General features: G+C 45.3%; 3 protein-coding genes, 1 long non-coding RNA gene, 1 other non-coding gene and 1 pseudogene across 6 annotated transcripts; 3 read left to right on the forward strand and 3 right to left on the reverse strand.

Moving 5' to 3' along the window:
- Window positions 1–2,443: 2,443 nt before the first annotated feature.
- LOC124694161 lies at window positions 2,444–11,930 on the reverse strand (annotated as a pseudogene).
- A 387-nt stretch (window positions 11,931–12,317) lies between these two features.
- TRNAR-ACG lies at window positions 12,318–12,395 on the forward strand. Its single transcript has one exon. It is a non-coding gene; the product is annotated as a tRNA-Arg (tRNA).
- Window positions 12,396–27,472: 15,077 nt separating this feature from the next.
- LOC124694162 (C-terminal binding protein AN-like) lies at window positions 27,473–31,873 on the forward strand. The gene is made up of 7 exons (XM_047227179.1): window positions 27,473–28,060; window positions 29,165–29,333; window positions 29,419–29,549; window positions 30,153–30,926; window positions 31,043–31,090; window positions 31,497–31,613; window positions 31,717–31,873. The coding sequence occupies exons 1-7, from the start codon at window positions 27,473–27,475 to the stop codon at window positions 31,789–31,791; spliced, it is 1,902 nt and encodes a 633-aa protein (XP_047083135.1). The 3' UTR covers window positions 31,792–31,873.
- Window positions 31,874–32,141: 268 nt separating this feature from the next.
- Window positions 32,142–35,130, reverse strand: LOC124701085. 2 transcript variants are annotated; one of them, XR_007001916.1, is made up of 4 exons: window positions 34,952–35,130; window positions 34,786–34,851; window positions 32,691–32,938; window positions 32,142–32,614 (listed from the first exon to the last, which is right to left on the reverse strand). It is a non-coding gene; the product is annotated as an uncharacterized LOC124701085 (long non-coding RNA). The 2 variants fall into 2 exon arrangements; XR_007001915.1 differs by having other exon boundaries at window positions 32,142–32,938.
- A 2,236-nt stretch (window positions 35,131–37,366) lies between these two features.
- LOC124701084 (anthranilate phosphoribosyltransferase, chloroplastic-like) lies at window positions 37,367–41,767 on the forward strand. The gene is made up of 10 exons (XM_047233134.1): window positions 37,367–37,558; window positions 37,659–37,802; window positions 37,895–38,056; window positions 38,146–38,229; window positions 39,321–39,509; window positions 40,385–40,475; window positions 40,628–40,687; window positions 40,826–40,944; window positions 41,202–41,336; window positions 41,434–41,767. Exons 1-10 carry the CDS (start codon window positions 37,367–37,369, stop codon window positions 41,440–41,442), a joined length of 1,185 nt encoding a protein of 394 aa, XP_047089090.1. The 3' UTR covers window positions 41,443–41,767.
- A 19,650-nt stretch (window positions 41,768–61,417) lies between these two features.
- LOC124694163 lies at window positions 61,418–63,528 on the reverse strand. Its single transcript, XM_047227180.1, has 2 exons — window positions 62,927–63,528; window positions 61,418–61,919 (listed from the first exon to the last, which is right to left on the reverse strand). Exons 1-2 carry the CDS (start codon window positions 63,457–63,459, stop codon window positions 61,802–61,804), a joined length of 651 nt encoding a protein of 216 aa, XP_047083136.1. The 5' UTR covers window positions 63,460–63,528; the 3' UTR covers window positions 61,418–61,801.
- Between the last annotated feature and the right edge of the window lie 8,282 nt (window positions 63,529–71,810).

The following is a 71,810-nucleotide window of genomic DNA, read 5'->3' on the forward strand; positions in this document are numbered from 1 at the left end:
ACAAACTCTGGAATGGTTCAACAGACTACATAACAGATATGTAATTAAGCACGCAATTCATTATCAACAATTAAGAAGGTTCAGCAAAAAAAAACTCATTTTCTCACCCAGAGAAGACCGAATGAGCAAGACATCAACTCAGCACTTGACTGACCATACACTACCAAGGAAACATCTGAGGTGGCCGTCAAAGTCCAAATAGCTTCACCTGCGTTGTGCAAGTTCCACCTACATGCATGCACTACATATCCTATTGGGACTACGTAGCATATATGGGGGCGGTACCTGTTTTTTGCACAACTAGACCAAGTACAGCACAAGCTTCCATCTCGACTTTAGGTAAGAGAAATGTGATGTGTTCTGGTTGTTTTGGTTTTTCTTATATTCTTTCCTTCCATGTAAGTTTGCACAATTGACTGTAAAAATACGTTCATTTTACGACAGAGATTACTGTTCCTGGTGATATGATATGCGTCTGAAAGGGCTATTCACCTGCAGCTCTTTATGCCCAACTTTATTCTTATTCAAGTATCTCCAAGTAAGATTAAGGGAGAACTTGCCAAAAAAAAGGCCATATTACTATCTCTTTATAATTAAAAAAAATATCTAGGCTGCTTCAGCAGACGCGCTAAGAATTACTACGTGTTCGAATGTGTTTTTACTGACGAAATAAATGCAAGTACACCAAGCCAATCAAGACACAAGTTTTTGGCTCCATCTAATGGTAACAGTAGTTCTAGGAGAACAGTTTTTTGTCCACGACATATTATCTTATGCAGAAATACAACAGGTAAAGGTATATTTTAAGACAGAAATCAGAAGGCAGGAAAATAGTACTGTGCGAATGCAGGAAGATAGAAGAAAAATGGTAACTTGTACCTTTACTTTTCCTCGGCTCAGCTATGCTAGGAACCAGTTTTGCTCTACTTGGCCATGCTAGGTCAATCACTTGTCAACAAGGTCAACATAGATTGAACCACGCTTAGTTCCTCGGTGTCCACAACCACAACGACACCTCGGGATTAAACTATACATATGCTTCATTGCTCACTCTCCACAAGTGTGCATCAGCCATTAGGCTCATTGAATCAAGGGGCATTGTATGCCGCAGCTGTGAGGTACAGAAAAGGCTATCGGTACATAATAAGTTGTGCAATCTAATGCATATTATCAAATAATAATTGATCACCAGCTATCCAGAAATTGATGGTGATCAACCATAACCATGTTAATTTCATTCCATAAGCATTAAGTTTTATCGGCCTATTACTATTTCCGAACACGATATGATGAATCTTGTCGGAGGCCACAAGCGAGAGGGATTTTTTCCCAGGAAACATGTCGTAGTCAGGGCACTCCATTAACAAGAAAACGACTATGCAAAAAAAAAACGTTACCCTTCTTTGGTCTCATATGCAGAGGATAGGATATTAAATTCCTTTGGGCATAGTATGACAAACATCATAGATACTTCAGTTGAATGCAGTTATTCATACCAGAATCAATTAAATGCACCCGTAAAAAACATATAGTACTTAAATACTCAAACACCACATGTTTCGCCAGGAAAAATGTTTTTTTTAATATGCCAGGAAAAAAAGTTGATAGGTAAGCTATACGTAGACAGTGAACATAGCTGAAAAATGTTAGTGGAGTACTCACCAGAACCACCCAAAATGGTAACCTGGTAAGTGGTATGCTGAGCAAGGAAACCGATAAATGGCAAAACCTTCATTCTCACATAATTAAAGATATCTAAACTATATTTTGGCATTACTAGAAAGGGTCAACTCCGGAGCAAGATTCAGAATCCACGAGTTTCACGTCAAAACGAGCACTTTACAATCCGAAGGTACTCCCTCCGTTTCATACTAGTTGTTGCAGATTTGAATGTATCTATACACAAAATGTGTCTATATGCATCCAAATGAGTGACAACTAATATGGACCCCCGGCATGGTGATTTGTACACATCAATAACGAGAACTAATGGAATTGGAATATGAATGGTGGAACAGATTGTCTGATTTGTGTGCATGTTAGATTTCCAACATGGGAGATATGAGGTATCATATATTGGATAAAGGGGGAACAGAAGAGTCTCCCTGAACAGAACGGCCAAATTTGCAGACAAGAAAAAATAATGTAGCAGTATCACCAATTCCAAGTTTTAGATAAGAATAAAACAGCGGATATCAGATTCTTTTGGGACATACAGAATTGCAATGTCTCTTACTCACACTATCGGAATCATTGTTGAGATGACAGGACACATGGCCAGATGCCATACAAGATAATTTAGGAATGACTAGCCCCAGTCCGATCATTGTATCTAAAGGTAATTATTAAAAGTAATAGAAGCTAGAACTCTACAGAAACTAGCAAATGCCAACAAATATATGATTCAAAAAGGCAGGGGTCAACAAAGGCATACTCGGAGTCAGCATCCACTGTTTTAATCAGCATTTAGAAGTTGCCTCTGCCTCCCGAAGAAGTTCTTTAGAAATAGCAGCTGGGTCTACTTCATAGCTATCTTTGGGGACATTTGGAGCTTCTTCCCCAGACATCCTGTAAACTGGAACCTGATGTGAAAACCGAAACATCTCTTCTTTTGGAATCCTCTTGATGGCATCACGGTCCTGATGATGCTGGAACACTGTTCGAAATCCAGTAACCTTAACTAAGGGAATGACAGAAATACCATGATCTTCATCATAATCATCCAGTACCTCAACCAGATCATAGACATGAAGCACATTATCAGGAGTATCTCCATTCCAATCTGGGGACCAATTTCGGTACAAAGCCCAGATATCACCTTTCCGTGGATATATTTTGACCACCCCACGTGGACCTTTCTCCCATTTAATCTGGTGAGAGAACATGTTGATTATATCTATGGTTTCATATTTACCAATCCAGAAATCACCACATGTCTTTATGAAGCCGGATGAAACCCAACCCAACGGTCCAAATTCACTGTTTGTCCTCGATGCGAGATAACTTATCTTGACCTTAAACGGATTCAAGGAGATAAGTTTCTGAATATATGCGTAATAACGAGGCATACCATCTTCGTCATCATATGAAGCCCAAATCCGATCGATCCGAAAAGACTTCTCGGTACGATCCTTATCAAAATCATGGAAATCGGGATCGAGAACAGTATAAGAGAAAGGGTCATCATCTTTGTTTTCAGCGCCTGCACTGTTAGCAGAACCAATCTCCTCTGCATCAGCGCAAACATCTTTGTTTGCAGTACCTTCATCTGATGGAAGAGTTTCTTTACCCTCAACATGTTTTTTGCTCGCTTTTACATCAAGAGTAACTTGGAAAGGTTTACTTCTCATCTCCTCTAGCTTCCCCCTCAAATCGCTCTTCGTCTTGTCAATCAAAATTCTCCTAATATCTGTCTGAGAGAACATCTTAGTTAAGCTGATCCGAGTAAAAGGCTTGGATCTCCAATTGGGTACACCATTAACACCTTGAAATTCAAAGGCTCCCCTGTTGGCTGAAAATGGTATATTACCACCTGGCGTTCTAACATAATTGGCCCATGGACCTCGAGAAAATGGAGGAAGGACCAACTCCAGCCTTCTTTACCCACGGTTTTCATCTTCTTTTCAGATGCACCATCACCCATTCCAAGGTTAAAATTCTCCATATTTGCTTGCCTTTTTAGAGGATTGTGCTTCCTTTGAAGAGCATCTTCCCTCTTTGCTGCCCCTTGTGCCTCCTCCCTCTCTCTCTTAACTTTCTCATACGTCTGATGAACCTTATTGGCAGCTTGAGCAGCAGCAGACGATGCAGTAGCACTAGCTGAACCAGTTTCCCTTGAGAACGGACCCCACTGATATTTTTTGCCAGTGCTTGATTCTTGAGTTGCACCACCGATGTTTGAATCCCGTACTGCATGAACATTCTCAGTTGGTGGCACCGGCACCTCTTTTGCTAGAAATGGCTCGCGGCAGCTTGGGCGATGATGCGTGTAGTTGACACGTCCGTTGGGAACCCCAAGAGGAAGGTGTGATGCGCACAGCGGCAAGTTTCCCTCAGTTAGAAACCAAGGTTTAATCGAACCAGTAGGAGTCAAGAAGCACGTTGAAGGTTGATGGCGGCGGGATGTAGTGCGGCGCAACACCGGAGATTCCGGCGCCAACGTGGAACCTGCACAACACAACCAAAGTACTTTGCCCCAACGAAACAGTGAGGTTGTCAATCTCACCGAGCTTGCTGTAACAAAGGATTAACCGTATTGTGTGGAAGATGATTGTTTGCAGAGAAAACGAGTAAAACAAGTATTGCAAGCAGATTTGTATTTCAGTATTAAAAGAATGGACCGGGGTCCACAGTTCACTAGAGGTGTCTCTCCCATAAGATAAAAGCATGTTGGGTGAACAAATTACAGTCGGGCAATTGACAAATAGAGAGGGCATAACAATGCACATACATGACATGATAAGTATAGTGAGATTTAATTGGGCATTACGACAAAGTACATAGACCGCCATCCAACCGCATCTATGCCTAAAAAGTCCACCTTCGGAGTTATCGTCCGAACCCCTCCGGTATTAAGTTGCAAAGCAACGGACAATTGTATTAAGTATGGTGCGTAATGTAATCAACAACTACATCCTCGGACATAGCGCCAATGTTTTATCCCTAGTGGAAACAGCACAACACAACCTTAGAACTTTCTATCATTGTCCTGGTGTCAATGCGGGCATGAACCCACTATCGAGCATAAATACTCCCTCTTGGAGTTAAAAGTAAAAAACTTGGCCGAGCCTCTACTAGAAACGGAGAGCATGCAAGATCATAAACAACACATGTGTAATAACTTGATAATTAACATGACATGGTATTCTCTATCCATCGGATCCCGACAAACACAACATATAGAATTACGGATAGATGATCTTGATCATGTTAGGCAGCTCACAAGATCCAACAATGAAGCACAATGAGGAGAAGACAACCATCTAGCTACTGCTATGGACCCATAGTCCAGGGGTGAACTACTCACTCATCACTCCGGAGGCGACCATGGCGATGTAGAGTCCTCCGGGAGATGAATCCCCTCTCCGGCAGGGTGCCGGAGGAGATCTCCAGAATCCCCCGAGATGGGATCGGCGGCGGCGGCGTCTCTGTAAGGTTTTCCGTATCGTGGTTTTTCGCATCGGGGGTTTCGCGAAGGAGGCTTTAAGTAGGCGGAAGGGCGAGTCGGGGGCCGGACGAGGGGGCCACACCATAGGGCGGCGCGGGCCCCCCGGGCCGCGCCGCCTTGTGGTGTCGCCACCTCGTGGCCCCACTTCGTGTGTTCTTCGGTCTTCTGGAAGCTCCGTGGAAAAATAGGCCCCGGGTCTTTGTTTCGTCCAATTCCGAGAATATTTCGTTACTAGGATTTCGAAACCAAAAACAGCAGAAAACGAGGAACTGGCACTTCGGCATCTTGTTAATAGGTTAGTTCCGGAAAATGCACGAATATGACATAAAGTGTGCATAAAACATGTAGGTATCATCAATAATATGGCATAGAACATAAGAAATTATCGATACGTCGGAGACGTGTCAAGCATCCCCAAGCTTAGTTCTGCTTCGTCCCGAGCGAGTAAAACGATAACAAAGATAATTTCTGAAGTGATATGCCATCATAACCTTGATCATACTATTTGTAAACATATGTAGTGGATGCAGCGATCAAAACAATGGTAATGACATGAGTAAACAAGTGAATCATATAGCAAAGACTTTTCATGAATAGTACTTCAAGACAAGTATTAATAAGTCTTGCATAAGAGTTAACTCATAAAGCAATAAATCAAAGTAAAGGTATTGAAGCAACACAAAGGAAGATTAAGTTTCAGCGGTTGCTTTCAACTTGTAACATGTATATCTCATGGATAATTGTCAACATTGAGTAATATAACAAGTATAATATGCAAGTATGTAGGAATCAATGCACAGTTCACACAAGTGTTTGCTTCTTGAGGTGGAGAGAAATAGGTGAACTGACTCAACATAAGAGTAAAAAGAATGGTCCTTCAAAGAGGAAAGCATCGATTGCTATATTTGTGCTAGAGCTTTTATTTTGAAAACATGAAACAATTTTGTCAACGGTAGTAATAAAGCATATGAGTTATGTACATTATATCTTACAAGTTGCAAGTCTCATGCATAGTATACTAATAGTGCCCGCACCTTGTCCTAATTAACTTGGACTACCGGATCTTTGCAATGCACATGTTTTAACCAAGTGTCACAATGGGGTACCTCCATGCCGCCTGTACAAAGGTCTAAGGAGAAAGCTCGCATTTTGGATTTCTCGCTTTTGATTATTCTCAACTTAGACATCCATACCGGGACAACATGGACAACGGATAATGGACTCCTCTTTAATGCATAAGCATGTGGCAACAATTATTATTCTCATATGAGATTGAGGATATATGTCCAAACTGAAACTTCCACCATGAATCATGGCTTTAGTTAGCGGCCCAAAGTTCTTCTATAACAATATGCATGCTCCAACCATGAAGGTGGTAGATCTCTCTTGCTTCAGACAAGACGGACATGCATAGCAACTCACATGATATTCAACAAAGAATAGTTGATGGCGTCCCCGAAGCATGGTTATCGCACAACAAGCAACTTAATAAGAGATAAAGTGCATAAGTACATATTCAATACCACAATAGTTTTTAAGCTATTTGTCCCATGAGCTATATATTGCAAAGGTGAATGATGGAATTTTAAAGGTAGCACTCAAGCAATTTACTTTGGAATGGCGGATAAATACCATGTAGTAGGTAGGTATGGTGGACACAAATGGCATAGTGGTTGGCTCAAGTATTTGGGATGCATGAGAAGTATTCCCTCTCGATACAAGGTTTAGGCTAGCAAGGCTATTTGAAACAAACACAAGGATGAACGGTACAGCAAAACTCACATAAAAGTCATATGGTAAACATTATAAGACTCCATACCGTCTTCCTTGTTGTTCAAAACTCAATACTAGATGTTATCTAGACTCTAGAGAAACCAAATATGCAAACCAAATTAGCAAGCTCTAAGTATTTCTTCATTAATGGGTGCAAAGTATATGATGCAAGAGCTTAAACATGAGCACAACAATTGCCAAGTATCAAATTATCCAAGACATTTTAGAGTTACTACATGTATCATTTTCCAATTCCAACCATATAACAATTTAACGAAGATGAAACTTCGCCTTGAATACTATGAGTAGAGCCTAAGGACATATTTGTCCATATGCAACAGCGGAGCGTGTCTCTCTCCCATAAATTGAATGCTAGGATCCATTTTATTCAAACAAAACAAAAAACAAAAACAAACCGACGCTCCAAGCAAAGTACATAAGATGTGATGGAATAAAAATATAGTTTCGTGGGAGGAACCCGATAATGTTGTCGATGAAGAAGGGGATGCCTTGGGCATCCCCAAGCTTAGACGCTTGAGTCTTCTTAATATATGCAGGGGTGAACCACCGGGGCATCCCCAAGCTTAGAGCTTTCACTCTCCTTGATCATATTGCATCATACTCCTCTCTTGATCCTTGAAAACTTCCTCCACACCAAACTCGAAACAACTCATTAGAGGGTTAGTGCATAATAAAAATTCACATGTTCAGAGGTGACACAATCATTCTTAACACTTCTGGACATTGCATAAAGCTACTGGATATTAGTGGATCAAAGAAATTCATCCAACATAGCAAAAGAGGCAATGCGAAATAAAAGACAGAATCTGTCAAAACAGAACAGTCCGTAAAGATGGATTTTATTAGGCCACCAGACTTGCTCAAACGAAAATGCTCAAATTGAATGAAAGTTGCGTACATATCTGAGGATCATGCTCGTAAATTGGCGTAATTTTCTGAGCTACCTACAGGGAGATAGACCCAGATTCGTGACAAGCAAAGAAATCTGGAACTGCGCAAGTAATCCAAATCTAGTACTTACTTTTCTATCAAAGACTTTACTTGGCACAAAAAAACATAAAACTAAGATAAGGAGAGGTTGCTACAGTAGTAAACAACTTCCAAGACACAAATATAAAATAAAAATACTGTAGTAAAAACATGGGTTGTCTCCCATAAGCGCTTTTCTTTAACGCCTTTCAGCTAGGCGCAGAAAGTGTAACTCAAGTATTATCGAAGGGTGGTGCACCTACAGCGGGGTTTGGAGTTTTCTCAACCATGCATAGTATATTGGATACATAAGTTTCAGCGTCTCCCTTTTCATTAGTCTTGGGCTTGCTACTCTCATCGAACAAATTTTCAGGGAACAAGCCAAGCATAGTTATGTTCTAGTGCATCATTCATAGCTAGGAGTTTACATGGTATTGGTGCTTTGATCTCCCCACCATCATTAGCATTATTAGTGTACCTTATCCTATCCATATCCATTTTTTCAAGGAGGCTAACAAAATTAGTATGAGAACCAAGCATATTAAATTTAGCAAAGACCTTTCTAGCCTCTCCTGCTAGACCACCAAATTCTCTAAGAAGGGTTTCTAAAACAAAATCTTTCTTTTCCCCCTCTTCCAAATCACCAAGTGTAAGAAACATGTGTTGGATTATAGGATTGAGATTAACAAATTTAGTTTCCAACAAGCGGACTAAAGCAGCAGCAATTTCATAAGTAGGAGCAAGTTCTACCAAGTGTCTATCTTCAAAATCTTCAACGGTACTAACATGGGTGAAAAATTCTTCTATATTGTTCCTCCCAATTACAGACCCTTGTCCTACCGGTATGTTCTTTGTGGTAAAATTAAAAGGAAACATGATGAGTAAAGTAAAGTAAATGCAAGTAAACTAATTTTTTTGTGTTTTTGATATAGCAAACAAGACAGTAAATAAAGTAAAGCTAGCAACTAATTTTTTTGTGTTTTGATATAAGTGCAGCAAACAAAGTAGTAAATAAAATGAAGCAAGACAAAAACAAAGTAAAGAGATTGAGAAGTGGAGACTCCCCTTGCAGCGTGTCTTGATCTCCCGGCAACGGCGCCGTAAATTTGCTTGATGCGTGTAGTTGACACGTCCGTTGGGAACCCCAAGAGGAAGGTGTGATGCGCACAGCGGCAAGTTTCCTCGGTTAGAAACCAAGGTTTAATCGAACCGAGTAGGAGTCAAGAAGCACGTTGAAGGTTGATGGCGGCGGGATGTAGTGCGGCGCAACACCGGAGATTCCGGCGCCAACGTGGAACCTGCACAACACAACCAAAGTACTTTGCCCCAACGAAACAGATGAGGTTGTCAATCTCACCGGCTTGCTGTAACAAAGGATTAACCGTATTGTGTGGAAGATGATTGTTTGCAGAGAAAACAGTAAAAACAAGTATTGCAGCAGATTTGTATTTCAGTATTAAAAGAATGGACCGGGGTCCACAGTTCACTAGAGGTGTCTCTCCCATAAGATAAAAGCATGTTGGGTGAACAAATTACAGTCGGTCAATTGACAAATAGAGAGGGCATAACAATGCACATACATGACATGATAAGTATAGTGAGATTTAATTGGGCATTACGACAAAGTACATAGACCGCCATCCAACTGCATCTATGCCTAAAAAGTCCACCTTCAGAGTTATCGTCCGAACCCCTCCGGCATTAAGTTGCAAAGCAACGGACAATTGCATTAAGTATGGTGCGTAATGTAATCAACAACTACATCCTCGGACATAGCGCCAATGTTTTATCCCTAGTGGCAACGAGCACAACACAACCTTAGAACTTTCCGTCACCTGTCCCAGGTGTCAATGCGGGCATGAACCCACTATCGAGCATAAATACTCCCTCTTGGAGTTAAAAGTAAAAACTTGGCCGAGCCTCTACTAGAAACGGAGAGCATGCAAGATCATAAACAACACATGTGTAATAACTTGATAATTAACATGACATGGTATTCTCTATCCATCGGATCCCGACAAACACAACATATAGAATTACGGATAGATGATCTTGATCATGTTAGGCAGCTCACAAGATCCAACAATGAAGCACAATGAGGAGAAGACAACCATCTAGCTACCGCTATGGACCCATAGTCCAGGGGTGAACTACTCACTCATCACTCCGGAGGCGACCATGGCGATGTAGAGTCCTCCGGGAGATGAATCCCCTCTCCGGCGAGGGTGCCGGAGGAGATCTCCGAATCCCCCGAGATGGGATCGGCGGCGGCGGCGTCTCGGTAGGGTTTTCCGTATCGTGGTTTTTCGCATCGGGGGTTTCGCGACGGAGGCTTTAAGTAGGCGGAAGGGCGGAGTCGGGGGCCGGACGAGGGGGCCACACCATAGGGCGGCGCGGGCCCCCCGGGCCGCGCCGCCTTGTGATGTCGCCACCTCGTGGCCCCACTTCGTGTGTTCTTCGGTCTTCCGGAAGCTCCGTGGAAAAATAGGCCCCCGGGTCTTTGTTTCGTCCAATTCCGAGAATATTTCGTTACTAGGATTTCTGAAACCAAAAACAGCAGAAAACAGGAAGCTGGCACTTCGGCATCTTGTTAATAGGTTAGTTCCAGAAAATGCACGAATATGACATAAAGTGTGCATAAAACATGTAGGTATCATCAATAATATGGCATAGAACATAAGAAATTATCGATACGTCGGAGACGTATCAGGCAGCGAAGATTGTGATTTAAATACATTTTGAGATATTCAAGATTCATCTTGCATTTGTTGCATGAGGTCCAAAATGTAGGATGTGTTGCTGGAGGTGGATCAGGAGCCTGATGGTGAGGAGGTGGGCGCTCGTGGGGGTGGGGGCGGGCGCCGGCGCACTCCGGATGTTGCCGATCCTGTCTTTTGGTTGTTTGCCCTTGCCTTGGAAGCGGGTGCTTTGGCTGCGAAATTATCGAAGCCATTGGCTGCACCCGGAGTTACACTTGTCTTATTTGGTTGACATGTCCTCTGCTGTAGCACAATTAATTTCCTTTTTTGGTCGTACAACGCTCTCTTGGTTTTATCGGACAACACATTCCACGCCTCTTTAATAATCTGGAAAGCACCCTCAGCACCCACATATTTGTTCTTGTCGGGATGGAGCTTAAGCATTAAATCCCTGTACTTCTTCTTCACAGTTTCATCATCTGCAAACGTGTCCACGGAAAGGATAGAGTACCAGTCCTTCTCGCCAGCAATCTTCACCTCCGAAGTAAGGTAAACATCCAAGCTGGTGTTCAGCTGCTCAATGCCTTTGAGATCGGGAAAGAGCGTCTTGGCCTTGAGGGCGAATTTCTTCGCCCCCTGCAGGTCCCTGGACTCAAACTTCCTCTCTGCAATTTCCTTCGCCCTAAGGGCCTCATCCTTATTGCACTCCATTCCGCCGCAGCTCGAAAAAGTACAAACAGCAGTCTGGATTCCGACAAATATCAGATCTCAGAGCCCCGGGACATCTTCCGCCAATCAGCACCGAGCGTTTCACGAAACGACAACCTTCCAAGCCCTGCATAAAATGGAACCGAAAAATCATATTCAAGTAACTGCAGACAAAAGATTTTTTTTACAGATACAGCCCTCTCCAGCTTGAGTGGATTTATAACTACACTGAACTGAAACATTGCCCTACCTTGCTAGAGTCATGAACGACTTGCAGAAATGCAAATGGTCAAATTGATTATTATACAGAATTTTGGTACTCCAATTAAGCCATCTGGGATCAGATTGATTATTATACGGAACTTTGGTATAATTAAGCCATCCGGGTGGCCGACTTGAATTATAACAACACAAAACTCAAGCACTGCCTAATACCCAACCGGTGACAGGGGCGGCCCTAGATGGCGTGCTGGATGTGCACCTGCACACCTCAGGGGCGGCCCTAGTGGGATTTAACTAGGAGTAAGAGAATCACTGGACGAAAGCAATCTCATACCTCAAAGGGGATGAGATGGTGAAACACCGCGGACGGGGAGGAAGAAGGGGATACGGGCGGCGACGCGCGTGAGCGGCCGTGGTGGTCCAGAGTCTAGGCCTCGGCTGTGACGACGCTAAGGTATGGCACGGCGGCGACGCGCGTGGGAGACCTTGGTAGTGAGGGAGATGATGCGTCGGAGGTGACGCCGCTACGGCACGGCACGGCGGCAGCTATAGGGACAGAGTTCGGTGGTACACTGCCGGCCCGCTCACCCAGATTTGGCCCACAAAGATGTGAACAACCGGCTGTCGGACGCTACCATCTCATCCCCTCTCTCCCACTTCACGCCTTGGAACGCGCTGTTTTTATAGAGAGAAATACGCTTTTCCATCTTCTTAACCCGAAATGAAGGGGTACCTCCGGGAAGAGATCCAGTGAAGACGGGTGGGCCTGTAGCTCAGAGGATTAGAGCACGTGGCTACGAACCACGGTGTCGGGGGTTCGAATCCCTCCTCGCCCACAGCCTTCCAAAGGGGGAAGGGCCTTTACTTTCCCCTGAGGAAATCATGATCGGAATAGCGGATGTAAAGCTATTGAACTTAGGTATGCTCTTTCCTTTTGTCGAAGTGGAATCGTAGAGCACAATGTATGACATGGTATCTTGTTTATAGCCAACAACCGGCTATACTATTGGAGTTGCTCTGAGATGGTACTTCGGGAAAAGACCAGTTTGCCCTCGCAAATTGTCATATTTTACAACTCCAACTTCGATTTGTTCAGGACAATTCCAAGGGCGACCCATTTGATACACAAAAATGTGCTAATTTGCACCAACAAGTGGTGTTGGGGATTCATAGCAGAAAACAAAAAAAAATATAACTAATGCAGCCTAATTGTCCAGATCTATCTAGGAATAGTGCAGTAACAGAGAAAACTTTGGTGACGTACCCTTGTAGATCGAATGCGGATAACGTTCCGCTAGAACATGGTTGATATAGTCGTACTCGTCGCCGACCTCGAGGTTGTGATGAAGTCTTCTCGTACGACATCCAGTGTCGCAAGTGCAGCATCTCGTAGTGGAAGAAGATCTTCTGGATCTGAATCCCGCCAGCTCTCCCGCATACCAAGTGGAGTACTCCCTCCTTACGCAGCTCTTTGAGAAACCACGTGTGGAGAGAGAACTAGAGTGAGAGGGAAAAGCAGCTCCCAAAGGAGGGGCTCTCTTTTTCTCAAGAGAAATTGTGTGCTCTCCTCCTCCCAATGCCTCCACCTTATATAGGGGTGGGAGGGGGTTGGTGCGCCCCCAAACCCTAGGTTTTGGTCGGCTGGGCCATATGGAGGTGGTCGGTTGGGCCGCTAAGGGCCCATGCGCCCCTCCCTCCCCCACCCAAAACCCTAGCCGCCCCACCCACAAAGCCCATGTGGGGAAGTCGACCGGCCCCTTAATGTGCTCACCTCCGGGATGGGCCTATTTAAGGTGGGTTGCACATTTTTAATTAAATAAATATATATTTAATATTAATTCACTTAATTAATACATAATAAATATTATTTAATTCCCGATGATCTGAGACACCTCTCGCACCACTCCGAACATCCTTCGGATTCTCCCAGAACCCTTTCTGGTTTCTATCTGCTCTATTCTCCAGTGTTTTCGATGAATGCACAACAATCTTAAATTTCGTTGAACCCTTAAGTGTGTTTCCCTACGGTTCGAGAATGACACAAACACGATCGAGACAATCTATGATCAATGATCGTCAGGGTGTTCTGGAGAACAATAATGACCCATGTGTATTCTACGAAGAAGTGATCATCGTTTGAACTATTACGTAGAATCCCATTCCTTTTGTTACTTTGATACTAGCACTCGTCCGAGATTTTATCATCGGTATCATCATACCTAGTTCGATCTCATTACCGACAAGGCTATTCAACTCGTTCATGTGTGATTTCATCCTCATGACCTAGTCTTGTGTTGCAACTAGGATGTGATCTCATCGAGTGGGCCCTTAGTCTCTTATGTCATGCGGATGAACAAATCCCGCTATTGACACATATGCCTGAACCCATCCCATTGGAATACCCGAGCAACACATTTATGACCACCCTCTTACAGTGTGGCGTTTGACGATGTCTAAGCAGCCGACGGTGATAGTGAATAGATATGGTCTCACGGTCTAAGGATTAGGTTACTACGCTTTCATAAATATCGCAATGTGAAATTAGTGATTTTATCGGCGTTACAATACTTATATTTGGAAATTCCCATCATATTATTTATTCAATGATGTGTGTGTCCATGACCGGGAAACCTTGATCATCGATTGACCTCAATGAACTAGTTTGCGAATGCTCACTAGGGACCCTTGGTTTGTTTACAATACCACACATTGATGATTTTGGGACTCCAAGAGCAAAGTTTCATAGTCAGTAATGTCTACGGGTGCTTCTATTCTTGTAGACAGTGTTGGGCCTCCAAGAGCAGAGGTTTGTAGAACAGCAGCAAGTTTCTCTTAAGTGGATCACCCAAGGTTTATCGAACTCAGGGAGGAAGAGGTCAAAGATATCCCTCTCATGCAACCCTGCAACCACAAAGCAAGAAGTCTCTTGTGTCCCCAACACACCTAATAGGTGCACTAGTTCGGCGAAGAGATAGTGAAATACATGTGGTATGAATAAGTATGAGCAGTAGTAACGGCACCAGAAAAGTGCTTGCTGGCGTGTAGTTGATGGTGGTAATATTGTGGACAATACAGATGCAGTAAAACAAGAAACAAGCAGCGATAGCGATATTTAGGAACAAGGCCTAGGGATCATACTTTCACTAGTGGACACTCTCAACTTTGATCACATAACAGAATAAATAAATAGATGCTAGACTCTACACTCTCTTGTTGGATGACACCACTAACTGTGTAGGATTACACGAACCCTCAATGCCGGAGTTAACAAGCTCCACAATATTCGATGTTCATGTTTAAATAACCTTAGAGTGCATGACAGATCAACATAACCAAACCAAGTACTAATATAGCATGCACACTGTCACCTTCACACTACGAAAGGAGGCATAGATCACATCAATACCATCATAGCAATAGTTAACTTCATAATCTACAAGAGATCACAATCATAGCCTACGCCAAGTACTACACGATGCACACACTGTCACCATTACACCGTGCGGGAGGAATAAACTACTTTAATAACATCACTAGAGTAGCACATGAGATAAATTGTGATACAAAACACATTGCAATCATAAAGGGATATAAATAAGCACTTCACTATGTCATTCATAACAGTGAATAAGTATTCTGTGAAATATAGCCTAAGAGACCCACACGGTGCACACACTATCACCTTTACACACGTGGGACAAGGAGTCTCCGGAGATCACATAAGTAAAATCCACTTGACTAGCATAATGACATCTAGATTACAAGCATCATCATATGAATCTCAATCATGTAAGGCAGCTCATGAGATTATTGTATTGAAGTACATAGGAGAGAGATTAACCACATAGCTACCGGTACAGCCCTTAGCCTCGATGGAGAACTACTCCCTCCTCATGGGAGACAGCAGCGTTGATGAAGATGGCGGTAGTGTCGATGGAGGAGCCTCCCGGGGGCACTTCCCCGTCCCGGCGGTGTGCCGGAACAGAGACTCCTGTCCCCCAGATCTTGGCTTCGCGATGGCGGCGGCTCTGGAAGGTTTCTCGTACCGTGGCTTTTTCGTCTCGAGGTTTTAGGTCAGGGACCTTTATATAGGCGAAGAGGCGGAGTCGGAAGGTCAACGAGGCGACGACACAACAGGGGGGCGCGGGCCCCCCTTGGCCGCGCCAGGGTGTCATCTGGTGGCCCTGTGGCCCCTCTCTGGCGACTCTCGGGGTGTTCTGGAAGCTTCGTGCAATCCTAAGATGCTGGACGTTGATTTCGTCCGATTCCGAGAATATTTCCTTACTAGGATTTCTGAAACCAAAAACAGCAGAAAACAGCAACTGGCTCTTCGGCATCTCGTCAATAGGTTAGTTCCGGAAAACGCATAAATATGACATAAAGTATGTATAAAACATGTAGATATCATCAATAATGTGGCATGGAACATAAGAAATTATCGATACGTCGGAGACGTATCAGTCAGCGAAGCTTTTTTCCCCACAATGGTGACTCGAGGGTTTATATCGAACTCTCGGGGAATTGACTCAGAGGTGTCTCTTTTCCTTTTCTTCTACTAATCCTGCAAAGTGAAGTATTGGCTTGTGTTCCTAACTCTACCGTGCGGTTGTCAAGCACACGATTTTGTATTTGTGATTGTAGATAAAATAAGTAATAAAATTAAAGTAAATAAACAATGTTAAATAAGTAAAACCAATAAGAAGATAGTTTTTTTTGGTTTTTGTGTATGATTAAGTAAACAAAATATTTTTTTGTATTTTCGGATTAAAATAGTGCTGCAAGTAGAAAGTAATATAAAATCAATGGAAAGGTGTTTCTTATGATTAAAATTGGAGTGGGGTTCATAGGTTCACTTGTTTACTCTCTTTTTAAGTTGAAATGGGTACTCGCAATTTATCAATGAGATAATATTGGTGGAACTTCAATGTGTGTTTGATAAACATTCATATGTGCATCATGTCCTAACATAGAGATGATGCAACACATCTCTCTTACACTCCACAAGAAAATAAAACTCCAATAATTCTTGTATAAGAATTAACAGAGCATAGCATTAAGTACTTTGACATGATATTTCAATATACTAGATGATACCCCGCACGTTGCAGCGGGACAAAAATTTCAGCATTGGTGTGTATAAATAGTCACACTATCTCCATATTTGTGTAGTTTATGCAGACTCAATATGAAAAATTTGGAAAAATTACTTCATAATTATTCAAGATAATATTATTTCTCTGTTTTTAGATACATTTGAGTAAAAGAGCAAAGAGATGCATGCTAGCCTGCATCGTCCACCTTGTCATCTTGATCCATTTTGAGCTTTAGAATGATGGAAAGTACAAAATGGGATGGTTGGTGAGTAGGAAAACGAAAAATATTGAAGAGACAAACAATCAGAACATGCCATATTTGATACTCTCAGCCAGGGAAGGATTGCTATTTTCACCAGAATAATCAAGAAATAGGATTTTAACTACAGAAGTTTAGTATTCAATTATTACAAATACCTTAATTCAGTTCTCTGATAAAACATATGGTGGCAGTATTTAAATTAGAAGCTTCCATTTGTCAATTGAAGATGCAAATCTAAGAGGTAACATTCAAGTGCTTAACCTAGAGAAGATCGTTTATACATGGAAGCTTGCAAACTGAACATCGTTTTTTTCCAGCATATATGTACGATGACATGATAACATCTGTCTTCAAACCGGAAACACTACGGTGCCGTTATTTGTCTTCACACTTGAACATCGCAGGGGTGAGTATGCAAGAGAACTATCTTCAAACCGGAAACACCCCGGTGCCCTTATTTGTCTTCATACTTGAGCATCGCAGGGGTGAGTATGCAAGAGAACTATCTTCAAACCGGGAACACCCCGGATAACTGCATTCTGCCTTGCAATAGGACACAGATTAAAAATCAAGTTGTAGTTATTAGCGCAACCGTTCAACTGAACATACAGTATCACCGTGAAGCACCTGTAATATGTAATGTTCTAGCAAATTAAGGAAACAAAAGTAGACTTTTAAAGTTCAGGAAGCGCTTTCATATATTATGAGACCTGAAGGTATTATGGATGTTCTATTTGTGGCTATATGTTTACCCAACATTCTGCAGGCACTCTATTGCAATTCAATAATTTTAGCAAGCCTGCACTGTAGTGTAATCGCTCCATGGTCAACTTGAATTGTAGATACAAAGCGAGCATGTTCAGAAGAGTCACTTCATAATTAAGTACAATCTCGAAAAAATAATTAAGCAGATACTTGCGTGTGATATGGTAGAACCTGCAGTAGGAGAAGACCAACAGTGACAATCATGGAGTTGTGTAACTCAGGCACTACCCCATGGTATTCCGAGTCAAATACTACAGCCTAGGGAATGACCGTACCTGAAATTGAACTGGAATATCCCTTTAAATTTAAGACTTGTCTGTGAAATAGTAGAACCCTGCAGTAGGAGTAATATGGAATCATAGTATCTTTAATTATATAAAATACACTTTATTTCCGAACAGTTTTTTAGGTGTCTATATATGCAACACACATAGATTCGGGATTCTGAAAAAGTTAGTGTATATTTCCATTCCTACAGGCTAAAAATTTCAAGTTGTTCATGTAGCAAAAGGTACAGCAGCTTGCCTGTTCAATTTTGCAGATGCAGCGTGCATCTGATATGGTAAGCAAGAACGCTACCAATTATCAGTACGCTGGTTTCCATTTGTGTTCCTGTTCTGTTCCAGTAAGCACATTAATCAGGTTATTTAACATGGCAATCTCTATATGATGTCAATTGTCAAATGGATTAACAGTGAGTAGTTCTTCTTAGTAATCATTTATTTGCATATATTTCTCCACTGTTGGTGGGAAGAATTAGATGCTGAATTACCTTTATTTTGTACGCACCAATATGTTTGAATATGTCCCAGGCTGTGTTCAGTCACAAAAAAAAAAAAATTAAACGCAAGGCTTTTGACCATGCTAACAAAACTAAATACAGATATAGATGAAACAAACTAAAATTAAAAATTACGAACGTCAGCATATTATTGGGAATGTTCAAGCAAGCAAAAAAAAAACAAATTGCAAGGATAAGCAGCGACCAGATGGGAGGTGTAAGTACCAATATGAGCGGTGAAATTAGCCTTACGCCTTTGGATAAGCAGCGACCAGCTAGGAAAGATCATGAACGACACTGCTTCGGCAGAAGTATCGAGAAACGCCAGCAACGGCAACTGCTTACCTAAATGGCATCATATGTCAGGGACAATGGTGAAAACCGGATGGAATGGCTCACCAGCGGCGCGAGTTTGAGGCAGACGCCCAGCCGTACTGGAGGACGATGCCTCGGTGGCTCGGTACGAACGACTAAGGCGCATGAGGGAATATATAAGGGGAAATTTGGCATGAACCTCTCGTATGCCTGCATCAATTTTTCGCCGGAATCGCGGGGAGAGGAAGAGATAGCACCGCCGTGGACATTAATTGACAGGAGGAGATGCTAGAAGTGTTGGTCGGTTGATCTAGATTCTCCTGAGAAGATAAACAGAACTGGGCCTATTGTTCTACCGCAGATGGGCCAAAGAATAGGATAGAAAACTGTCTGGGCTGGTTCGTGGACTACAGGAAAAAAGAATGAACGCTGGAAGTGAAGGGTGATTTTTTCAGAAAAGAAAGGAAAATAAAGAATAAAAATCGGTAAAAAATGCTGAGGTGGCAGTTTGCTGAGGTGGATAGGCTGCATGTTGAGAGAAATAGTTAGTGGGGATGATCTTCTTAGTTATATAGGATAATATGCTACCTTGAGAAAACAACATTATCACTTTTATCACATGATAAACATAGCACATGCATTCACGTTATCCCTAGTGAGGTAACAAAGGAAAATGTATGTAAAATCATAATAGATCATGAATTTGTTGTCACTATTCAATCATTCAAACCATGCTACTCCATATAATACACATATCTCCACACACATGTTCTTGCATACAAGTTGGCTCAGATCAAGCACTTAAAAACGGTGTACATAATATGCATCTATCAATACATTTTACACATAATAGATTCCGATCTCATATCACAATATTATAGAATAAAGATCCACCACATATGAATTACATATATGTCCATAATCATATTTGACAGCTCATATGGTACTAAGATCTATGAAGAACAAGAGAAAAATAGATCAAACTATTGCCACAAACCCATAGTCCATAGATGGACTAATTCCCCTTCATCATGGTGTTGATGTGGAAGATGTTGGAGAAGGTGGAGATCCCTCTGGCGATAGCTCCGGCGAGGTTTCCTCCTCCAATATTCGTTGTTGCAGCCTATGTTTTGGTGTTTCGGTTTTTCTGCATCGCTCTTCCCAAGGAAACCCCAGGGGTCATATATATAGGGGGTTTAGATCAAACGAAGTCCATGGACGGAAGAATCAGGCAAAACGGACGGTCGATGGCGAAACGAAAGTGGGTGGCGCGCCCACCCTTACTAGGCGTGCCACCACCTCTCGTTTGGGAAATGTAACGTCCACGAAATCCTAGCTTAATTTGACTCCGTATAGGTCCCTGAAAGTGAAAAATACAAAAAAGCAGGGTTTCCTGTTCTGTGGAGTTATAACACAAATAAATGGGATTATTGGTGAATCCCCATAAATCAATATATAAAACATGAATATAACATCATATATGTTGCAAATATGTGGGAACATGTTTCAATAAAGTATAAAGTTCATGTATGCATTTTCATGCATCAACATCTCCAAGCTTAACCTATGCTCGTCCTCGAGCATAAAGGTAACATGAACTTTGGAGTTTATTGCATTACTTCTATGTTATCATGCAAAGTTTTACAAGGTTCAGTTATTAAAGAATAACAATAGGTAAATAAACTATAAAGTGATATCTCTTATATTCTACAAAGCATGCATAATGATAAGTGGCAATGTAAGCAAATAAATGAGAAGTATTATGAACCATAAAACTTGCTTGGATGATCATATAAAAATTATTTTGGAAGACTCTTTTTCTTCTCTTTCAATTCTTTTGACTCTTGAATAATAGAAAGTAAGTAAGAAATACATGTGCTAGTCTCCCAACAAAATAAAAACATAAAAGAGAACATAAAGTAAGTTTTGATCTATGTAAATCATTTTTTTAGATAAAGGGAATATATTGATATCAAAAGATACCAATTACACCCAGCCTCTGCAACAACACCCCACCCTAGTGACGGTACGGATGCACACAGCCAAAAAAGAGTAAAGAAAACTAAGAAATAAAAGTCCCGCTACAACATTCCATACCTAGCAACAACAATACAACCACCATAGTGACAACACCTGAAATGCAGACTCTCCAAAAGAGACGTCTCCAAGAAGGGAACAGTGCACCAGGACCGTCGTAGCTCGGCCAAAGGTCTTAGGTTTTCACCCTAAAGATAGTCCCCACTCTCAAAAAAAATGTCTCCAACAAAGTCATTGCCAGACACAACCAGTTAAGGGCAGACCTTGGGTTTTCACCCTGAGATGTAAGACTCTGAACTTCACCTGTGCTGCCGCCCCCACATGCATACCACTGCTGCGGAGCTCGGAACGCCAAACAAATCCCTCAGCATCACGGAGACTTGAACCTCCTTTAGCCAGTCCACCAATCCGGCCTTCATGATATTCCTTCCTCTGACTTCACCATGGACCAAAAAGTCAGCTGATGTCAACACAGAATAGATTTTTGCGCCGCTCCCTCCGAACCAACCGATCGGAATAAAAACATGGGTGCACGCGACCGAATACCACCCGATCCAGCAAACTCCAGGCAAAAGATGCATTGTTCCATTCGCCGGTGGAGCTTTCCGGAACTCATCTCTCCAGCCAGATCAAGGCAAACTAACCTCCGGTAGATCTACATCTTCGCTTGCGAGAAACCAGATGACCGCCACCAAAAACAAAGCAACACCAGCAGCCCCCACGCCGCTAGTTCCTCCTGCCGGATCACCAGGGAAGAGGACGGCGACACAGATCATGCGTACCACCGACGAACCGTCACCGAGGGGAGGCCACCACCGCTCTACCGAATCCTCCATGGCTACCGATGGAGAGCATCAGGCCTCGGCCAAGTAGCCATGCTGCCCGGCTTCCTCCACCAGCGCTTCATCACCTCCCATGGAACGCCGCCGCGGAAACCCTCTCCTCCCCCTCATCGTTCGACGGAAGTGGCGCCGCCACCGCCGCCGAGGCTGGGGCTGTGACCGGGGCCGGGGCCGAGGTCGGCAGCATCGGCGGTCCGGGGGCGTCTGCTCGGGGCGGGGTGGGCGGATCCTCCGCCGCCGCCCAGGAGGGGGGCGGGAGAGGAGGAGGGCGGCGGCTAGGTCAGGAGGAGTCACATTGTTTTGCCTTATCTATGTAACTCATGTCAATAGTAGTCATAAGGATGGAGCTCCATGTATCTATTCGTTACTTCATGTGTTTAACCTCTTATAAGTAAGTGCCTCCTGCCCTTTAGCCATTATCAGCCACGCCTCCTGCTACTCAAGTTCAGATTATCCACAGACCTTTTAGCATATGGTTTTAGCGAGAGAAGACTATGTCTACCGTATTAGTGACAATTAATATAGATTAGAGCAAGTATATATAATAACAATAACAAGATTTATTTCAGTGGGATGGGGGAGTGGTGTTTTGGAACATGGGAGCATATGCTCCCTATATTTTGAAATGCATCTTACACATATTTTAAATTTTTAAAAATTGAAACAAAAAATTCGCACGTACATCTTCACGTGCTACGCGCTCACAAAGTCGTTTCATAAAAAATGAACTTATCATGTGACGTGTGTAAAAAAGACAAAATTGAATGCTGAGGATAAGTTTTCTCTTTTTTACATAGGCCACAAAAAATATTATTTTTTCGTGAAACTTGACGCATACACATATATTATTGAGATGTACATGTAGAATTTTTCATCAAAATTTTTCCACACTTCAAAATATGTTTTGTTGGTAGAGGGAGCATACGCATCCGGGAGCCGAATTGAATTTCCGGTGGGATGGTCTCTACTGTGCTGCATTTGGTACCATCTGGCACTCGCGACTGTAGCGAGGAGTGGGGACAGCGATGGCCGATGGATGCGGGTGAGTGAGATCTGCAGACACGGGAGCAAGAAGCTACATACAGTACGGCCGCGATCCGCATTTGAATCCGGCGGTTGCGACGCTCACCTCGTGAACCGGTGTGCCCACCCCTGCCCGCCGCTGACAGCTCGCGCAGTAATCTCTCCCCCAAAGCAAAAGCCCCCCGCCCCGCCGGAGCGGGAGCCCTGACCCAAACCCCACGCCACCACCGCCACCGCCGCCATGGCCCACTCGTCCCCCGGCGGCGGGCAGGCGCATCACCCCCTCGTGGTCTCCCTCAACTGCCTCGACGACCCCACGCTCGAGCAAGACCTGCTATCCGGCGTGGCGGGGGTGGAGCACGTCCCGCTCTCCGCCCTCACCGCCGGCCGCGTCGAGTCCGCGGCCGCCGTGCTGCTCCCGTCCCTCGCCGCCCTGCCGCGCGCCGCGCAGCGCCGGCTCCGGCCCTGGCAGCTGCTGCTCTGCCTCGGCTCCGCCGGACCGCGCCGCCGACGCGCCGCCGCCGCGGCGCGCTCGGCCTCCGCCTCGTGCACGTCGACGCCAGCCGCGCCGACGAGGTCGCCGACACCGTCATGGCGCTCTTCCTCGGCCTGCTCCGCCGGACGCACCTGCTCTCGCGCCACGCCTCCTCCTCCTCCTCCCCCGCCGCCTTCGCCGCGGGCTGCCTCGGCTCCGTCCAGCCGCTCTGCCGCGGCATGCGGCGCTGCCGTGGCCTCGTGCTCGGCATCGTTGGGCGGTCCGCTGCGGCGCGATGCCTCGCCACGCGCAGCCTCGCCTTCCGGATGAGCGTCCTCTACTTCGACCCGCGCTATCTGGTAGGTACCCGATCTGCAGTGCAGTGTTCCAGATGATTCTCGTGGTGAAATATTGACGTCTCCAGAATCCTAGCTCAATTTAACTCCATATAGATCTCTGAAAGTGGAAAATATTCAAAACATGATTTTCCTGTTCTGCGGAGTTATAACCTAAATAAAGGAAATCATTGGTAAATCCCGATAATTCAATATAAAACATGAATATTACATCATATATATTGCAAATATGTGAAAATATGTATCAATAAAGTACAAAATTCATGTATGCATTTTACATGCATCAACATCCCCAAGCTTAACATATGCTCATCCTCGAGCATAAATGTGATAAAACTAACATGAACTTTGGAGTTTATTGCATTGCTCCTATGTTATCATGCAAAGTTTCATAAGGTCCAGTCATTAAGAAATAACAATAGGCAAATGAACTATAAAGTGATATCTCTTACATTCTACAAAGAATGCATAATAATAAGTGGCATTGTAATCAAATAAAGGAGAAGTATTATGAACCATAAAGCATACTTGGATGATCCTATATAAATTATTTGGAAGACTATTTTTCTTCTCTTTTGATTCTTTTGACTCTTTTGACACTTGAATAACAGAAAATAAGTAGAGAATACATGTGCTAGTTCTCCAATAAAATAAAAAGATAAACGAGAACATAAAGTAAAGTTTTGAGCTATGTAACTCATGTGAATAGTAATCACAAGAATGGGGACCCACGTATCTCTCTGTTTTTTTGGTTTTAGAGATACTCATGGTTCATGTGTTTGACCTCTTACATGTAAGTGCCTCGTGCTACTCAACTTCAGATTATCCCAGACCTTTCAGCATATCGTTTTAACCGAGTATAGCAAAGGGGCACCTCTGTGCCCCTTCTATAAAGGACCCAAGGAGATTTTTAAATCTCACTTATAGGCAAAATATACCGGGAAGACAAGACAACATACGGAGGGGGATCCTCCCTAAAAAAACCTTTTCTTTTCTTTTCTCCTACTCCTACTAAAAACTTGTTTCTTTCCTTTTCTTTTCATTTTCCTTCTTTTTTATAAATGCTATTGATAATGCCTGTGCTTATGTGGCAGTGAGTTAATGGAGAAAGGAGGATGGAGTAAAATAGCTACTCCCTCCGGTCCGGTATTTTGGGCTTATTAGAAACAACAACATGACCAAGGTGCAAAACTACTGGCTAAGTTGGATCCTCTTTTTCTGTACATTTCCGCCAATCAGCTGGCGATTTTGATTTTTTTCCATTAACTATCGCTATTAAAGAGGGCAAATTACCATTGTTTTGACCCACCTTATGGAGAAAACCCGTTTCACACAACCTAGGAAATAGGCAAGAGAAGCATGGGTTGTGGCTACGCATAAATCTAGGAGGAAATTAATTAGGCAACTAAATAAAAGCATGCCTTATTTTCTTTGGTATTTTGGAACAAATATTTTTTTAGAAGGAGTTCAAAATGCCGGATCGGAGTGAGTAGTAGTTACTGTAACATCACACTTCCCAAGGTACAATAAGTTTACAAGCTAGCTAATTAATTAAGCCATCTATGATATTAATTTGATGTTACTTACCATTATAAAGGTAGTAACATAGAGTCGTAACATGCGCATGTTACTTTTTTTTTGAAACTCGACTTTGGCGATTTTATTCCAAAGACAAAAAAAGTTCTGAACAACCTGATTCAGGAACCCAGGGCACATATCGAAGCTGCTCGAATGAGCACACAGACTAAAGGATTGACGTGCACAAGTATGTTCTACCTTATTGGCTTCTCTATGAACAAAAACTAGTTTAAAACCCTGGAAATTGAGACTAAACATCTTCATCCCATTGAGGATATGAACACCAGCCAACCTCAGCTCACAACCTGAATGCCACGCTGTGACTATAGCTTGACAATCTGTTTTCACACAGACCTTGTCAATGTTTCTCACACTTATACTCTGAATAGCATCTTGGCAGGCCAGCAGCTCAGCCAAGAACGGATCTGTACCAAAGTATTTCCTGCATTCAGCAAAGATAAAATTGCCTCCTTCTCCTCGAGCAATCATCCTTGCCCCCGTTGATCCATTAGCTTGATCTATCGCACCATCAGTATTTATTTTAACCCACCCTGATTCTGGTGGCTTCCACTTCGGATTAGGACGCACAACCTGGTTATGTTTCGGTCGGAATTCTAGTGCCCTAAGAGCATGTCTAACAGGCCCCGTATAACCCGCCCACCCCGTAAAATTCCGGCGACATACGGGGCAGGCGCGGTTTGGGCCGTCTAGCAGGCCCCGTATTCGGGCCGCCCTGTTTCGGCGGAATACGGGGCCCAGGAAATCGGCCCCGTCGCCCCGTACATATAGTGGGCGCAGGTGCGAGTGAGGGGTTAACCCTCACTCGCAACCCTAGCTCCGCCGCGCGCCGCCGCCTCCTCCTCCTGCTCCGGCGAGCAATTAGCCGCTCCCCGCCACGCATTCCACCCCAAAAGCTAGGATGGACTCCCGCCGCCGCAGCAGGGCCTCGCCGGCGAGCGGATCGAGGCGATCCCGCTCGCCGGACACCGTAGAGGAAGCGTGGCGGCCGAGTGCAAACTTTCCGCCGCCGGGAGCCGCCGCGCGGCTCGCAAGTACGCAGGCGCGGCCGTGCGTGCCGGACCCGCTCCGCGAGTTCGCCGCGGGTGGGCGGTGGTACAAGCGAGGACCCGCCGCTCAAGCCGAGTGAGCGGCGAGGCGTTCGAGAAATGGCGCGCGCGTGGCCGCGCGACCGCGCGGCGTTGGCGGAATGGAGGGCGACCATCGGCAGCAGCAGCGGCGGCGGAGGAAGCGGAGGCGGCGAGGAGGAAGCGGCGGCGGCGGAAGAGGAGGAAGAGGAGGCGGCCTACCGCCGTGCGGCCGCCTTGTCCGGGCGGATGCCGCCGAGAAAGCGGCGGCGGAGGCGGAGGAGGAGGCGGCGGCCATCGCCGCCGTCCGGGAGTTCGAGGCGCGGCGAGCGCGGGAGGCCCGGGAGGCGCGGGAGGAGGCGGCGAGGATCGCCTTCATCCCCTACGTCATCCCGGACGAGTAGAGGTAGGTTTAGATGTAGTATGATCCGTAGTATGATCAAAATGTATGTATGATCCCTAGTATGATCAATGAAGAAGAACTTCCCGGGGTTTTAATTTTTGAAAATACGGGGCGAAATACGGGGTCTGCTAGACGGCATGGCTCGAAATGGAGCAGTTTTTCGATACGGGGCGAAATAAGAGACTTATACGGGGCAGCGAAATACGGGGCCTGTTAGACATGCTCTAACTAGCTCCATTGACTTCAGAGGCTGATAGTGAGCTTCTCCATGTGTATATTGATTTCTGCTTGACCAGATTGCCCACACCACTGAAACGACAATAGCATGCGCATATTACTAGTCTATGTTACTTTTCACTATGAAAACCGTTTGACAAATTAATGTATAGCTTCCATTCGATTTTGTTTGGATAAAGACCGAGCCGTTAAATATGCTTAGATAAAGTGACAAATTGTACAATATTATATACTTGCTTCAATCCATAATATTATATACTTGCTTCAATCCATATTAATTGTTACTAATATGGTAAATACATTTTAGGGACAAATAATATGGAAGAGAGGAAATACGAGAAGAGAGGGAACAGTAGGATCCATACTGTGCTGCATTTGGTACCATATGGCACTCGCGACTGTAGCGAGGAGTGGAGACAACGATGGGGCTGAGTGAGATCTGCAGACACGGGAGCACCAAGCTACATACGGAGACGGCCGCGATCCGCATTTGAATCCGGCGGTTGCGACGCTCACCTCGTGAACCGTTCGGTGTGCCCACCCCTGCCCGCCGCTGACAGCTCGCGCGGCCGCGCCGCAGTTATCTCTCCCCAAAGCAAAATCCCCCCGCGCGCCGGAGCGGGAGCCCTCACCCAAAACCCACGCCACCCCCACCGCCGCCATGGCCCACCCGTCCCCCGGCGGCGGGCAGGCGCAGCACCCCCTCGTGGTCTCCCTCAACTGCCTCGACGACCCCTCGCTGGAGCAGGAGCTACTATCCGGCGTGGCGGGGGTGGAGCACGTGCCCCTCTCCGCCCTCACCTCCGGCCGCGTCGAGTCCGCGGCCGCCGTCCTGCTCCCGTCCCTCGCCTCCCTGCCGCGCGCCGCGCAGCGCCGGCTCCGGCCCTGGCAGCTGCTGCTCTGCCTCGGCTCCGCCGACCGCGCCGCCGACGCCGCCGCCGCCGCGGCGCTCGGCCTGCGCCTCGTGCACGTCGACGCCAGCCGCGCCGACGAGGTCGCCGACACCGTCATGGCGCTCTTCCTCGGCCTGCTCCGCCGGACCCACCTGCTCTCGCGCCACGCCTCCTCCTCCTCCCCCGCCGCCCTCGCCGCGGGCTGCCTCGGCTCCGTCCAGCCGCTCTGCCGCGGCATGCGGCGATGCCGCGGCCTCGTGCTCGGCATCGTTGGGCGGTCCGCTGCGGCGCGATGCCTCGCCACGCGCAGCCTCGCCTTCCGGATGAGCGTCCTCTACTTCGACCCGCGCTATCTGGTAGGTACCCGATCTGCGACCTCCTGCCCTCCTCTACAATTGCCTTCATATCCTCGCGACATAGTAGTTGGCTTCTCACAAACAATTCAACATATATGAAGCTGGAATGTTGAATGCTCCAGTTCATTTGGGGATTCAGAATTCAGTCATAATCTCCAGCTTTCCTGGAGGTGGCTAGACTAAGTTTGCTCAGCCACCAGGGTTCCTACCAATTCCTCCATTCTCCAGAAATACAAGTACAAGCAGCAGTAACTTATGCAAAATTGGCAGCCTATGAATAATCTCGATAATGGTTGCTCTTTAAGCCACCAAGGAGGGTGTTGTTAGTATATGAGACTAAAGAGGGAATAGAAATGTGAAAAGAAACTCATTGATGAGCATTTCCAGTTTGGTTGCTTAACCCCTAAGCGACTGTAAACAAATAAAACACATCCTATCATCATTGCTCATGACTGGCCACTTCCGAAGGGCATCTCACAATGGTTTGGATACATAACTCTACTGCACAAATTCTACTTGCTGTGCATCGGAGACATCATTCTACTGCTGATCTTGCAGCTTAAAAGTGTCAGGGCATACGTAACTTCAGAACTCAAACCAAAATAAACCGAAGTTCACATGTTAAGTTAACATATTTTACTGAACTAACAAATTAAATTGCCAGTTTCTATTCCTTATCCTATATCATGACTTTTAGTTCTTTACCTGCTCACACTTGTATTCCTCACCAACTTACTCTGAAAAGGAAAGTTGGCTCCTCAGACAATTCACTTGGGCAACATTTGCTGGAACATGTGGTCATTTTCCATTGACAGTACAACCAGTAAAACAATATATGACATAGAATGTCTAATAATATTTTTTCCCCTTCAAGTAAGGCTGAGCCCATACATCCCAGAGATGGTATGGACGCATGGTACTATTTTTAATATTCTACCTCCTTCATCACATCTGCTTAAATAAAATTATAAAGTATTATTTTCACTGTAGTTATTTGCCAAATCACACTCTTGCAATTGAGTATTGACGAGCCGATTTTGCCTTTTGAAGTAATGTTACAGTACTATTTTGACTTTTCTAACTCTAGTGTCATGCTTGTTGAAGGCGGAAGGGAAAATGAGAAGGCCTTCCATTGTATTTCCTGCTGCTGCCAGGAGAATGGACACACTCAATGATTTATTAGCGGCAAGTGATCTTGTTTCACTGCATTGTACATTAACAAATGACACCATGCAGATACTTAATGAGGACTGCCTGCAGCACATTAAGCCTGGTAAGTTTTTTGCTTGTTTCCCTTTTTTCTCTGCTTGTTGCATTAAGCCTGAACTAGTGAGTCTTTTTGCTTTTTAATTCTGCAGGGGCATTCATTGTCAATACTGGTAGTTGCCAACTGATAGATGACTGTGCACTCAAACAGCTCTTGATTGATGGTACCATAGCTGGTTGTGCATTGGATGGTGTTGAAGGTCCACAATGGATGGAAGCGTGGGTACGGAATTTTTAACTTATGATATGAACCTTCTCCATAAATGGTCATTTAGGAGAGGTTAAGTATGTCATAGATGAAACTGCATCATCCTGAATTTCTGAAACAAAAGGAAATAGAAAGGATTTAATTTATGTTAGCATTCCTTTATTTCAGGCCTGAAACACTGTCTTTATTAAAGTAGACTATTTTAAACTTTACTTTACTTTCTCAGTTGTAATTGCATGCAAAATTGTATCTTAATGATAACTTATACAATGTAACGCTTAGAACTTGTATTAAAAAATACAATTACCTTGCTGTTTCTTTTTACAAAAGATTGTTCTTCTTCACTTAGAAGTTGGAACATTTTTGTATGATGTTAAGATGTATAGCATGAATCACTGAAACATGATGTGAAGAGGAATAATTGATGTGAGAGGACACACAGTTGGTCAATGATTTTTTTTGTCGTGAATCGAATCACTGAAACTACTAGTAGCTACATGATCTTTCTTGTCCAAAGACAAATACTTTATGTGAAGAGGACACATAATTGGTGCCCTGCTCCATAGCTACTGTTTTACTATTTGGTTCTCTACAAAATGATAGCTAATCTTGTTACAGGTACGTGAGATGCCAAATGTTCTAATTCTTCCTCGAAGTGCAGACTACAGTGAAGAAGTGTGGATGGAAATAAGAGAGAAAGCAATCACGATACTACAGTCCTTTTTCTTTGATGGCGTTGTTCCATCTAGTTCAATTTCTGATGAAGATGAGGAAATTAGTGAAGCTGGAAACGAAGACGGTCAAGATAAAGAAACAAAGGACAGCCATTCTCAGGTTTTTGATGGCGAACAGCAGACAGATGAAAGCCATTTAACTCTCAGCTATGAAAAGAAAAGAGCTATATCTCAGCAGAAAGAACCTCAAGCTTCAGCGCAATCTCAACATAGTGGTTCACGAACTGAAGGAAGACGCTGCCGCTCTGGAAAGAAAGGGAAAAAAAGACCTGCTCACCGGCGATCTCAACAGAAAACAGATGACTTGTCTGCTGTAGAGAGTGACCGAGATGATGACACTGCAATGAGTGGTAGGGACCAGGTGTTAAGTTCAAGCTCGCGGTTTGCTTCCCCTGAGGACTCAAAATACAAGCAGAAATCCCCTGCTGAATCCCCAATGGAAATAACTTCTGAGATGAAACTGCCTGTCACGCTCGGTAGAAAATATCCTGATAAACTGAAAGATGGTTTCGTCGTAGCTCTGAGAGCAAAGGATAATTCAGGGTTCCATGTTGCAAGGCAGAGACGTGCTGGTGGTGGCGGTTGGATCCTTGATCTTGTGTCCAATGCTACAAACAGGGATCCCGCTGCACAGTTTCTTGTCACTTTCAAAAACAATGTATGGTTTTAGTCTTTCCGCTTTTGTTTTCGTCTCTCGCCTGTTCCATGTTAGTATTTACTTAAGTACGATGCATATTTCGGGTACTAAAACGGTCAAACCCTTTTATGTTTCAGGATACGATGGGATTGCGATCCTTTGTTGCTGGCGGTAAACTATTGCAGGTAATGTACACAATATGTTGACTTCAAGTATTTATCTGAACTTGACAAAGGCGGCATTCACATGCTGTATGTCCATAGTTTTGGATTTGACATTTTTTCACCACTGCTTGTGTCACCTAAAGTTCTGTTTATCGGAACACTCAACTTGTATGTCTTGCATAGGTAGAGGCACACTACTATATTAAAAATTTGAAAGTAGAGGACCTTGGTTGCTCTAACGTGCAAGACATGGATGCATTCCATGGTTTCTTAAAGTAGACCTGTTCCATTCTTGATTCTGTTCCATTCTTGATTCTGTTGGAGCTAGTCAAAATGGTTGAGAAATAGAAATTCTCCTTTGACCTGTTTCTGACGACCCTCAGTTGATAGCGCTTGACATGCAACTGTCATTCAACATGTTAAACAGATCAACAGGAAGACGGAGTTTGTGTTTGCAAGCCACAGCTTTGATGTCTGGGAGGGGTGGGTGCTGGAAGGTTCCCTGATGGAGGGCTGCAAGCTTATCAACTGCAGAAATTCTTCGGTGTGCACCTTTCCGTTCTCAATGTCCTCTATTGCGCAAATAGTATCTAGCAGTGAGTAACACTGTGTAACACTCTGCTTTCTGTTGGTTGTGATTTATGCAGGCTGTGTTGGACGTGTGTATTGAGGTCCTGGCGGCGGCGAGCGAGGAAGACGGAGTCACCCGGTGGATAGATTAGGCATGGAATCGAAGAAATGAACTGACTCGTGGTTTGGTTTGGTTTGGTTTGCTGCCAGTTTCGATTCAGGTTTGGTATGTCTAATATACTACTCCCTCCGTTCTAAAATGTAAGACGTTTTGGACTTTTTCCGACCAGGTGAAAAACGTGCAAATTTACGTTTGTACCCTCAATCTGGATCGCGATCGTCTTCCCGCATCATCGTCTTCGATGGCGTTCGGTTCCCGGCGGAGGAGTCCTCTGCCCCCAGCTGGCACCTCCGGCCCCTGCAGCAGCACCGCCCTATGCAGCACCTCCGGCCTCGTCCAGCACCTCCGCCGGTCCTCCCCCGTCCAGCACCTCCGCCCCTGTCCAGCACCGCCGCCGCCGCCACCACGATATCCTCCATTCAAGCTTCTCTGCGGTCGCCGTGACCGGATCCGGGCGCCCCGTCGCACCATCTCTCCACGCGTGCTGCCAGAACGCCGGCGCTCGGCCTTCAGTCCCGGCTCCACCCATTCTTTCAGCACCTCCTGTGTCCGCCGGCTGCGTCGAGGATCCCGAGCTTCGGGGTGTCGGTGAGGCCATGCTGGATGCGCATCATCGCCAGCTGCTTGCTACTCCCGCCGCTGCATTAGTTGCTGCTGCTGGGATTCTCGCCCGTCGGAGGTCCGACTCTGCCGTTGGAGGGCGGATGGTGCAGCGCTTTCCTCGATGAGGGCTGATTGGCCCAGCGTTCTTCCTCTGCCCGGCTGATGCAGATGGTGCTCGAGACCATGTCTGGGTTGTCGCCCGCTTTTCCGCGTGTTGCTGCTCCCGCCTCCAACGCGGCCTCCATCAACGGCTGCTTGGAAGGCAACGAAGAATGGTCAGTTGCTTCACGAGCTCCCTTGGGCATCCAGGCCACACCGTCACTGCACCTCCTCAGCTTGATACGCCCGTGGCTGCAGACCTCGTGGACGGCCATGGATGTGAGTTCTCTGGGCCAAATCAGATGAGTTCTGCGCCATTCCGTCTCCCCGAATTCATCACACGGACGGCTCCTCCGGCGTGGTTGAGGGATCGATGTTTTCGGTATCTCTCCGAGATACCAATCTTTGCCACTTCGATGTGTTCTTCTCCTCCAGCCCTACGCAGATCGTTGTGGTTGTGCTCTTCTCCCCCGGCCCTGCAACAATTGCTGACCCACATCAGTACGGACTCCTGGGACCTCAACTATACTCCACCCGATGAACAAGTAGATGAACAAAATGCTGGAGTAGATGAACAAAATGGATGTGCTAGAACATGATATTGTGCTGTATTGTGCTATTTTTCCTTGTGTACAAACTGCATCTACTGAAATTATTGTGTACTCCTAAATTACAGGCAGGGTGGAGTAGGTTTCAGACAGGACAATTAACTCAAATTGACTCTAATTCTATCAGGTACTCCCAGAAATCACATACTCAGTCTGGAGTATATGTGTAACATGCGACACAAAGACAATCCCAGAAAATGCTCAGTCTAGATAGTAAAAATAAACTAAGGTATCATCTGAAAGCAACCAGATCTTTAGACGGACAATACCAGATCTTTAGTCTGGACAGTTTAGAGTACAATCATGATAAATCATGAGATACTCGAACATAATACCCTGCTAACAAGATACATAGCCTCAAACATAAATAACAGGAGTAGAAGATTGCAATAAAATAGGTAAATTTACCGGCTAGTCGTTTTTTTCTACTTTTTGGGTCTGATTATTGAACTAGTTCACTCTGCAATTTCACATCACTTCCCAATAATACAGTAGCGGCACAAGAAATCCAAACAACCAGTTAAGTTAATTAATCATCAAGGTTCAGTACCAGACTCAAATACACACAGGCGTTGATGTAAAACTGCTCAGATACAAACAAACCGACAGATGCACACAAGGTTCAGTTAGTGATGATTAGAAAAGTAGAAAGGTGAAGTCAAGACATGGACAGTAGCAAATGAAATAAATATACATGGAGCATTTGATATTTGGGTTAAGGTAAAGCAAATGTCCTACACAAAGCATCAAGCAGCCTATTCAAACCAATGTCTATATATTTGAACATAACTGCAGTAAGAGAGCAGATCCAGAGTACATCTGGATATAAACAACCCCACATTTATACTCCATAATAAACACACTTGTTCTCAGTAAAGCTACTACTCCGAACAGAGAAAATTGGGAGCAAAACTGATTTTGCACATAAGTAACTCGAAGACTATACAAGAATGAATATCAATGAACATGAAAAGTTTACTCCATAACAGCAACCAGATGAAAAGTATGAATATCAATGAGCGATGAACATGAAAAGTTTACTCCATAATGCAATCACCTTAAGTAGATCATAACAGTATCCATCAACAACAGCGTAGCAACTTATTCAAACTAGAATCAGACACAATCCATAAATATGAATTGCAATATTAACAGTATTCAAGGCCTGCGTAGACGGAGCTCTTAAGGTGATAAAGATGGACTAGATATATCTGAAAGCACATACATAAAAAATTCATCAGCTCTTCCATGCGTTCAGTGTCTAGATCTTGTAAGCAGATCTCTGAACAATCACATAAACAGTCCAAAAATGGCATGTTTGTGACAACACAAAGTACTACTCGGTCCAGTAAACATTTACCGTACTACTCTCAATCAACTGAACAGAAGTTGAGCTACCATTCCGTACATAACAACAATGAGATGGAAGGACTCGACAGCTCGACAGTGTAAAATGATCTGGAAGTTGAGCTCAAGCCATTCCATAGTTGAGCTCTCTTCATGTTTGTAACAAACCACTTGCTTCCAACAATGTTAATCACTTAATATAATGATCTGCTAATTTTAATGGGCAGAACTGATATGAACAATGGCCTTCTATTCATTAGAACGGAGGCTGTAAATAAAAGACACTGATCATCAGACCGATCGTCACTGCTAAGAACTGTGATCATAATATCCTAACAGAGCTTGCAGAGAGATCGGAATTACTGTACTTTGTTGCAGTGGGGAATGAGTTCTTGCAGAGCCCTCATCTTCTCGTTGATCCTGTCCCTCCTCCTCTGCATCCGTCAGATGATCCAAGCGAGGGTTAGCACTCAACAATGGCTGCCAGAACAAGAATATTTCAAGCAAGACCAAAGTATCTAATCAGGTACGTACCCTCTCCGAGAGGTTGTGCACTTGGGCTTCACGCCGCCGTTTGCTTGTGGAAGAAGGCTCACGCTTCGTCACGGCAGCCGAATGAGCAGACTAGTACGGGGTAGGGATAGGAGTGGCGCCAGGGCTAGTAGCATTGGCAGCAGCAGTACCTTCTCCTGGCGGCGCAATCTTGTCGAAGGAGTGACGGCGAGGAGGACGGTTCCTCAGAGCAGGCGCAGATTCCCCAATGGGGGAGATGAACCCGTGCTTATCAAATATCCCGAAGTCAATCGAACCCAGCCAAATCGTCGCCGGAGCACGCAGATCCAGCGCCTCCTCTCCCAGCAGCTCGTCGCCGGCTCGTGAAAATTTGATCTTTGACCTCCGAGCATTTGCGTCGTTGCAGGCGAGATCCGAGAGGATACAGGGTGGCGGGGAGCAAGGCGGCGCTGGGGAAAGTTTAGGAAGATGCCGGCGGCGCTGGGGCGCGACAGGAAGACGACGCCGGAGGTGGCCGCGGCGACCTGGAGGAGCGAAGGGAGGAGAGCATCCGTGAGAGAGGAAGCAAGTGGGAACGAGGCGTCCGCGCGCGACGCGATAAGGGGCAAAACGGGAAACTCACATTATTCCATAGCGTGAAAAAAAGTGAACGTGGAATCTCCAACGTCTTACATTTCAGAACGGAGGGAGTAGGTAGTAACTGTATTTGTTTGTTAGATGTAGATCTGATTCTGTTGGCTTGTAAGATAAGATAAGATTGTGGATGGGCAGCTACAGGTCTGCCCTACTGATACTCGAGCAGTGCCAACGCAGTGAAAGCCCCCCAATTTGATCGACCCTTTCGCTCGCATTGATGACTGGTAATCGGGTGGTTTTACTCGGAAGGTGCACGCGGCACGCCTATCACGTGCACGGTGCACACACACACGTGGTCGATCATCTGCTCGCAATGCACAAACCTCCGTTTTGGCCTCTCCGGTCAGACCTTTTGGTCTGCTGCGACCGGCCGGCGACGATCTCGCTCGGGATCTCACGTGAGGCGCCGGGCGATCTCCGGCACCCCGTGGCTGGCTCACCAACCTCGCGCGACCACCAACCAACCTCCCCTGTCGATCGAACAGGCCGGAGAAGCGTAGAAAAACTAGACGCGATCTAATCATTCGTGTGCGCTAGCGATATTTTCAAACGTGCAGCGTCCGAAGAACGGCGTCGATGGGCTGCCACGGCAACGCCGTGCCGCCGTGAGCCTGCGACCGGTCGATGGCCCGGTGCTTGGTACGTCCATGTCTTGGCTGGCGCGAGCGAGCGAGAAAGGTCCGTACGTGGTTGATCGGAACGGGTCGCCACGCACGATTCCGCAGCACCGGCTGGCTCGCTCACGGTAGCTTCTTTTCTTCCTGTGAAGCTGGAAATGGCCACAAAAGGGAGCGGCGGCGGGGGCACGTTGCCACGGTTCCGTGCCATCGGAAAATTCCTGCAGGACGCTTTTAGGTTGGTGTGAGGTGAAAACAATACTGTATATACATGCTGATTCAAGTTATGTATATTTCCTTCGACCTGTGAAACACAGTATGTTTTAACTTTGTCTAAATTTAGATGTATGTAGATGCATCTAGATACATTCTAATTTTTGAAAAAGTTAGATCACGTTTCATTAGACGGAGGGGTACTATGCCAAGTTCAAATCTCGTCTCCTGTTTCTTGTTCGGTACGGTATGGTACCCAATCAAGATCAACGTTTTGTGCCGCGTTACGCTTAAATGAGGCCGCCTGGTGAAGATCATCTTTCATCTCGATGGAATCAATTAAGGCCTCTATCCTTATTATGCATTGTCAAATAGTCTTACGCATTCAACTCCTCAATAGAGAACCCATCAAGGTCCATGACGGCGTTGTACACGTGTGGGCGTTTCAGTATGGCGGGTGTTACCGATGGCTTGTTGCAATATTGTGCACGCCATCAAACACATTGTTACACCGAATTGAGCGATTTATGTCGATACAACGAAAGGTGTAGTTCACCTTCCACCCCCTACCAATAACCGGTATCAACTGCACGAACGGTTCTTATCCTAGGGATTTGTTCGTTGTTTTTCACAAAATACACTCGTCCTATAGTTAGTTAGCTGTCGCTCATTTGCTTGCCAAGTCATCCGTCTATACAAATAAATAAAAATCAAGGTTTCATAAGTGAATATTATTATTATTATTGAGCCTATGAAACATTTTTGGGTTGAGGTAGGCATGACCCTAGGGCCTTCACTAGGCTACCAAACATATGCGGGTTGTTGCAGAAGCAGAGACTGCGCCGGCCGTACGCTGATACGATTTGCCGAGTCAGCAGCCGCATATAAAACTGCTACTCCTAGCCGCAGAGGCGCAGCAAAAGCATCCTCTCCACTCTTCCCCACCAAACCCACGCGCCCAAATCCTCCAATGGCGGCCGCCTCGCTCAAGCTCTGCTCCCCCAAACTCCTCGCCGCCGCCCCGACTCCCCGCCTCCGCGCCCCCCGCCCCGCCGCCACCGCGCGGCCCCTCGCCGGCCGCCTCCCGCCGGCCCGCGTCGCCGTGAATCCCGCCACCGCCGCCGCCGTGTCCGGCCCCCCGCGCTGCGCCTCCTTCGAGCAGGTGCGCGCGCGCCGCAATGCCTCCCCCACTCTGTTCCCTTCGTTTTTTCTTCCTTCCGATCGGTGGTTGACCGTTTGGTTTGCGTGACGACGCGCGCCAGGTGCTGGAGCATCTCATCGACGGGACGCACTTCTCGGAGGAGGAGGCGGAGGCGACGCTGCAGCTGCTGCTCGACGAGGACAACGAGGCGCGGATCGCCGCCTTCCTCGTGCTCCTCCGGGCCAAGGGCGAGACCTACGAGGAGGTGCGCGCGCCTGCCATTTCTGATCAACTGAAACGAAGCGAAATTTCTGTAGCCACTGATCCGACTGTTTTTTTTTTGTCGAATTCGTTCAGATCGTCGGGCTGGCCAAGGCCATGATGAGCCACTGCGTCCGGGTTGAGGGCCTGCACGACGCCGTCGACATTGTCGGCACCGGCGGCGACGGCGCCGACACCGTCAACATCTCCACCGGCTCCACCATCCTCGCCGCCGCCGCCGGCGCCAAGGTCGCCAAGGTACTGGACATTTCGCCCCCGTCGTTTTTTTTGGGTACAGACAACAGACAAGTATGTACCGATGTGTTTTCCCGTGTGCCTTTCTGCAGCAAGGGAGCAGGGCGAGCTCGTCGGCCTGCGGCAGCGCCGATGTGCTCGAGGAGCTCGGTGTCAACATCGAGTTGGGGCCCGAGGTATTGCCTTGACGTGTCATATTTTGCTTGCTTCATCCCGTTCTCTCATACTTCATCCGTGCTAGAATAAGTGTTTTAGTGTTATCTAGATATGGATGTATCTATTTTTTGTATCTAGAAAAAAGTTGAGACACCTTCTACAAGTACTCCTTAGCTTTTTGCGGCCCCCGTGTTCTATCTACAGCCCCTAGCTTGTGCGATCCGAATTAAATATCTGTAAACTGGCCCGTCAAATGTCGATCTCGTGCGACTGGAGGTAGATCGTGACTTGTGGGGACAGAACAGCCTTTTGGTCCCAAATTTCAGTTGGTGTTTTTATTGAGCAGTAATCAAAAGGCAATTTCCTGGTGCCTTGACTTTTTAGTACATATGAACCGTGAGTAGAAGTAGCACAGACATCTTACAATTCACCGCGATGGAGGCAACCGGGAGCCTCCCCTTTACCTGAACCATTGTGCTGTATAATGATTTTGAGATGGATATGTAGATTCAGGTTTTTGACTTTCATCTTTGTATATTGATATTATTTTGGGGAGAAGAGGAACACACTCAAGATCAGCTAAGGTCACATTTCACCTGTTTCTGGTTAAAACAAGGTTTGACCAAAAATCACCCCATCGGATTGTCTATGTGACATATCACTGAGTATGCTTCAAAAGTACCTTTTAATGACATCAGTTTTTCTGTAACATAATGTACGCACTAATGGAGTAGTTGGTGGTCACAACCTTTTCTTAACCAGTCAAAATAAACAATAATTTTGTGTCACGTAAACTACATATTAGTGGAGTAACTTTTTTCCACAACATTTTCTTAAGCAGTATGCACCCTATACATATGGAGTTCTGGACAGAGGAATATTATGAAGAACAAACAACGCCATTAGTAAACGAGGAATACCTCAGATTCCAGATCCTGTAGCTGTATTGTAGTTGCTCTACCTGAACCTGGATTATTTGCTTATAATATTTATCTTTTCAGTTGTGCATAGAAAGACTAGCTTTCCTTGCACTTCCAATCCAACTTATTATATTTTGCTGCTATGTGCACTTTTAAGAAAACTAGGGGCTAACTTTTGTTCCTGTTGCAAGGGTATTAAACGATGTGTTAATGAGGTGGGTGTTGGATTCATGATGTCTGCAAATTACCATCCAGCAATGAAAGTTGTCAAACCTGTGAGGAGGAAGCTGAAAATAAAGACAGTTTTCAATATCCTTGGTCCTCTATTGAACCCGGCAAGGGTACCTTATGCTGTTATTGGGGTTTACCATGAGAACATAGTAAGTATCTTGTATCCATCTTGTATTTTCTTGCAGTAAGTATAAATATAAAAGGGTAAAAGCAACCATAGCATGTTCTGTGTACACCATTTTTAAATCAATAACTTAATGATCGACATGATTCTGCGGTCATCATTCAGCGTTGTACCAAATTTTGTACACGAGTATGTCTACAGTTAATTTATAAGCTAATACATGCGGAAATACCTAATTGAATATGGGTGTAGGCGCACCTGCTTATTCAAAAATTGAAAAAATGCTATTTAAAAGATTAAAAAAATTGAAATGAATTTTTGCATATACATATTATCTTGATACTTGTAAGTTTTCACGGAAAAATACGATTGTATGTGGCTTACACGAAAATGACAAAATGTCCAAATGACACTATAATGATTGAATGTGTATTGTTCAAAAAAATACAAATTACCATTTTCTCTTTTTTGTGTAGGCCACATATGGCCGTATTTTACCTTGAAAATTTGCACAAATAAGTATCAACGTAATATATAAATGCGTGCATTATTTCAAATTTTTCTGAAACTTTGAAATAATTTATTTTTTATTTTTTGATAAATGGGTGCGCCTACACCCATGTCCACCAAATCCGGGTCGCTAATTCATGCTGCATTTATATTGTTATCATATAAATAAATAAATAAATGAAAACAACCATTAGTCATCTATTGTAGATTTGTTAACTGAGTTTGCCTTCAAATAAGCGATTCTGCCTTTCCAATGTTTAGTTATTCAAAAGGTAGTATAGAAGTGTATATCTTCAGAAGACATACAGATAGTACTGTTACAAGCTCTATATGCAATTGTGATTGCATGTAATACTCATTGTTCTAATACATAAAAATTTTTGTTGATAGGTTACCAAGATGGCTAAAGCAGCTCAGAGATTTGGAATGCAGAGAGCACTGATTGTCCATTCAAAGGGTTTGGACGAAATAAGCCCACTTGGTATGGTCACCTTCTTAAGCCCATGTCGCTCTATTATTGCACTCACTGTGTTGCTAGAAGTTGATGCGGTTACTCCAGAAATTACCTTGGAATCGTTTTGGTCAACTGATATATTCTGCATCTAATTGAAGATTATTTCTTAATTTCTGTAGGCCCTGGATATATCCTTGATGTCACTCCAGGAAAGATTGAAAAAATGCTCTTTGATCCATGTAAGAGTTTTTCTCTAAATTTGTAAAAGAAATGAAGATAATTCGTTAGATATGCTTTATGCTAACTTCGAAAATATACAGTGATGATATGCTGAAAAAACTGTAGTCTTACATTATTTTCATTGTATTACAATCCAGTGGATTTTGGCATTCCTCGCTGCACATTACCAGATCTTAAAGGAGGCGATCCTGCATTTAACGCAAAAGTTCTCCAGGATGTTCTTGCTGGTCAAAGAGGTTCAATTGCAGATGCTCTTGTAAGTTCATCCTTACTATTATGTTTTTAGTTATACTATGCCTTGCATACTTCCTGAAGATGACTGCATATTCCTCAGCCAATCTACAGAGTCTGCATTAGGTGGCCCATCTCTTATGTATATTTCTAGAAAGATTTCTTGTAAACCTAGGAAGTTAACAGCCCCCTGTGACGTAACATTTTCATAAATCATATATGTCATTTAGAAAACAACTCCTCGTGCGCCAAACTTGAACAAATTTCTGCTTTGCTTCATAGGTTCTGAATGCCGCAGCCTCCCTCCTTGTTAGTGGGAAAGTCAAAACTTTGCATGAAGGTGTTGCACTAGCACAAGAGACACAGCGCTCCGGAGTGGCCATCAACACACTGGAGTCGTGGATAAAGGTTTCCAATGTAAGTACCGTTTATGTTTATTAGTTTGCAAATGGTACGCCCATGATTGACCAGCTAAATACAGAGCATGACACCTTCCAAAATCTTGTTGACACAGAGCTGTTGATATCGAGGTTGATAGGCCATTGAAGAGTTATACAATAAGACACGGGGTGATGCCAAATAAGGATTATTTTAGTCTATCCATTTCCCCTCATCATCATCTGTATGGCTGTTCTTTTGTTTATTGTCACAAATATAGGTGCCATATAGTCTGGTTTAATCATCCAGCAGCAGTTCTGTAGTGTAGAGAAAACCCCATCAGGCTGAGATTGTAAGCTTATTATTGGAACATGCGTGGCTTTCGGTCGACGTAGATGAGACAGCATTTTGATCTTGGTCATGTCAAATTATGTCATTGCAAGGGTTGAAAGGCAAACTGTTCGCTGGTCGATCTAGAGCACACCTCACTGCCGATCCGGTGAATAAATCGATCATTTTTGTCACGGTGAACGGGTTACTGAACATGTCACTGCCTGACAAAAGTTATCTTTTCGAGAATGACTGCATGAAAAAGTGATAACGGGGATACTGCTGATCAGGCTATTTAACTGTACATTGTACTGTCACGCTTCCTTGTACTTGTATCTGTAGTCCTAGTCGTTACTCATTGGCGCTCACCACGTCCAAATCCGACGAAATTTTCCTCCGTATTGGAGGAAATTTTGGCCTAGGGAGCGCCGAAGTTTCAGCCGTCCCCCCGGTAGGACACCCCCAACCTCGGTCATTTGACATATTTCAAACAAATTCGACATAAAATTTAACAAGTTCGACGAACAAGAGTCAGAAAATTGCTGAAACAAATTCGGCGAAAATCTGTACAATGTTTAACAAATGCTGAAACAAATGCACACAATTTCACAAGTTTTGAAACAAATTAATAAAGACAGACTAGTTGGCGTCGGGGCGTTGCCTCGGAGCGTCCATATGTGCTCCACCAGATCATCTTGCAGCTGTTGATGCATTGTAGAGTCTCGAATCTCCTGGCGCATAGCAATGAAGGTGGCCCATGATGTCGGCACCTGGTGATTAGGATGTGCAAGATGACTCTCTCTCTCATATGGTGCTTCTTGCTCAGCCAGAGGAACCGGATGTTTTCGCTCATTTTCAATAATCATATTGTGTAAGCACACAACAGTTCATCACCCACTAGTAGAAAAAGAGGCTTCCGTCCAGCCCATTAGTCGCCAAAATATAGGAACCGCGACTAATGGGGTCTTTAGTCGCGGTTCGGGAGGCGAACCGCGACTAAAGACCTGGGTCCAGCGCGCTCGGTGGCCAGCTGGTGGACGGGATGGGCTTTAGTCGCGGTTGGCCAGGCCAACCGGGACTAAAGGTCCTCGAGCCTGGCCCGAAGGCCTTTAGTCGCGGTTGGCCAGGCCAACCGGGACTAAAGGCCCATCCCTATAAAAGGACCTCAGCTCACTGCACTTAGTCATTTGGTGCCACTTCTCTTCACAAACTTCACAAGGGGGTGTTAGGTTTGCTTTTGGTTCCTCTTATGCACACAAGGTGTTTGATGAAATGCCCCAAGAGCATGAAACAAACATGATATGAAGTGTCGGAGCCACACTTGAGCTTCCTCATTTATTTTTTCCTCCTCGATCGCGGTTAGCAACTTGAACCTTTCATATGTGTCATTGATAAAATATGCATGTGTGTAGTTCATTGTTTAATTTCTATTGTTTGTAGCTAGTTAGTTTAACAAATGCATGATGGTTAATTATATATTTTATATTATAATAATGCAGATGAATCGGCAATGGATGTACGTTAACCGACTCTCCGGCGAGTTCATTACGGGTTTGAAAGATTTCCTCGTAGTGGCTAATGCAAACAAGCAGGGGGGGTTTTGTTATCTGTCCATGTGTTGCCTGTAAGAATCAGAAGGGTTACTCTTCCTCAAGAGACGTTCACATGCACCTGCTTCGGTAGGGTTTCATGCCAAGCTATAATTGTTGGACCAAGCATGGAGAAAGAGGGGTTATAATGGAAGAAGATGAAGAAGGGGATGATTTCATCGATGACAACTATCTTGATCATTTCGGTGATACTTTCATGGAGGATGCTGAAGGTGGGGAAGGTGAAGGGGAAGGTGAAGGGGAAGGTGAAGAAGAGGCACGTGATGAGCCCGCTGATGATCTTGGTCGGACCATTGCTGATGCACGGAGAGGCTGCGAAACTGAAAAGGAGAGGAAGAATTTGGATCGCATGTTAGAGGATCACAAAAAGTTGTTGTACCCCGGATGCGATAATGGTCTGAAAAAGCTGGGTTGCACACTGGATTTGCTGAAATGGAAGGCACGGGAAGGTCTAACTGACTCGGGATTTGAAAATTTGCTCAAAATGATGAAGAATATGTTTCCAAAGAATAACGAGTTGCCCGCCAGTACGTACGAAGCAAAGAAGGTTGTCTGCCCTCTAGGTTTAGAGGTTCTGAAGATACATGCATGCATTAACGACTGCATCCTCTACCGCGGTGAATACGAGAATTTGAATGAATGCCTGGTATGCACCTTGCATTGCGTTATAAGATCGCAGGCGATGACCCCGGTGACGATGTTGAGGGCGAGAAACCCGGGAAGAGGGTTCCCGCCAAGGTGATGTGGTATGCTCCTATAATACCACGGTTGAAACGTCCGTTCGGGAACAAAGAGCATGCCAAGTTGTTGCGATGGCACAAAGAGGACCGTAAGTCGGACGGGGAGTTGAGACACCCCGCAGATGGAACGCAATGGAGAAAGATCGACAGAGAGTTTAAAGATTTTGCAGCTGACGCAAGTGATGTCTACGCACGCTTCTATTCCTGTAGACAGTGTTGGGCCTCCAAGAGCAGAGGTTTGTAGAACAGCAGCAAGTTTCCCTTAAGTGAATCACCCAAGGTTTATCGAACTCAGGGAGGTGGAGGTCAAAGATATCCCTCTCAAGCAACCCTGCAATCACGATACAAGAAGTCTCTTGTGTCCCCAACACACCTAATACACTTGTCAGATGTATAGGTGCACTAGTTCGGCGAAGAGATAGTGAAATACAAGTGGTATGAATGGATATGAGCAGTAGTAACGGCGCCAGAAAATAGCTTGCTGGCGTGCAGTTGATGGTAGTAATATTTCAGGAAGTAAAGATGCAGTAAAACAGTAAATAAGCGATGATTGCAGTATTTGGAAACAAGGCCTAGGGATCATACTTTCACTAGTGGACACTCTCAACATTGCAATCATAATTGAATATAAATATAAGAACTTCACTACGCTATTCTTAATTACTCTCTGGCAAGATAACGAACACTAATTCATCATGTAGGCAAACCTTAAAGATGTATTCCCAAGTACTAAAAAACACCCCACACTGTCACTGTGAGCATTCATAGGAGGTACTAACACACCACAATTTCATAGAGACATCCAACTCAAATCATAACTCAGTGAATAAGTATTCTGTGAAATATAGCCTAAGAGACCCACACGGTGCACACACTTGTCACCTTTACACACGTGGGACAAGGAGTCTCCGGAGATCACATAAGTAAAATCCACTTGAATAGCATAACGACATCTAGATTACAAGCTCATCATATGGATCTCAATCATGTAAGGCAGCTCATGAGATCATTGTATTGAAGTACATAGGAGAGAGAGATTAACCACATAGCTACCGGTACAGCCCTTAGCCTCGGGGGAGAACTACTCCCTCCTCATGGGAGACAGCAGCGGTGATGAAGATGGCGGTGGTGTCGATGGAGATGCCTTCCGGGGGCACTTCCCCGTCCCGGCGGGGTGCCGGAACAGAGACTTCTGTCCCCCAGATCTTGGCTTCGCGATGGCGGCGGCTCTGGAAGGTTTCTCGTACCGTGGCTTATTCGTTTAGGGTTCTCGCGACGGAGACTTTATATAGGCGAAAGGGCAGCCTCGGAGGGGACCTGGGGCCACCAGACACTAGGGGGGCGCGCCCCCCTTGGGCCGCGCCGGCCACATGTGTGGGCCCCCCAGGGCTCCCCTCTGGTGCATCTCCGGTGTTCTGGAAGCTTCGTGGAATTTTAAGATGCTGGGCGTTGATTTCGTCCGATTCCGAGAATATTTCCTTACTAGGATTTCTGAAACCAAAAATAGCAGAAAACAGGAACTGGCCCTTCGGCATCTCGTCAATAGGTTAGTTCCGGAAAATGCATAAATATGACATATAATGTGTATAAAACATGTGAGTATCATCATAAAAGTAGCATGGAACATAAGAAATTATAGATACGTTTGAGACGTATCAGCAAGGAACATAGTATTTGGTCTAAGTACAGATGGCATGAATCCTTTTGGCGAGCAGAGCTCCAGCCATAGCACATGGCCCGTGACTCTATACATCTACAACCTTCCTCCTTGGTTGTGCATGAAGCGGAAGTTCATTATGATGCCAGTGCTCATCCAAGATCCGAAGCAACCCGGCAACGACATCGATGTGTACCTAAGGCCATTAGTTGATGAACTTTTACAGTTGTGGGGCAGACCTGGTGTACGTGTGTGGGATGAACACAAAGAAGAGGAATTTGACCTACGAGCGTTGCTTTTCGTAACCATCAACGATTGGCACTGCTCTTAGTAACCTATCGGGACGGACAAATAAGGGATACAATGCATGCACGCACTGCTTACATGAGACCGAAAGTGTGTATTTGCCAAATTGTAAGAAGAACGTGTACCGGGGCATCGTCGATTTCTTCACCGATATCATAACGTAAGAAAGAAAGGCAAGCATTTCAACGGCAAGGCAGATCACCGGCCGAAGCCTGCGGAACGCATCTTGGTGCGGAGGTATTTGATATGGTCAAGGATTTAAAAGTCATCTTTGGAAAGGGTCTCGGCGGACAATCGGTTCCGCGAGGAGCCGACGGGCACGCACCCATGTGGAAGAAGAAATCTATATTTTGGGAGCTAGAATATTGGAAAGTCCTAGATGTCCGCTCTGCAATTGACGTGATGCATGTTACGAAGAATATTTGCGTGAACCTGCTAAGCTTCTTGGGCGTGTATGGGAAGACAAATGATTAAAGGAAGCACGGCAGGACCAGCAACGTTTGAAAGACCCTGATGACCGGCATCCGGAATGGTTTCAAGGTCTTGCCAGCTACGCTCTTACCAAAGTAGAGAATGTCATCTTTTTTTGAATGCATGAGCAGTATGAAGGTCCCGTCTGGATTCTCGTCGAATATAAAGGGAATAATAAACATGGCGGACAAAAAGTTCCAAAACCTGAAGTCTCACGACTGCCACGTGATAATGACGCAATTGCTTCCGATTGCTTTGAGGGGGCTCCTACCGGAAAATGTTCTAGTAACCTCCGGAAGACGCTTAGTCCAGAAGCTCGCTTCCGATCAATTCAAGAGGAACTAGCAGGATGGTTGATACGTCTCCGACGTATCGATAATTTCTTATGTTCTATGCCATATTATTGATGATACCTACATGTTTTATGCACACTTTATATCATATTCGTGCATTTTCTGGAACTAACCTATTAACAAGATGCCGAAGTGCCGATTGCTTGTTTTCTGCTGTTTTTGGTTTCAGAAATCCTAGTAACGAAATATTCTCGGAATTGGACGAAATCAAGTCCCAGGGTCATATTTTGCCACGAACCTTCCAGAATACCGAAAAGGATACGAAGTGGGGCCACGAGGGGCTGCCACCATAGGGCGGCGCGGCCCAGCCCTTGGCCGCGCCGACCTGTGGTGTGGGGCCCCGTGTGGCCCCCCACGTCGCCCTTCCGCCTACTTAAAGCCTTCGTCGCGAAACCCCGAGGCGAAAAACCACGATACGGAAAGCCTTGCGGAGACGCCGCCGCCGCCGATCCCATCTCGGGGGATTCTGGAGATCTCCTCCGGCACCCTGCCGGAGAGGGGATTCATCTCCCGGAGGACTCTACACCGCCATGGTCGCCTCCGGAGTGATGAGTGAGTAGTTCACCCCTGGACTATGGGTCCATAGCGATAGCTAGATGGTTGTGTTCTCCTCATTGTGCTTCATTGTTGGATCTTGTGAGCTGCCTAACATGATCAAGATCATCTATCCGTAATACTCTATGTTGTGTTTGTCGGGATCCGATGGATAGAGAATACCATGTTATGTTAATTATCAAGTTATTACATATGTGTTGTTTATGATCTTGCATGCTCTCCGTTACTAGTAGAGGCTCCGGCCAAGTTTTTGCTTTTAACTCCAAGAGGGAGTATTTATGCTCGATAGTGGGTTCATGCCCGCATTGACACCTGGGACGAGTGACGGAAAGTTCTAAGGTTGTGTTGTGCTGTTGCCACTAGGGATAAAACATTGGCGCTATGTCCGAGGATGTAGTTGTTGATTACATTACGCACCATACTTAATGCAATTGTCTGTTGCTTTGCAACTTAATACTGGAGGGGTTTCGGATGATAACCTGAAGGTGGACTTTTTAGGCATAGATGCAGTTGGATGGCGGTCTATGTACTTTGTCGTAATGCCCAATTAAATCTCCCTGTACTTATCATGACATGTATGTGCATTGTTATGCCCTCTCTATTTGTCAATTGCCCGACTGTAATTTGTTCACCCAACATGCTTTTATCTTATGGGAGAGACACCTCTAGTGAACTGTGGACCCCGGTCCATTCTTTAATACTGAAATACAAATCTGCTTTGCAATACTCGTTTTCTTGTTTTCTCTGCAAACAATCATCTTCCACACAATACGGTTAATCCTTTGTTACAGCAAGCCGGTGAGATTGACAACCTCACTCGTTTCGTTGGGGCAAAGTACTTTGGTTGTGTTGTGCAGGTTCCACGTTGGCGCCGGAATCCCTGGTGTTGCGCCGCACTACATCCCGCCGCCATCAACCTTCAACGTGCTTCTTGGCTCCTACTGGTTCGATAAACCTTGGTTTCTTACTGAGGGAAACTTGCTGCTGTACGCATCACACCTTCCACTTGGGGTTCCCAACGGGCGTGTGCTTTACGCGTTATCAAGCTAAATTTCTGGCGCCGTTGCCGGGGAGATCAAGACACGTTGCAAGGGGAGTCTCCACTTCTCAATCTCTTTACTTTGTTTTTGTCTTGCTTTATTTTATTTACTACTTTGTTTGCTGCATTATATCAAAACACAAAAAAATTAGTTGCTAGCTTTACTTTATTTACTGCCTTGTTTGCTATATCAAAAACACAAAAAAATTAGTTTACTTGCATTTACTTTATCTAGTTTGCTTTATTTACTACTGCTAAAATGGCCAACCCTGAAAATACTAAGTTATGTGACTTCACTAGCACAAATAATAATGATTTCTTATGCACACCTATTGCTCCACCTGCTACTACAGCAGAATTCTTTGAAATTAAACCTGCTTTACTGAATCTTGTTATGCGAAAGCAATTTTCTGGTGTTAGTTCCGATGATGCTTTTGCCCATCTCAATAATTTTGTTGAACTATGTGAAATGCAAAAGTATAAAGATGTAGATGGTGACATTATAAAATTAAAATTGTTTCCTTTCTCATTAAGAGGAAGAGCTAAAGATTGGTTGCTATCTCTGCCTAAGAATAGTATTGATTCCTGGACTAAATGCAAGGATGCTTTTATTGGTAGATATTATCCCCCTGCTAAAATTATATCTTTGAGGAGTAGCATAATGAATTTTAAACAATTGGATAATGAACATGTTGCTCAAGCTTGGGAAAGAATGAAATCTCTCGGTTAAAAATTGCCCAACCCATGGACTGACTACTTGGATGATCATCCAAACCTTCTATGCGGGACTAAATTTTTCTTCGCGGAATTTATTGGATTCAGCTGCTGGAGGTACCTTTATGTCCATCACTCTTGGTGAAGCAACAAAGCTTCTTGATAATATGATGGTTAATTACTCTGAATGGCACACGGAAAGAGCTCCACAAGGTAAGAAGGTAAATTCTGTTGAAGAATCCTCTTCCTTGAATGATAAGGTTGATGCTATTATGTCTATGCTTGCGAATGATAGGACTAATGTTGATCCTAATAATGTTCCATTAGCTTCATTGGTTTCCCAAGAAGAACATGTTGATGTATACTTCATTAAAAATAATAATTTCAATAACAATGCTTATCGGAACAATTCTAGTAATAACTATATGCCATATCCTTATAATAATGGTAACGGTTATGCTAATTCTTATGGGAATTCTTACAACAATAATAGGAATACACCCCCTGGACTTGAAGCCATGCTTAAAGAATTTATTAGTACACAAACTGCTTTTAACAAATCTGTTGAGGAAAAGCTCAATAAAATTGATATTCTTGTTTCTAGAGTTGATAGTCTTGCCTCCGATGTTGATCTTTTGAAATCGAAAGTTATGCCTAATAGGGATATTGAAAATAAAATTGTTACTACAGCAAATGCCATCCAAGTTAGAATTAATGAGAATATAAGATTAATGGCTGAACTGCGTGCTAGGTGGGATAGAGAAGAAAATGAAAAACTAGCTAAAGAGAAAAATGTAGCTAAAGTTTGGACTATTACCACCACTAGAAATGCTAATGATTCACATGTTGCTACACCTCCTACTATCAATGGTAAAATAATTGGTGTTGGCAATGCTTCTACTCCTAGTGCAAAGCGCGCAAAATTACTCGAAGCTGCTAAAACTGCTGAAACTGCTTGTGATAAAACTGCTGAAATTTTTTCCAACCTTGGGGATGATAATCCCATTGCTTTAGATTGTAATGATTTAGATTTTGATGATTGCCACATCTCTGAAGTTATAAAGTTCTTAAAAAACCTTGCTAAAAGTCCTAATGCTAGTGCTATAAACTTGGCTTTCACAAAACATATTACAAATGCTCTCATAAAAGCTAGAGAAGAGAAACTAAAACTTGAAACTTCTATTCCTAGAAAGCTAGAGGATGGTTGGGATCCCATCATTAAAATGAGAGTCAAAGATTTTGATTGTAATGCTTTATGTGATCTTGGTGCAAGTATTTCGTTATGCCTAAGAAAGTCTATGATATGCTTGACTTGCCACCATTGAAAAATTGTTATTTGGATGTTAATCTCGCTGATAATGCTAAAAAGAAACCTTTGGGGAGAGTTGATAATGTTCATATTATGGTTAACAATAACCTTGTCCCCGTTGATTTTGTTATCTTGGATATTGAATGCAATGCATCTTGCCCCATTATATTGGGAAGACCTTTTCTTCGAACCGTTGGTGCTACTATTGATATGAAGGAAGGTAATATTAAATATCAATTTCCTCTCAAGAAAGGTATGGAACACTTCCCTAGAAAGAGAATGAAGTTACCTTATGATTCTATTATTAGAACAAATTATGATGTTGATGCTTCGTCTCTTGATGTTACTTGAGATACACTTTCTGCGCCTGGCTGAAAGGCGTTAAAGAAAAGCGCTTATGGGAGACAACCCATGTTTTTACTACAGTATTTTTGTTTTATATTTGTGTCTTGGAAGTTGTTTACTACTGTAGCAACCTCTCCTTATCTTAGTTTTGATTTTTGTTGTGCCAAGTAAAGTCTTTGATAGTAAAGTAAGTACTAGATTTGGATTACTGCGCAGTTACAGATTTCTTTGCTGTCACGAATCTGGGTCTATCTCCCTGTAGGTAGCTCAGAAAATTAAGATAATTTACGTGCATGATCCTCAGATATGTACGCAACTTTCATTCAATTTGAGCAAGTCTGGTGGCCTAATAAAATCCATCTTTACGGACTGTTCTGTTTTGACAGATTCTGTCTTTTATTTCGCATTGCCTCTTTTGCTATGTTGGATGAATTTCTTTGATCCATTAATGTCCGAGTAGCTTTATGCAATGTCCGAAGTGTTAAGAATGATTGTGTCACCTCTGAACATGTTAATTTTTATTGTGCACTAACCCTCTAATGAGTTGTTTCGAGTTTGGTGTGGAGGAAGTTTTCAAGGATCAAGAGAGGAGTATGATGCAATATGATCAAGGAGAGTGAAAGCTCTAAGCTTGGGGATGCCCCGGTGGTTCACCCCTGCATATTATAAGAAGACTCAAGCGTCTAAGCTTGGGGATGCCCAAGGCATCCCCTTCTTCATCGACAACATTATCGAGTTCCTCCACTGAAACTATATTTTTATTCCGTCACATCTTATGCACTTTGCTTGGAGCGTCGGTTTGTTTTTGTTTTTTATTTTGTTTGAATAAAATGGATCCTAGCATTCACTTTATGGGAGAGAGACACGCTCCGCTGTAGCATATGGACAAGTATGTCCTTAGGCTCTACTCATAGTATTCATGGCGAAGTTTCTTCTTCGTTAAATTGTTATATGGTTGGAATTGGAAAATGCTACATGTAGTAATTCTAAAATGTCTTGGATAAATTGATACTTGGAAATTGTTGTGCTCATGTTTAAGCTCTTGCATCATATACTTTGCACCCATTAATGAAGAAATACTTAGAGCTTGCTAATTTGGTTTGCATATTTGGTTTCTCTAGAGTCTAGATAACATCTAGTATTGAGTTTTGAACAACAAGGAAGACGGTGTGGAGTCTTATGATGTTTACAATATGTCTTTTATGTGAGTTTTGCTGCACCGTTCATCCTTGTGTTTGTTTCAAATAACCTTGCTAGCCTAAACCTTGTATCGAGAGGGAATACTTCTCATGCATCCAAAATACTTGAGCCAACCACTATGCCATTTGTGTCCACCATACCTACCTACTACATGGTATTTCTCCGCCATTCCAAAGTAAATTGCTTGAGTGCTACCTTTAAAATTCCATCATTCACCTTTGCAATATATAGCTCATGGGACAAATAGCTTAAAAACTATTGTGGTATTGAATATGTACTTATGCACTTTATCTCTTATTAAGTTGCTTGTTGTGCGATAACCATGTTTCGGGGACACCATCAACTATTCCTTGTTGAATATCATGTGAGTTGCTATGCATGTCCGTCTTGTACGAAGTAAGAGAGATCTACCACCTTAATGGTTGGAGCATGCATATTGTTAGAGAAGAACATTGGGCCGCTAACTAAAGCCATGAATCATGGTGGAAGTTTCAGTTTTGGACATATATCCTCAATCTCATATGAGAATAATAATTGTTGCCACATGCTTATGCATTAAAGAGGAGTCCATTATCTGTTGTCCATGTTGTCCCGGTATGGATGTCTAAGTTGAGAATAATCAAAAGCGAGAAATCCAAAATGCGAGCTTTCTCCTTAGACCTTTGTACAGGCGGCATGGAGGTACCCCATTGTGACACTTGGTTAAAACATGTGCATTGCAAAGATCCGGTAGTCCAAGCTAATTAGGACAAGGTGCGGGCACTATTAGTATACTATGCATGAGGCTTGCAACTTGTAAGATATAACTTTCATAACTCATATGCTTTATTACTACCGTTGACAAAATTGTTTCATGTTTTCAAAATAAAAGTTCTAGCACAAATATAGCAATCGATGCTTTCCTCTTTGAAGGACCATTCTTTTACTTTTATGTTGAGTCAGTTCACCTATCTCTCTCCACCTCAAGAAGCAAACACTTGTGTGAACTGTGCATTGATTCCTACATACTTGCATATTGCACTTGTTATATTACTCTATGTTGACAATTATCCATGAGATATACATGTTACAAGTTGAAAGCAACCGCTGAAACTTAATCTTCCTTTGTGTTGCTTCAATACCTTTACTTTGATTTATTGCTTTATGAGTTAACTCTTATGCAAGACTTATTAATGCTTGTCTTGAAGTACTATTCATGAAACGTCTTTGCTTTATGATTCACTTGTTTACTCATGTCATTACCATTGTTTCGATCGCTGCATCCACTACATATGTTTACAAATAGTATGATCAAGGTTATGATGGCATGTCACTTCAGAAATTATCTTTGTTATCGTTTTACCCGCTCGGGACGAGCGAGAACTAAGCTTGGGGATGCTTGATACGTCTCCGACGTATCGATAATTTCTTATGTTCTATGCCATATTATTGATGATACCTACATGTTTTATGCACACTTTATGTCATATTCGTGCATTTTCCGGAACTAACCTATTAACAAGATACCGAAGTGCCGATTCTTGTTTTCTGCTGTTTTTGGTTTCAGAAATCCTAGTAACGAAATATTCTCGGAATTGGACGAAATCAAGTCCCGGGGTCCTATTTTGCCACGAACCTTCCGGAAGACCGAAAAGGATACGAAGTGGGGCCACGAGGGGCTGCCACCATAGGGCGGCGCGGCCCAGCCCTTGGCCGCGCCGACCTGTGGTGTGGGGCCCCGTGTGGCCCCCACGTCGCCCTTCCGCCTACTTAAAGCCTTCGTCGCGAAACCCCGAGGCGAAAAACCACGATACGGAAAACCTTCCGGAGACGACGCCGCCGCCGATCCCATCTCGGGGATTCCGGAGATCTCCTCCGGCACCCTGCCGGAGAGGGGATTCATCTCCCGGAGGACTCTACACCGCCATGGTCGCCTCCGGAGTGATGAGTGAGTAGTTCACCCCTGAACTATGGGTCCATAGCGATAGCTAGATGGTTGTCTTCTCCTCATTGTGCTTCATTGTTGGATCTTGTGAGCTGCCTAACATGATCAAGATCATCTATCCGTAATACTCTATGTTGTGTTTGTCGGGATCCGATGGATAGAGAATACCATGTTATGTTAATTATCAAGTTATTACATATGTGTTGTTTATGATCTTGCATGCTCTCCGTTACTAGTAGAGGCTCGGCCAAGTTTTTGCTTTTAACTCCAAGAGGGAGTATTTATGCTCGATAGTGGGTTCATGCCTGCATTGACACTGGGACAGAGTGACGGAAAGTTCTAAGGTTGTGTTGTGTCTGTTGCCACTAGGGATAAAACATTGGCGCTATGTCCGAGGATGTAGTTGTTGATTACATTACGCACCATACTTAATGCCATTGTCCGTTGCTTTGCAACTTAATACTGGAAGGGGTTCGGATGATAACCTCGAAGGTGGACTTTTTAGGCATAGATGCGGTTGGATGGCGGTCTATGTACTTTGTCGTAATGCCCAATTAAATCTCACTGTACTTATCATGACATGTATGTGCATTGTTATGCCCTCTCTATTTGTCAATTGCCCGACTGTAATTTGTTCACCCAACATGCTTTTATCTTATGGGAGAGACACCTCTAGTGAACTGTGGACCCCGGTCCATTCTTTAATACTGAAATACAAATCTGCCGCAATACTCGTTTTACTGTTTTCTCTGCAAACAATCATCTTCCACACAATACGGTTAATCCTTTGTTACAGACAAGCCGGTGAGATTGACAACCTCACTATTTCGTTGGGGCAAAGTACTTTGGTTGTGTTGTGCAGGTTCCACGTTGGCGCCGGAATCCCCGGTGTTGCGCCGCACTACATCCCGCCGCCATCAACCTTCAACGTGCTTCTTGGCTCCTACTGGTTCGATAAACCTTGGTTTCTTACTGAGGGAAACTTGCTGCTGTACGCATCACACCTTCCACTTGGGGTTCCCAACGGGCGTGTGCTTTATGCGTTATCAATGGTTCATGAGGGAAGTCCTCCATCCTAAAGGAGAACACTATTACGAGGACGTAGAACTGTGGATGAAGTAAATTATGTATGGAAACTTGTTCAAAATTGTATATGGTCATCCGATATTGAATATATATTGTATATTCCTCTTGAATTTTCAAATTGTATATGTTCTAATTTCAAATTTGTTTGAAATTGTACATTCATATGCATGTATATAGTACCATAGAATATGTGTACTGAAAGTTCTTCAAAATTAAAATAAAACACAAAATAAAATATAAAAGAAATAAAACAATTACAAACTAAAGGTCCTCCGCCCCGACGAACTGCTGGCGGCCACGTGGACGTGCCTTTAGTCGCGGTTCGTAAGCAACCGCGACTAAAGGGGGGGGGCTTTAGTCGCGCTTCATTAGTCTCGGTTGCGCAACCGCGACTAATGGCAGTTGCGACCGGGACTAAATCCCCTTTTTCTACCAGTGACCTCCCACATCTGATCTTTGGACCAAGTCATAGCGGGGAACCGGACGACAGCAAATCTCTGCTGGAGGACACCAAATGCACACTCGACGTCTTTTCGGCAAGCTTCTTGTTTCTTGACAAACTCGGAAAATTTGGGCGTGCTAGGTTTCGAGATAGTCTTCACAAATGTTGTCCACTTTGGATAGATACCGTCTGCAAGGTAGTAGCATTTGTTGTAGTGCCGACCATTGATCACATAGTTCATCGGGGGAGCATGACCCTCAACAAGCTTGGAAAAGATCGGGGAGCAGTTTAGGACATTGATGTCATTGTTGGATCCAGGCATACCTGTTATCACCAGAATTTGACCGAGTCAGAGGTGGGCCGCGATCAAGATGGGTTTGAAGAATACACATGGAAGAAATACGTGAATCGGCCTTTTATACCAAGTTGGGCTTAATTGCCCGTGTATCTGTAACATATTAGATCGCCTCTTAGTTTAGAAATTAGAGTTTTACCCGTGCACGGTTTAGTGCACGCCCACATTAGAAAGTCCCTTGGACTATAAATATGTACCTAGGGTTTATGGAATAAACAACAACTCACGTTCACCCCCAAAACAAACCAATCTCGGCGCATCGCCAACTCCTTCGTCTCGAGGGTTTCTATCGGGTAGCGACATGCTGCCTAGATCGCATCTTGCGATCTAGGCAAGCACAAGCCCCACGTTGTTCATGCGTTGCTCGTATCGAAGCGCTTTTGATGGCGAGCAACGTAGTTATCATTAGATGTGTTAGGGTTAGCATTGTTCTTCGTTTAAGCATGCTTACGTAGTGCAACCCTTGCATATCTAGCCGCCCTCACGCCTATCTCAGGTGTGGGGGCGGCACCCGCTTGATCATTATTTAGTAGATCTGATCCGTTACGATTGCTCCTTGTTCTACAAGGATTAGTTTAATATCCGCAATAGTTAGGCCTTACAAAGGGGGGAGGATCCGAGTGGCACGTAGGGTGGCGTTCGCAGGTCCTAAACGGGATGTTCCGAGGATCAACTCCATGTTGGTTTTTAGGCCTTGTTTAGGATCGGCTTACGAGCACCGTGCGTGGCCGCGAGGCCCAACCTGGAGTAGGATGATCCGATTATGCGGTGAAAACCCTAAATCGTCGTAGATCTCATTAGCTCTATCTTGATCAAGCAGGACCACCAAGTATTCGTGCACCCCGTACGGATCATGCATGGGTGGATCGGCTCTTTGAGCCGATTCACAGGATAACCTGAGAGCCGATCGAGGCTCGTATTTAACGTTTACATGTATGCCCTGCAGGAAACTAAGCGAGGCATCCCCATCACCTTCCTGACCAGGTATAGGTCAGGTGGCACGCCCTTGCACTTCGCAACGCCGCGTGTGACCAGAAAAGCATTGCGGGCCGTCGCTCGGAGGGGTCTCAGCCAGCCGCAGCTCTAGGCTCTTCCCGGCTCTACGGTGTTGACAAGGCCGCTGCCCGCCGGTGGGTTTTGGCAGTCAACACATTCTGGCACGCCCGGTGGGACTATCTTCCACATCCACCGCATCGCCATCTACATCTGAGATGGCGGAAGGCACTCCGGTCAAGTACGAGGATCTGACCGACGAGCTCAAGAGGAAGCATGACGAGATCAAGGCAGTCCTCGAAGCCGACCTCATCGGCTCTTTCTCGAAGACCCGTTCTCATGGCATCAGGTGGAACGGCTTTACAGCCGAGGGTGCCCTCGACCAAGTAGATCTGTCCACCCGTTCGGAAGAACAGACCAGAGCTCTGCGCCGGGAAGTTAACTACATGTTAGTTCATTCTGTTTACCGCCATGGCAAGGACAAAGAGGAGGCCGTTTAAAGCGATCGGCTTCGATATGATGATAAAGGTACAACAATGAAGACGGTATAGAGTCTTATAATGCTTTCAATATGTCTTTTATGTGAGTTTTGTCTGTACCGGTTCATACTTGTGTTTGCTTTAAATACCTTGCTAGCCTAAACCTTGTATCGAGAGGGAATAATTCTCATGCATCCAAAATCCTTGAGCCAACCACTATGCCATTTGTGTCCACCATACCTACCTACTACATGGTTTTTTTCCGCCATTTCAAAGTAAATTGCTTGAGTGCTACCTTTAAAATTCCATCATTCACCTTTGCAATATATAGCTCATGGGACAAATAGCTTAAAACTATTGTGGTATTGAATATGTACTTATGCACTTTATCTCTTATTAAGTTGCTTGTTGTGCGATAACCATGTTTCGGGGACGCCATCAACTATTCCTTGTTGAATATCATGTGAGTTGCTATGCATGTCCGTCTTGTCCGAAGTAAGAGAGATCTACCACCTTAATGGTTGGAGCATGCATTTGTTAGAGAAGAACATTGGGCCGCTAACTAAAGCCATGAATCATGGTGGAAGTTTCAGTTTTGGACATATATCCTCAATCTCATATGAGAATAATAATTGTTGCCACATGCTTATGCATTAAAGAGGAGTCCATTATCTGTTGTCCATGTTGTCCCGGTATGGATGTCTAAGTTGAGGATAATCAAAAGCGAGAAATCCAAAATGCGAGCTTTCTCCTTAGACCTTTGTACAGGCGGCATGGAGGTACCCCATTGTGACACTTGGTTAAAACATGTGCATTGCAAAGATCCGGTAGTCCAAGCTAATTAGGACAAGGTGCGGGCACTATTAGTATACTATGCATGAGGCTTGCAACTTGTAAGATATAACTTTCATAACTCATATGCTTTATTACTACCGTTGACAAAATTGTTTCATGTTTTCAAAATAAAAGCTCTAGCACAAATATAGCAATCCATGCTTCCTCTCGCGAAGGGCCTTTCTTCTACTTTTATTGTTGAGTCGAGCTTTACCCATTTCCTCCTATCTAAAAAGCAAACACTTGTGTTAACCGTGCATTGATTCCTACATACTTGCATATTGCAATTGTTATATTACTTTATGTTGACAATATCCGGAAGATATACACAAGACTGCATTCGAGTACCAGGTTCAATGGGTTTGTTTGAATATGTAGTCATGACATTTGGACCGAAGAAACTCGGGGGCAGCTCACCCCGAAGGTCCTCTCCTCTGGAGAGCCGATTTCTTTCAAATCGGCTGGCTCTGCATGATAGTGCCCTCAGACATGATCAAGCCCAGGTCCATTCGGCTAATTTGTGTATCCTCGTCTCTGTTTCGCCTTGATCGAGACTCGGAGGGCAACCGACTCGGTAAATGTTCTGTTTCTAGAAGCCAATTGGAGTATCATCGGCTGGTCCAGTGTAGCAACCTTCTTCGAGGATGGTGAATTTTGCAGAGGAGTGTCACCAGGTCTCAGAGTCATCAGTCGAAGAAGATGAAGGATAGATTATGAGAGACCAATGCGTTGCTATCGGCTCATTGGGCGTCGATCCAGCTAACAATCGGCAGCTTCGTCTTGCCACGACATGACCCGACGAAGGAAAAGCATAATGATTTTGGAAATGTCATTTCCAAAACCAGGGGGGCATGTGTTATCACCAGAATTTGACCGAGTCAGAGGTGGGCCGCGATCAAGATGGGTTTGAAGAATACACATGGAAGAAATACGTGAATCGGCCTTTTATACCAAGTTGGGCTTAATTGCCCGTGTATCTGTAACATATTAGATCGCCTCTTAGTTTAGAAATTAGAGTTTTACCCGTGCACGGTTTAGTGCACGCCCACATTAGAAAGTCCCTTGGACTATAAATATGTACCTAGGGTTTATGGAATAAACAACAACTCACGTTCACCCCCAAAACAAACCAATCTCGGCGCATCGCCAACTCCTTCGTCTCGAGGGTTTCTATCGGTAGCGACATGCTGCCTAGATCGCATCTTGCGATCTAGGCAGCACAAGCCCCACGTTGTTCATGCGTTGCTCGTATCGAAGCGCTTTTGATGGCGAGCAACGTAGTTATCATTAGATGTGTTAGGGTTAGCATTGTTCTTCGTTTAAGCATGCTTACGTAGTGCAACCCTTGCATATCTAGCCGCCCTCACGCCTATCTCAGGTGTGGGGCGGCACCCCGCTTGATCATTATTTAGTAGATCTGATCCGTTACGATTGCTCCTTGTTCTACAAGGATTAGTTTAATATCTGCAATAGTTAGGCCTTACAAAGGGGGGGAGGATCCAGTGGCACGTAGGGTGGCGTTCGCAGGTCCTAAACGGGATGTTCCGAGGATCAACTCCATGTTGGTTTTTAGGCCTTGTTTAGGATCGGCTTACGAGCACCGTGCGTGGCCGCGAGGCCCAACGTGGAGTAGGATGATCCGATTATGCGGTGAAAACCCTAAATCGTCGTAGATCTCATTAGCTCTATCTTGATCAAGCAGGACCACCAAGTATTCGTGCACCCCGTACGGATCATGGGTGGATCGGCTCTTTGAGCCGATTCACGAGATAACCCGAGAGCCGATCGAGGCTCGTATTTAACGTTTACATGTATGCCCCGCAGAAACTAAGCGAGGCATCCCCATCACCTTCCCGACCGGGTATAGGTCAGGTGGCACGCCCTTGCACTTCGCAACGCCGCGTGTGACCAGAAAAGCATTGCGGGCCGTCGCTCGGAGGGGTCTCAGCCAGCCGCAGCTCTAGGCTCTTCCCGGCTCTACGGTGTTGACAAGGCCGCTGCCCGCCGGTGGGTTTTGGCAGTCAACAATACCAAAGAAAGAGTGCCAAATCCAGAGATCATGGGTAGCCACTGCTTCAAGTATCACAGTGCAGCCGTTTTTGTGACCCTTGTACATTCCCTGCCACGCAAATGGACAGTTCTTCCATTTCCAATGCATGCGATCAATGCTTCCAAGCATCCCTGGAAAACCCCTAGCTTCATTTGTTGCAAGGATCCTCCGAGTGTCTTCGACAGATGGGTGATCTCAAGTAAAAGTCTCCGAACACCGCTATGACAGCCCTGCGGAACCGGCGAAACAATCAAGGGCGGTGGACTCCGCCATCCGAAGATAGTCATCCGCACCATCACCGGGAGCTCCATACGCCAGCATCCTCATAGCCACTCGTGCACTTCGCGGTGACGAAAATCCAACCAAACCAGTGCAATCCGCCTTGCATCTGAAGTAGGGGTCAAAGTCTCGGATGGCATACACAATTTGCAGAAATAGCTTTCTTCTCATCCTGAAACGACGCCTGAAAACTGTCTCACCGTGCAATGGATTGTCGACGAAGTAGTCGGCGTACAACATGCAGTAGCCCTCCATTCGTTGTCTCGGCTTGCACTTCCGGCGACCTGGTGCCGACCCACCACGTCGACCCGGCTTGCCACCCCGGCGTACATGCTTGATAAGCAACCGAGGATCATCATGTGCTCCTCGTCTTGGGCGGCGGCTGCCATCTCTTCTCGCATAAGCTCGATGAACATCTGCTCCTCCTCTTCGTCCGAGTCCATGGCCGGCGAGGCAAATGGACGAACACCTGACGGGCGTGGTCGAGGCTAGCCGAGTCGCGAACGATGAGGAGTAGGCCGTCGTTGAAAAACAGGCAGGCGGAGGAGCAGGCAGATAGGCCGTCGTCGAAATACGGCGGAATATAGGCAGGTGGGGAAGGAGGGACGGCGGAATCTGGGCAACAAGCCGGCGGGGTGGTGCCGGCGGCGAGAGAGATACGAGGGGTGGGGGGGATTTTGAGCGAGGTGGTGGTGGGGTTCGTGTGTCGAGTCGCCGATAGATCGGGTCCTTCCCGCTTTTCACTCGTCCGGACTCCCCGATAGCTCCCCGGGGGACCGGGGATGGCGTAGGCTCGCCGGATGGATGAAGGGCCAAATTCGGACGAAACGAGGAACCGGGGGTGCGACTGGACCGAATTTCGCCGTCCGGATAGAAAAAACGTCGCTCAGGGATCTCGTCGGGGAGACAAGTGGGGATGCTCTTAGGATCTGGAGCCAAGCTTGCGTGCCTTTGCTCTCGACCGTCAGTGCTCCAGTGCTCCCTCCTATATGTACATCACTCTGTGCCCTGAAATACTGAACACACAAGGTAGCTAATGCGGCGGCGCAAAACACACAAGAATCACAGTTTTTTTTAGGGAACAAGAATCACAGTTATGACCGGAACATTCACATGCTTTTCTGGTCGAATGTTGCAGGGGATAGATAATACCCCCACTTTGATCTCTTGGTTGTCAAATTATGTTGCATTGCATGGCAGGGAAGGCAAACTAGCATATATTGGTTCTATACACACAATCAGTCCAGAAGATAAGAGTCCTTTTCGGACCTCGTATACTACACTCGTACCACTAGAAACTAAACAGCCAAACCGTATCGCGTATGAAGTATGTACAGAACCCCAAACACGTGTGAGCACACCCAGAGTTCGTCAGACCTGCGTTCGTTTTCATGGACGACGTCAGAGTCTTGAGACTTTTCTTCGGGAGCAGATTAGTTCTTTAGGATTGCCTCAAACTCGCCGCCGGCCGCGTCCCGCCGGCTGGACTTCCGCCACCGCCGGTCCCACGGCATCATCGGCCAGCACTTGACGGAGTCGCTGTCTCTCTCCCTGCAAACAGCACCGGTATTAGACTTTGTTAGGTTTAGCACCGCACTGGCTATATTAGAAAAACAAACCATGATGAAAGTGCTGATTTCTTGGACGCAAAGGTAGATTTACACTGATTCGAATGTTAGACATATTCTCCTGTGTAATTACTTTATATTCTCTATACATTTTGGGAAGCTAATTCTGAAAATGTTTACATTTCGGAACCGAGTTAGTACCAACTTATACTAAATCAGCGACAACGACATGTAGTAATATATAACGGAGGGAGAGAAGCAGATTGGACTGCCCAACACGACAAATGCCCCCCAAGTCACGCGCGCTCATACAGTTGCTTCCATCTTACGTAGTGATCATCTGCAGGTGCAGAGTGCGGCAGCGTCTCCGCGAGTCACTGTCGCGAGACCTCTCTATCAACATGTAGCTCCCGTGGTGCACAGCAGGGATGTGGGTGTGATCAAGCAAGCTGCCCACGCCGTACAGCTGGAATAGGATATTGGATATAGCACTAGAAATCTAGTCCGTGTCAAATCAGCAGCAGCCTCCTCGATCGGCTATGCAGTTGACGAGCTCACCCTAAGTACACTCGCCTTGGAATTGTCGCGCCGTGCGTGCCGGCTTTGGTTTAGCTGCACTGCGTCAACACTCAACACTATCAACGTATTGGCTTGGATCTTCCTAGCTACTGCTACAAGACCCAGCCGAAACAATTATCCTGAATGGAGCAAACGAGAAGGAGCCGCGTAACGGCTGTAATCACTGCCCGCGCGCGCGCGTACGTAATCCATGATCTCATCGTTACTTTGATGAATTTTAGAAGAAATATTTTCACTGAAATTCATTGATTTCGGTAGTTACTGAAATGTTTATGAAACCGAAATTTAAAACCATGTGTATGCTTGATGTGCAAGCGAACCCATACCCATCGACCGGGAGGTACTACCGCTACAAATGGATTACCTATTAGGCAGTACGTTGCCCGATCAATTAATGGATGGATTAGTTACCTCTTGTTGGAGTCGTCGGGAACGACGGCGGCCCTGGCGGGGACCGATGGCCCGCGGCCGCCGGCGCGCGGGGCGGTGAAGCTGCGGGTGATGGAGCGGGGCATGTAGAAGTTGAGGAGGACGCTGTCGCTGCTGCTGCGGAAGCTGCTCCTCGCGCTCCCGCTCCCGCTCTCGCTCCGCCTTCTCGAGGAGCCCCGCCTCTCCGTCTTCGCCGCCGTCTGCTGGTCGGACGGCCAACCCGGCCTCCCCAGGGGGCTCGGGATCGGCTCCTTCCTCTCGCTCGGGCTCGGCGGCAGCGGCGGCGGAAGGGGCAGGCCACCGGCGGTCTTCTCGACGAGGTCGGTGAGGGAGAGCTCGTAGTCGGACTCGGGGAGGCCGTGCAGCATCCCGAGCATCTCGTCCCGCCTCCGCGCGATCTCCAGCGCCCTCGCCGACGGAGACGCGCCCCCGTACGGCGCCGGCTGCAGGCTCATCCCCGGCACCCACATGCTCCCCGCCGGTAGTAACCGCCGCTCCGAGCCCGCCTGCAGCATGGCCGGCGCGCGAGACGAGAAGATGGAGAAGGCGACGACGGACTGGCCGCGTGTACTTGAGAAGGAGGAAAGGCGGTGCGTGTGATGGCGAGGGAGACGACGAAGCGCCTACATAAGAGGCACGCGGGCGGGCCAGCGATATGGCGGGAAAGCGACGGTTGGATACGTGACGTTGGGATCTACTACTAGAAGGTCTCGCCTCGCGCGCTTTTGCTTGGGTGAAAGCATCTCTCTCTCGGTGCGGGGCGTGCCTTCGGTTGCAAGCATGGAAGTCTTTTTTCTTCCTAGAATGCAGAGGCATGGAAGTCTAGGAACTCTAGAAGCAGCGGCAGAGGAAGTCTAAAGTGCCCGGTCCGTCATGTGCGACGCTGCAACTGCACCCTGCCAGACTACCTTAAAATCGAGAGTATCTGATACGTCCTCATCGACTCTGCTTTTTTTGCTGCTATGCACAAGCTATCTTTGGTGGGATTTGCTGGCTGAGAACTAAGTTCGAACTCAGTCTACACCATTTGATTTACTTCGTGATTCGTGCTAGTCATCAGTTGTAACATAAGAATTGAGATTTGATGACATCACCTGATTGAGAATGAAACTAGTTCTCAGTCGACTGAGAAATAGTCATACCCATCCTTAGTGCTTTCCGAGTCGTTGGTTTCACGCCAAGCTAGCTGGCTCGTTCGTGGACCGTTTGGAGACTCCGAGGGCTTAGAGCATCTCCAGTCGCGTCCCCCAAAGCGTCTCCCAAAGCAATTAGGGGCGCGTCGGACCAAAAAATGTCCAGCCGCGTCTCCCAAAACCCAATTTTGTCCGGCGCGGCTCGATACGGTGTTCGGCGCCCCGAGCCTGTCCCCGTCCCACAAGGGGACGCTCCGGGCACGCCGGACAACGAAAAGCGACGCGGGGAGTGGCGAGCCGACGCGTCAGCGGCACAATAAATTTTAACCTAACTGTCGCCTACCTCACGGCGGAAGTTATTCGCGCGCAGTGACACACGACGACATCTTTGCCTTAATGGCGACGGAGGGGCAGGCGAGACGTCTCGTCGGTGCTGCGCAGCATCCACGCGTCGCCGGCGTTCGCATGCCACCGCCCGTTCCCGCGCGATCTTCCTGCCTCTTCTCGCCTCTTCCCGCGTTTTCTTCCCGACGCCGGCATCTATAAAAGGTCTTCCGGCTCACTGGTAGCCACTACAGCCGCCGGCAACAAACACAACCCTCGTCGCTCCACCGTCTCCTCCACCACCAGTGGCAATGGCGAACCGCCCAGGCGCTGGCCAGTTCCCTCCACCGCCGTCTCCTCCACTTCCAATCCCGGATTCGCAGGTCGACACCGACCCCGCGGCCCGGGAAGAGCGGCGGCGGCAAGGGATGCAGAACTGGCGTGCACATCATCAGCAGCGGCGGGAGGCACTCGAGCAGCAGGCCCGCCAGCAGCGCGAGGTGGTACACGCGGCGGATCTAGCGGCGTTCTGCGCCCCTGGCCCCGTAGCTGACGAGGCCGCGGCGGCAGCAGCGTGGCACGAGGAGGCGATGGTGGACACCATTGCGATGTTCGACTCCTCGACGGCAAAAGAGGCGCGACGGCGCCGAACAGAGGAGATGGAGCAGCGATGGGCTGATGAGCGGGAGGCGCTGTACCGTGAACGTGTTGCGGTCAGAAACCCACCGGCGAGCAGCGACGGGCAACACCGTAGAGCCGGGAGGCTCCCAGGACTGCGGCTGGCCCTGGTCCCTCCGAGCGACGGCCCGCAAAGCCTTCGGCACGCACGTCCGATGCTGATGCAAGGGCGTGCCACCCGATCTATACCCGGTCGGGAAGGTGTTGGATGATGCCTCGCTTAGTTTCCTCGCATGGCATACACGTAAACGTTAAATACGAGCCTCGATCGGCTCTCAGTTGTCTCGTGAATCGGCTCAAAGAGCCGATCCACCCATGATGCGTACGAGGTGTACGATCAGATGGTGGTCCCGCTTGATCAAGATAAAGCTAAAACGACCTACTACGATTTGGGGTTTTCACCGCATAATCGGAACATCCTACTCGTGATTGAGCCTGGCGGCCACGCACGGTGATCGTAAACCGACCCTAGACAAGGCCTAAAAACCAACACGAAGTTGATCCTCGAACATCTTGTCTAGGGCTAGCAAACTACACCCTACGCGCCACTGGATCCTTCAACCCGTTTGTAAGGCCTAACAATGCAGATATTAAACTAATCCTTGAAGAACAAGGAGCAATCATAACGGATCGGATCTATTAAATAATGATCAAGCGGGGTGCCACCCTTACACCCAAAATAGGTGTAAGGACGGCTAGATATCTAAGGGTCGCATGACGATAGCATATGATACGATGAACAGTGCTAACCCTAAAACATCTATGATAACTACGTTGCTCGCCATCAAAAAGGCTTCAAAGACGAGCAACGCATGAAGGACGAATAAACGTAGTCTGCCTAGATCGCAAGATGCGATCTAGGCAGCATGGTGCTTACCCGGAAGAAACCCTCGAGACAGGGAGTTGGCGATGCGCCTAGATTGGTTTGTGGTGAACGTGATTGTTGTTTATTTCATAAACCCTAGATACATAGTTATAGTCCGTAGACTTTCTAACGTGGGAATAATCCCAACCGGGCACGAGCCCAAACTCTATCTAACCGACACGTATCCTACTATGGTACGTATACACGGGCAAACTAGCCCAAACTTTGTATACAAGGCCGATTCATGTATTCCTTCTATGTATATTCTTCAAGCCCATCTTCAATCGCGGCCCACCTCTGATCCGGTCAAATTCTGGTGATAACACATGCACCCCTGGTTTTGGAAATGACAATTCCAAAATCATTATGCTTTTCCTTCGTCGGGTCATGTCGTGGCAGAGCAGAACCGCTGCAGTATCCTTCATCATGATGCCTTGCCTTCTTGACTTCTATGCGCGATTCGACAATTCTTTGGCACCACTTCCTCGGAAACTGCTGTAACATCAACTCTCCCCAATATCCCATTATTTAACCGCGTCGAGCAGTCCGCCCCCTCACCCTCCTGCTCCGTACTAGCCATCGGCAAAAAAACCCCATTCCTCCGTAGCCATGTCTTCTTCCTCCTCCTCCTCTTCTGCCTCCTCAAACCTCTCCTACGTATCATCTCTCTTCCGTGAGCCGACGCCAGAGTGGGGCTCGTTGGCGGCGCACGACAACCTCGCCCCAACGACGTGGGACAAGGAGGAACACGATTCATCTGGTCCGAGGATGACAAATCCTTGACCGACGGAGAGGACGACCTTCAATTCCTCGTCGACGGGGAGGAGGAGGCGGAGAGCGAGGACGACCGCTGACATAGGCATCCCAAATGGGCCTGCCAAAGATGGTACCCGGGGTTTAATGAAGGCCCACTACCCGAAGAATAAGAAGGTTCGAGAGCCCAAGATATATTAAGGAAAGTAGAGTTGTAATAGGAAGTGTTGTTTGTAATTTGGCGGGATGAGTTAGAAACCGTCCCGACTCCGTAACTTGTACAAAACGAAACCCTCGGCTCCACCTCTTATATATAAGGGGGAGTCGAGGGACGAGGAGATCATCGAATCATTGTTCACAAACCCTAGTTTTCATAATCGTCGAGTACTTTTCGGCTGAAACCTTCGAGATCTACTTGCCCTCTACTTCTAACTAAACCCTAGCCTATAATCCGTAGGCATTGACAAGTTAATCCCTTGTCAATTGGCGCCGTCTGTGGGAATTAGAGTCGTAAGGATCTTATCTCGATGGCACGTGCAAGATCTTCTACATCGTCAACCGGAAGCAACACTATGGATCGAGGTAAACAGATCGCTTCTGGTCTTGTTGATTTTGTTCCTCACCCACCCTCCCGTTTGGATGCATATGCGTATCTGGCGGAGCCCATGGAGATGACGTTCGGAAGGTTTCACTTTCGCGTCGAGAAGGAAGGATCGTATCGTGTCGAAATTCCGATTTCATCGGGATCGTCGGCGGTCGATTCCGATTTTTCAAGCTATGCATCGTCAACCGAGTCAGAAGAAGAAACTTCGGCAACACGTTACATCAGCATCAGAGCAAGAGAGAAACTCGCCAAGATCTTCAGCGACACATCGTTTGAGTCATCTGCGGACTCATATATAAGCAATGGCTCAAGCGATGTCGACAGTTACGACTTCATTGACAAATCCATCACAGTGGGCAAGGTCTTCATCAATCTCAACAATGATGTCACCAAACCCAACATAGATCTGAGTACAAAATATCATCAGATTTATGTTATCGAAAATCAAGAAGAAACATCGGAGGCTTTCGACGATTTGGGTAATCCATATGTCGATCCCTCGTATCTAAGGAGAGGTATGGGCACTAAATATGACGGGCCCACACCACGTGTCGAGTTCAACTTCCGCAAGCAGCCCGGGATAGAGCTGCAAAAGCCCTAGATGGTTCGGAGCCAATGACGACAACAGCTACAGCTCAAGAACCGCAAGCTTATCAATATAGACTCGCACGCACCGCCGGAGAAATAGAAAAACGACATGCCTGAGTTGAACAGAGAAAGGAGGCAGCTTCGCATCCAGCAGGAGAAGGGCAGATCTAAGTCGACAATCTAGAGTTTCGGATGATAGCCACAGGGAGGCTCTGAACGAGAGGAAGATCAAGGTTACAACACATACCCGAAGCGTAAAGAGAGCACTTGGTTCAAAACCTCGACATGTCCTTTATGTCGATAGATACAAGAGGAAATATTATCCCTAAGACACCAGAAGCCGGGTATATGGCGACACAAGCTTACATCCTCGCATCTAGGCCACCCCCAGGAGATCCAAGGGAAACATTATACAATATGGCGTTAGCAGGGGTTGGAGCTATGGGGACAGCGTTTGTATCAACGCCTCCCGAAGGAGCGGCAAGGCAAAATAGTCCACGACCTGCGGCAGCAACGGCGGCAGTTCCTGAAGGACCAAGCGAAGCAAGAGACACAGGAGCACAAGCAAGGGTCGATAGAGCGAGGCAAAGCAGAAGGGATCATCGGCAATCCCCGGAGCTTAACGACGAGGATATGTGCGGCCTGCCGTGCTTCACAAGGAGAGTACGAAAAACTCGAGTCCCGTCGGGATTTAAGTTGCCTGATCACTTCAAAAAATTCGACGGCCTGCAAGATCCAGAGGATTGGCTAATTGATTACCTCGAGACGGTGAAGTTAACTGGAGGAACTAGAGCAACAGCCATGCAAAGTATTCAGGTGCACTTAAGTGGAGCCGCACGATCTTGGATCAAAAAACTTCCGCCAGATCTATCGACAGATTGGGAAAGTTTCGAGGACGTATTCGTCAAAAACTTCAGGTCCACGTGCAAAAACCTGCGTCGTTAGAAGAGCTGAGAGCGTGTCGACAAAAGCCGATGAGTCAATGAGAAAATACATCCAAAGGTGGAACATCATAAAAAACTCGGCAGAAAATATATCTGACGAGAGAGCAATAGACGCGTTTGTCGCAGGAATTAGGCGCGGAGATTTTGTCGAGGACTTGGGAAGGACCAATCCAAAGACAGTATCCGCGTTGATGGAGATAGCAAATAGATGGGCAGATGGAGAAGACGTTTGTCAACACCCGGATTTTTAAGTCCAGATGCCTGTTATGCCATACATCGCAATCCCAGGAATATTGTTGTTGCGAGACATAACAGTTGAATATCATAAGTCATCATTCATTACATATCATAGTCGTCTTACAAATAGATCACATGATCCAATATTACAATAATAGTTGAACTATTGTTTCAACACACATCACAAATACATAGCGGAAGCGTAACGATAAGGGACTCTCTAGTCCACGGGCCAACGCTTGACGTCGGGAGTAGTCCTAGTTGTCGTAGACGTCCCGTCGTCCATCCTCTTCATACCGCTGTTCCTCTTCATAGTCTGGCCATTTGAATAGCCAGGGACAGAGCCGTGAGTACTTCAAAGTACTCGCAAACTAATACTAATGTAAGTACTAACATTTCTGGTAAGGGAGTGCTAAGCTCTAGTTTCTTTTGCATAAAGCCAATTTTAGTTCACAAGTATTTGAAATAAAAACTCTTCATGTGCTAACTAACTCAAGTGGGAACATTAGTGTCATTCCCACAACATTGGTTGTAATTCAAGTCAAATTCCCCATTCACCTTTCAAGTTCAAGTCACAAATCATATGTCACATTTTTGAGAATGGTCTGATGACGGAACAGTATGGCCTTTCCAACCGTCCATAACCGTGGACGCGGCTATTCGAATAGTTCTACACTCGCGAGAGGTTGCACACTTGTGCCACAACATTTGATTACATCCGTCGAGAATAACCCCGAATAATCGTAACTCGATACGCGGATCATCAACCATAACCTTTCACTTACATATCCTAGTATAGGCACCTCTCCCCATGAGCTTGGCCTCCCAGTGAAGACCAACTGTCAACCTGGGAACTGCACAGGGCTTGGGCCGGGCATTCACCTCGTTTTACGTCATTTCTCATCATTTCTTTTGTTGTAGAGGCAGCTTTCGGCATAACCCCGATGACGCTTGTTTAGAGGGAACCCATACTAAGATACATAAACTTCTAGTTAAGCCCTACCCATAATCAGGTATTGTGGGGGTACTTGTAAATTGGAATGGTATCGCATCCGAACCCAACCATCAGTTTTTGTAAAGTTCACCAGGTCATTCACCAGTCATATTCACCTTCAAAATCTTTCAATAGAATGAATCTTCATTCCAAGGTTTTCAAAGTTATTTCATTTCACAAGTTCCCATCTAGAGTAGTCACTTTTATTTGTTAGCACTAGCAACTAGTCATGAGGGGTGCTAACTAGCTTATAGCTTTCTAGGCTAAGTTTGGTGCTCTTGTTCTACTCTATATCTAGACCAAGTGAATCCTGAACCAAAAAGTACTTTGATAAAACAAAAGTAAGTAAAGTCGGTAAAGTAAAAGCTGGGAAATAGGATCATAAACATAAAGTAAATGGGTAATGCCTTGCTCATGGTGAGCTTTGCACTTTGCAAGAGTATTATCTTGCCTTGGTTGGTGTATGGATCAAAATGTTCCTCCTTCTCCTCCGTAGATGTTCTCGTCGTCTCCTTCGGTACTAGCGTCTATAAACGAATACGAGGATACAATCACCACACAAAACTTGCATGCTAGACTAAACACACCAAAGATTCACACAAGCCTATGCTAGCATCACATATTATTAGCATGGTGGTTTACTTTGTTTCATTTTAAAGAAAAATAATAATTTCCTCTCATTATAATTTGTAAATGATAGTTTCCATTTAGTTTTTGAGGAATAATTTCCTCTCATTGAATCTTCTTAAGATTTAACTTCCTCAAACAATCATACATGAAATCATGTTGACCTAAGTCAACCATTCATCATCATCATTTGAGAAAATAATTTAAATGAGATATAATAACTCATACAATTTAATAATGCCTATTATGATTTAAAATCTCCATTTATTTTATGTGAGAGTTTTTGACCAGGGGTCCAAGCTTCATATGAAGGTACTTGGGACAAGATTTAAATGAAGTGAAACACTTCATACCATTTACACAATCTTAAACTAGCATCACACATTACTATGGAGTGGGTAGATGTGTTTGTTTCTTATTCAAGAAAAATAAGTTCCTCTCATGCTAATTAAGGTGTTACTTTTAATTACTTAGCAAGATAATTTCCTTTTATTATATTATTAAGATTTAATTTCTCTCATGAATAATATATAACCTAGGCTGACTAAGTCAACCTCTCGCATACTCATCATTTAAGAAAATGATTTAAATGAGGTGAAGCACCTCATACAATTTAATCCTAATATGGTAAAGATTTAATATCATCAACAATTCATATGAGACTTAAATGACCAGAGTCTCTACCTCATTTTTAATTGTTCATGACAAGATTTAAGTGAGAGAAAAACTCCCATGTGATTTATTAACATTTTTAGACAATATCTTTGACTAGAAATAGCCATATAGTCCTTTAATTAGGCTAGGCCATGATCATTCAAAGTGACCACACCATTTTCTTGCAGAAACAATTAGTGTAAGTCAAATGTGAGCTATGAGAGTTGGAATTTCTTAATTATCTATTTTGGTTGATTTTTAATAATTATTTGAACATGCAAGAGTCCCTGCCTTCTTCTTTTTATCCATTTAATTCTACAACAAATCTTGAGGTGTGACCAGTGGCATATTGTAGATATTTTTACTAGCTTTCCAACCATATAAAATTCATTGTATTTGGTTAAGCCAATTTGAATCTAGTGATTTTCAAAGTTTGGGGCAGTATTGAATTTACTTGGAAATGTT

Source organism: Lolium rigidum, chromosome 3 (assembly GCF_022539505.1).
Source record: "Lolium rigidum isolate FL_2022 chromosome 3, APGP_CSIRO_Lrig_0.1, whole genome shotgun sequence".
Taxonomy (NCBI): Eukaryota; Viridiplantae; Streptophyta; class Magnoliopsida; order Poales; family Poaceae; genus Lolium; species Lolium rigidum.

What these genes read in the sequence shown, in the direction of transcription:
- LOC124694162 (XM_047227179.1), top strand. Translation starts at nt 27,473, where the DNA reads ATGGCCCACCCGTCCCCCGGCGGCGGGCAGGCGCAGCACCCCCTCGTG. An exon ending in ACTTCGACCCGCGCTATCTG is followed by an intron (nt 28,061 to 29,164) that starts GTAGGTACCCGA and finishes TGCTTGTTGAAG; the next exon opens with GCGGAAGGGAAAATGAGAAG. An exon ending in TCAACTGCAGAAATTCTTCG is followed by an intron (nt 31,614 to 31,716) that starts GTGTGCACCTTT and finishes TGATTTATGCAG; the next exon opens with GCTGTGTTGGACGTGTGTAT.
- LOC124701084 (XM_047233134.1), top strand. Translation starts at nt 37,367, where the DNA reads ATGGCGGCCGCCTCGCTCAAGCTCTGCTCCCCCAAACTCCTCGCCGCC. An exon ending in GCTGCGCCTCCTTCGAGCAG is followed by an intron (nt 37,559 to 37,658) that starts GTGCGCGCGCGC and finishes GACGCGCGCCAG; the next exon opens with GTGCTGGAGCATCTCATCGA. An exon ending in GGACGAAATAAGCCCACTTG is followed by an intron (nt 40,476 to 40,627) that starts GTATGGTCACCT and finishes TAATTTCTGTAG; the next exon opens with GCCCTGGATATATCCTTGAT.
- LOC124694163 (XM_047227180.1), bottom strand. Translation starts at nt 63,459, where the DNA reads ATGCTGCAGGCGGGCTCGGAGCGGCGGTTACTACCGGCGGGGAGCATG. An exon ending in CCCGACGACTCCAACAAGAG is followed by an intron (nt 61,920 to 62,926) that starts GTAACTAATCCA and finishes TGCTGTTTGCAG; the next exon opens with GGAGAGAGACAGCGACTCCG.